General features: G+C 45.1%; 1 protein-coding gene and 1 long non-coding RNA gene across 2 annotated transcripts; both read left to right on the forward strand.

Annotated features, from left to right (window-relative positions):
- The first annotated feature begins 11385 nt into the window (after nt 1-11385).
- Nucleotides 11386-16868, forward strand: LOC140065477 (uncharacterized). Its single transcript, XR_011847933.1, has 3 exons — nt 11386-11465; nt 15170-15316; nt 16545-16868. It is a non-coding gene; the product is annotated as an uncharacterized lncRNA (long non-coding RNA).
- A 13521-nt stretch (nt 16869-30389) lies between these two features.
- Nucleotides 30390-55014, forward strand: LOC140065478 (phospholipase A2 inhibitor NAI-like). The gene is made up of 6 exons (XM_072113078.1): nt 30390-30718; nt 32197-32277; nt 34119-34232; nt 37275-37421; nt 37835-37981; nt 54653-55014. The coding sequence occupies exons 1-6, from the start codon at nt 30667-30669 to the stop codon at nt 54784-54786; spliced, it is 675 nt and encodes a 224-aa protein (XP_071969179.1). The 5' UTR covers nt 30390-30666; the 3' UTR covers nt 54787-55014.
- Nucleotides 55015-72089: the final 17075 nt, after the last annotated feature.

The following is a 72089-nucleotide window of genomic DNA, read 5'->3' on the forward strand; positions in this document are numbered from 1 at the left end:
TAACTTCTAAGATGTGGCAATAGATTATCCCCCAGTTCTCACCTCTAGTGGTAATAATAGCAATATGTTGGGCCAAGCTCTCCCAGGACATCAAACTATCGGAGCATTGAAATAAAGAAATATTCAATTTCCTAAAAACAAAAATCTTTGCCTCTATTCTGAGAATAATAGGAGGGGAGTGAACTTCTGTGTTTTACTGATCAGGTGTGACCATCATAAGTTGTTATTAGGACCCTCCCATTTCCCTGTCGAAGAAAAAACTATAAATCGGGAATCTCCAACCATTGTCTCCATAACACAATACAACCTTGAGGAGAAGAACAATGATCGTCCCGGTTATAATTCTCAGCCTCCTCTTAACTCTTGAAGCACAAGGTAGGTCTAGTAAAGAAATATTATATTAGTTTTACTTTAGAAGATCTTTTAAACATAAAGTCCAGAACCTCAGCGCGGGGGAAAGAAGAGGCATAAAATCCTTGATTTTTTTTTTTCAGTATTTTTTTGCGCATATCGTTTTAAAGACAATAACTTTTTGAATTTTTTGAGCTACCTACATGATTTTTGCAGCATTTTTTTTTTTTTTACTTTTTAGCTATTTGTCTAGCTGTTATATAGGGTTTCCCTAAAACCGAGATTATGCTATATATCACATGTGTGTTTTAGGGTAACATTACAGACTGGAGGGGTGTATATATCTTTTATATATGTTTTAATGTATTTTTTTACATCTATTGCATTTTATTTTTTACCTTTTATTTTTATTTTTTTACTCTCTGTCTCACAAAACTCAGGAGGGATTTTTTTCTATTTTGATTGTTTTATAACACTTTACTTTTCCTCTCCTTTTCTGATTCATCTTTTTCTTTTGTGCAGATAATGACCTCGGCGAACCCAATGGTCTGGTCTGTCCATTCTGCTCTTCTTTCGGCTCTAACACGTGTGACATATCAGGCACCATAGATTGCGTGAACGACGAGGATATGTGTTTATACCGTGTAATATACAAAGCAGGTACCAAAAAATGCTCTTTTTTATTGTTTCAGCTTCTGGGGATATATCTTATAGATACAGCTTCAAGAAAAGGATCAATATTTTATTAGGTCCAATGGTTCATATATTTATTTCACTTCACATAAATCTTTGTTATATTGTGTTTGTCTTTAAAGACATAGATAGAGTTTCTTGTTTCTCTATCCGGGGATAGATACCATCTGGTGAGGAGCTTATACTTAATTCTCTTGTATTATGCCATTGAGCTTTACACAATATTTACTATGCTATATATATTTATTTATTTATTTGGGGGGGGGGGAATTGACCCACAAAATTCTATAATCTTTATACTATATATAATCTTTAAACTATAAAGATTTGCATTGCAGTAGTATGATAATGAAGATTGGAGATGATCTGTCTGATACAGAACTGTATTAAAGCCAATATTGTACAGTGTTCAATGGATTGGGACAGGGCTGTCAAACTTATTTTGCCATAACAGCCTGGTGATTGCCATATGAGGTCTGAATGTAATTGTATATACAGCCCGTGTAAATACATCTGCTTGAGCTGTTGAGTAGTTACATTTATACAGAATTACCATTACAATCAGCAATTTGAGAGCAACCAAAAAGCTAAGCATATTCTTAAATGACCTCAGAAACCACCAGGGCCAGTAAGTGCCCCTACAGTCGCCAACAGTCATAGTGTCTCCCAGGGCCGGCTACAGGTTTTAGTGGGCTCCTGGGCAACAGAGCCTTAGTGGGCGCCTTTGTGGGCCGCCCTACAGTAGCCACAATGCCCCCCTCCCCCTGTGTACACACTCCTCCCCCCTGTGGACACACTGCTCCCTTCCCCCTGTATACACATTGCCCCTCCTCCCCCTGTATACACACTGCCCCCCTCCCCCTTTATACACACTGCCCCTTACCCCTGTATACACACTGCCCCATCCCCCTGTATATACACTGCCCCCCCATCTCCCTGTATACACACTGCCCCCCTCCCCCTTTATACACACTGCCCCTTACCCCTGTATACACACTGCCCCATCCCCCTGTATACACACTGCCCCATCCCCCTGTATATACACTGCCCCCCCATCCCCCTGTATAAACACTGCCCCCCTCCCCCTGTTTATACGCTGCCTCCTATCCCCCTGTATACACACTGCCCCCTCCTCTCCTGTATACACACTGCCCCCTCTCCCACTGTATACACACTGCCCCCCTCCTCCCCGGGTATACACACTGCCCCCCACCCCCCTGTATACATACTGCCCCCCTCTCCCTGTATACACACTGCCCCCCTCTCCCCTGTATACACACTGCCCCCTCCTCCCCCTGTATACACACTGCCCCCCTCCTCTCCTGTATACACGCTGCCCACCTCCTCCCCTGTATAACCCTGCCCCCATTCCCTTGTATACACACTGCCCCTAATCCCCCTGTATACACACTGCCCCCTCCCCCTGTATACACACTGCCCTCTCCCTCTGCATACACACTGCTCCCCCTTCCCTGTATCCACACTGCCCCCCCCCCTCCCCCGAAGCAGCACAGGAACAGCTTCCTTTTATCTTCGGCATGTACCTGCCATACGCGCCGGCTCTGAAGCCGGCACACGTTATCCGATGACATCATCATGTGCTCTGGCTTCAGAGTCATCACATACCGTGCAGAGCGCAGCTTTGGGGGAACCAGGATAGGTGAGTTTTAGATTGTGCCTCTATGCTGCACTCCCGACGAGTGCAGCATAGAGGCAGAAAACTACATGAGTCGGATGGTGATCAATTGTACCAGTGTCTTAAAGTGACATTGGTACAATTGATCTGGGTGCCTGATTGGACCCCTCCAGTACCCTGGGGCCCCTGCACTTGCCCGTGTTAGCCGTGTGCTGGCGGTAACCAATTGTCAAGTCTGCCAGTGTGTCTCTATGCCAGTCAGTGTGCTCCCACTTCTGACAGGGTTCCCCCATGCCACCCAAAGTTCCTCCAAAGTGCCCCCACACCAACTATAATAGCCCACACAGTGCCCCATGCCAGATAGAGTGCTGCCCCAAACCAGCCAGAATTCCCCCACCATACCATGCCCTTATGTCAGCCAGAGTACCCCCTACACCAGCAAGAGTGCACAGTGCACACAAACAAGTTAAAATGTCTCCACATAAACCAGAGTGCTCCCACAGAAACCCCCACACCAGCCATAAAGCCCCCACACCAGCTACAGTGCTCCTACAGTACTTCCACTCCAGCCAGAAAGCCCCCATACTAGCCAGAGTTCTCCTACAGTGCTTCCACTCCAGCCATAAAGCTCCCACACCAGCCAGAGTTCTCCTACAGTGCTTCCACTCCAGCCATAAAGCTCCCACACCAGCCAGAGTTCTCCTACAGTGCTTCCACTCCAGCCAGAAAGCTCCCACACCAGCCAGAGTTCTCCTACAGTGCTTCCACTCCAGCCAGAAAGCTCCCACATCATCCAGAGTTCTCCTACAGTGCTTCCACTCCAGCCAGAAAGCTCCCACATCATCCAGAGTTCTCATACAGTGCTTCCACTCCAGCCAGAAAGCTCTCACACCAGCCAGAGTTCTCCTACAGTGCTTCCACTGCAGCCAGAAAGCTCCCACACCATCCAGAGTTCTCCTACAGTGCTTCCACTCCAGCCAGAAAGCTCCCACACTAGCCAGAGTTCTCCTACAGTGCTTCCACTCCAGCCAGAAAGCTCCCACACCCTCCAGAGTTCTCCTACAGTGCTTCCACTCCAGCCAGAAAGCTCCCACACCAGCCAGAGTTCTCCTACAGTGCTTCCACTGCAGCCAGAAAGCTCCCACACCAGCCAGAGTTCTCCTACAGTGCTTCCACTCCTGACATAAAGCTCCCACACCATCCAGAGTTCTCCTACAGTGCTTCCACTCCAGCCAGAAAGCTCCCACACCAGCCAGAGTTCTCCTACAGTGCTTCCACTACAAGCATAGTGTCATCACTTCTCATGCACCTGTCACACACAGGAAAAGAGAAAACTGCTGTTGCTTTGACCCCCGTAGATTAGAATCATCATTCAATAAATTGTCTTCTATTGTTTATTATAAAATTAATAACTAAATCATTTTGAGAATATCATAGCAAAAACAGCATAAAAATGAGGTTAAAAGTTCTATAAAATAAAAGTTCTTCTACATATCTTACAGGAACCCTATCCTCAGTCTTTAGTGGGTGCGGTACTAAATTTATCTGTGCTCACGGCAACTCCTCCTTTTACATTGAAGAAGTCTATCATGAGCAAATCATGAGCTGCAACGAAGCAGAGAAAGCAAAGCAGAACTGAGGTCCTCCCGACTCCGGCCATGGTGTGGCTCCTACTGGACGACTTCTCCTAACACTTGGTGATCAGGGGAAAATAAAACCAAAAAGATGCTTGTAGGATGGAAAATTTTTCTGTTGTTCCTCATCTTTTCCTAAACTCATCAGTTGAAAAATAACCAAACAATGAATCATAAATTTCCTTCACTTCTCTTATATTACTCTTGTTTTGTGATCCGATTCCATAGAAAATTCATGAAATCTGAATAAAACCAAATCACATGAATTCTACCTATTAATCATTTCTATTTATTACATTTTTAGGATCATTATACTTGTGTTTAGAGTATAGAATATATATCGGGTTAGAAAACAGCTAGAATTTGCTGTTTGAAAAGTTTATTGATCGTGATATTGAGAGTTTTTGGGACAGTTAACTCTTTAGCTTATAATATTTATACCCTCAGTCCCACAACTAGAGATATTAGCTTATATTAAGATTTGGGGGGATATTTCCCATTTCCCAATGCAAAAAGAATCCACTCTAAAAAAAAAAAAAAAAAATATAGTAATCCCAATAGAGATATGAGGTGGAGAGGCATTTATCAACCAATCAGAACTCAGTATTAATTTAACCGGTTAAGAACTGGGCCCTTTCCCGTTTTTTTCATTTCCATTTTTCACTCCCCACCTTCAAAAATCTATAACTTTTTTATTTTTACACGTAAAAAGCTATGTGATGGCTCGTTTTTTGCGTAACAAATTGCACTTCATAGTGATGGTATTAGATATTCCATGCCATGTACTGGGAAGCGGGAAAAAAATTCCAAATGCTGTGAAAATGGTGAAAAAACGCATTTGTGTCGTATTCTTGTGGGCTTGGATATTACGGCTTTCACTTCACGCCACAAATGACACATATAATTTATTCTTTGGGTCAGTACGATTACAGGGATACCAAATTTGTATAGGTTTTATAATGTTTTCATACATTTACAAAAATTAAAACCTCATGAACACATTTTTTTTTTTTATTTTGCCATTTCTTGTGCTTATAACTTTTTCCTACTTTGGTGTATGGAGTTGCGGGTGGTGTCATCTTTTGCGACTTTTGATGATGTTTTCAATGATATTATTTTTAGGACTGTACGACCTTTTGATCACTTTTTATAGAATTTTTAATTTTTTTTTAAATGGCAAAAAAGTGCCAATTTTGACTTTGGACGCGATTTTCCGTTACGGGGTTAAACGCAGTGAAAAAACGTTATTATATTTTGATAGATCAGGCAATTTCGGACGCGGCGATACCTAATGTGTGTATGATTTTTACTGTTTATTTATATTTATATCAGTTCTAGGGAAAGGGGGTGATTTGAATTTTTAGGTTTTTTTATTATAATTTTTTTTTTTTACTTTTTTTTAATTTTTATTTTTACTATTATTCAGACTCCCTAGGGTACTTTATTCCTAGGTTGTCTGATCGATCCTACCATATACTGCCATACTACAGTATGGCAGTATATGGGGATTTTACTCCTCATACATTACAATGTGCTGATTGTAATGAATGGGTTAACCCGAAGTAGCTTCGGGTCTTCGTGAGACCCGAAGCTACCATGGCAATGGATCGCCGCTCCCCGATGACGTCACGGGGAGCGGCGATCCTCGGAAAGATGGCGGCGCCCATGCGTTCTGCAAGAAAACACCCGCGATCGGTGCCGCCACCGATCGCGGGTGTTACCGGTAAGCCTTTGCTGCAATATGCAGCAGAGACTTACCGGCTATGGAGAGGGCTCAGCCCGCGAGCCCTCTCCATGCATCGGAACGCGACCGCCGCCGTGAATACACGGCGGGCAGTCGCGAACCGGTTAATTAACAGCTGTCGGAAAAAGCTGAGCTCTGATTGGTTGCCATTTGTTGCCAACTACAACAGTTCTGCACTCAAGCACTTCTGATAAGTCTACACCATAGAGTCTTGTTCTCCTTTCATATATATATATATATATATATATATATATATATATATACACACTCACTGGCCACTTTATTAGGTACACCTGTCCAACTGCTCGTTAACACTTAATTTCTAATCAGCCAATCACATGGCGGCAACTCAGCTCATTTAGGCATGTAGACATGGTCAAAGCAATCTCCTGCAGTTCAAACCGAGCATCAGTATGGGGAAGAAAGGTGATTTGAGTGCCTTTGAACGTGGCATGGTTGTTGGTGCCAGAAGGGCTGGTCAGAGTATTTCAGAAACTGCTGATCTACTAGGATTTTCACGCACAGCCATCTCTAGGGTTTACAGAGAATGGTCCGAAAAAGAAAAAACATCCAGTGAGCGGCAGTTCTGTGGGCGGAAATGCCTTGTTGATGCCAGAGGTCCGAGGAGAATGGGCAGACTGGTTCGAGCTGATAGAAAGGCAACATTGACTCAAATCTCCACCTGTTACAACCAAGGTAGGCAGAAGAGCATCTCTGAACGCACAGTACGTCGAACTTTGAGGAAGATGGGCTACAGCAGCAGGAGACCACACCGGGTGCCACTCCTTTCAGCTAAGAACAGGAAACTGAGGCTACAATTTGCACAAGCTCATCGAAATTGGACTGTAGAAGATTGGAAAAACGTTGCCTGGTCTGATGAGTCTCGATTTCTGCTGCGACATTCGGATGGTAGGGTCAGAATTTGGCGTCAACAACATGAAAGCATGGATCCATCCTGCCTTGTATCAACGGTTCAGGCTGGTGGTGGTGGTGTCATGGTGTGGGGAATATTTTCTTAGCACTCTTTGGGCCCCTTGGTACCAATTGAGCATCGTTGCAACGCCACAGCCTACCTGAGTATTGTTGCTGACCATGTCCATCCCTTTATGAGCACAATGTACCCTGTAACATCTGATGGCTACTTTCAGCAGGATAATGCGCCATGTCATAAAGCTGGAATCATCTCAGACTGGTTTCTTGAACATGACAATGAGTTCACTGTACTCAAATGGCCTCCACAATCACCAGATCTCAATCCAATAGAGCATCTTTGGGATGTGATGGAACGGGAGATTCGCATCATGGATGTGCAGCCGACAAATCTGCAGCAACTGTGTGATGCCATCATGTCAATTTGGACCAAAATCTCTGAGGAGCTTCCAGCACCTTGTTGTATCTATGCCACGAAGAATTGAGGCAGTTGTGAAGGCAAAAGGGGGTCCAACCCGTTACTAGCATGGTGTACCTAATAAAGTGGCCGGTGAGTGTATATATATATATATATAGAGAGAGAGAGAGAGCATACAAAGATGCATCACCTTTAAAGGAATTTTTATATTAAAAACATATTGAAAAACATATTCAAAACATATCGGTCAAATAATATTCGATTGATTAATAATGTGGATGACTTTAGTCTTACCAATCCACCCAAATTTTTGTTATAATTGAACCTGTTAAAAAACACATTCCAATCTTGAGATCCGCTGATCACCCCAGTCAATTCTTAGGCATCTGCCTGTAGAGCATGGGAAAAACCCGCCAAAAAAAATCCCCCCCAAGACCCATCAACCATTTCCTCCTGGGAAAGGAATTGTAGAATTTTTCACCAACCCCCTAGCTCCATGTACTTGCGGCTCACCACCAAGATGGCCACCCATGCCAGACCCACCATGTGATTTCAGCCAGAACACATGTTCTCCTACATGCTCTGAACACATGACTGTGTCGAGAGTGTGCTGTGGGATTACCAGACTCCAGCCCTCCGATTGCCACATCTCCACCAGAGTTCCCCATCCCACATGTGGAACTGGCTTTGCCTGATCCACCCACCAGCGTAGATGAGGAGCTGGGGAAGAGTATGACATGGCAAACCTCTGTGCCCTATGGCACCTCACCACAGGCACAGCAGCAGGTGATTCTGATCACCCACAGCTCCCTAGTGCTGTTTCTCCATTTCTCCATAAGCTGAGCTAGGAGCCCGCCTGCCATGCCCCTACCACACAACCCAGCCTCCATGGGGGACATGCCCAGAATACCTCAACAGGAGGACTATCTGGCGGTCTGTTGAACCTCAGTAAATTTTGGCCTGGAAACATCCCAATCTTCAACTGGACTGTGCTAAGCTTCATAAGAGGCATATGAAAAGTCCTAAGGGTACAGCAATTGTCTCTGAAGTAACCTCCACATCTCTTCTGGCCTCAGTGAATGTGATCTCCATTGCCTCCCCCCGCGTACCCTACTTTAGAGAGATGATCTAGATAAAGCCAAATCCACAGAATCCTCGCATCAACATTCCCAACTATTTGCAATGCAGCTATATGAAACATATAGATGATATTGAAAATAGGAGAAGGCCCTCCTTCTCCCAGTGTCAGGTAACCTGATGCCTATATGCCTGCTAAGGAGAAGCCATTGGAATTGCTCTCATTATAACAGTGGCCACAAAAAATTGCCACCTGTCTGATGTTTCGAGGCCCTAAATCACCAGTCCACATTCCTAAATTCTGTCTTTAAAGGCTGCAAGTTGACTTTTTTTGGGAATAACAATCCACATGCAACATACAGTATGTTCTTGGGGGAATAAATTTAGGAGAGACTAATCTGAGTGACTAGTAGATCATAGGTTAAATAACAGTTTAATGATGTGTGCAGCCAAACATCTCATCCAGCCTTGCTGTATTTGGGAACAATGGAACAATGGAGATGAAGAGATGGCACACAACCAAAAGTCTCCTTGACACCGGAACACCTGCCCTTACACAGGTGTCTGACGTGGCTCAGCATATGACTGAACTTGGCGTCTCTTATGGAAATCATCTGGATTCGTGGCACTCGAGTGGAGTTAGCACCTCAGATTGACTTATATAAAGCAGTCACAAGGGTGAGCAATGGAGGGAATGGATCCGAATGTAGTACACTGATCAAAACATGACCTTAGTCATCACAATACCATGTAGCGTTATAGCATTTTATAGCAATATAGGTACAAATTCTTTTTTCAATTTTCTGTCTCAATTATAGTCTCTGCTATAAACCATCTACTTCTTCAGATTCAGCACGTGTGTACAATAGAAACCTTACCAACATGAAGGAAAATGGACCAGGGCAAAAGATAGGCAAGGGTAGGCGAGGGTAGTGGGCCAAGGGGCACCACCGTGCCTCCCACCATGAGGTAAGAAGAGGAAGGCCGGATTGAGCAGATGTCAACATACATCATGTAGGACATTTAGGCCCTATGAGTAGGTTATGTGTTCCAGAACTCAGTTCTCATCACAGACCTCAAGACTTACAGCAAGAGATATTGGGGGGCATTTTCTACGTGTCTTTTCCTGTGGCAAAATCCTTTCTTGTCCTATCTGTGTCATGAGGGCCAGACTAACACTGACAGTTTGGTTTTTTTTGTTGCTCATTTTGGGCGCAGCTTTTGAATCCCAATACTTCCCATGCAAGTCTACCAACTTCTAAACCCCTACGTGAATGTGGTTTGTCATTTCTGATGCTTATTTGTTCTTCTTACTGTGCACCATATTGATTAAGGCCCTGTGCCACGATATAAAACCACAGGGCAAAACTTTAAACTAATTCTTATATTATTGTGTTAATTAATTAAGTTAGAGAAGTGACATAATAGTGATTGAGAGTTTTGGAGAAACAGTGTAGGACAGTGCAGCATGCTGTTGCCATGATATGGGAATAGTCTAGATCCATTTTTCTTAAATTGGGCTTACTGTATATACTCGAGTACAAGCCGAGGTTTTCAGCACAAAAAATGTGCTGAAAAACCATAACTCGGCTTATACTCGAATCAAGAAGAAAAAAAAAAAGTGTACTCTCCTTCCAACGTGCAACTAACAGGTTGTCTTCAATCCATCGCGACACCAGGATTGGCTCCATGTCCTGGTCCATCGCAGGCATGTTGACGTCAGCCGCGTGCTGCCGTTCTACTATGTGCGCCGGTAGCGGCAACACACTAGGATGTCACCGTGAGGATGACGTCACAATGCCTGTGATGGACTGTGTGGGAACATGGAGTCGATACCGGAGTCACGATGGATTGAAAAGGAACTGCCGGGGGGCGTTGGCAGGTGAGTAAAACTTCCGTTGTTTTCTTACAGGCATTATAATGGGGGCAGGGTTGCAGGCTATATACTGGGGGGCAGGGACTGGCAGGCTATATACTAGAGTGGCATGCAGGCTATATACTGCAGGGAGTTGGCAGGCTATATACTACAGGGGACTGGCATGCTATATACTACAGGGGGGTGGCAGGCTATGAACTACAGGGGCTGGCAGGCTATATACTACAGGGGCTGGCAGGCTATATACTACAGGGGCTGGTTGGCTATATACTACAGGGGGCTAGCAGGCTTTATGCTACAGGGGGCTGGCAGGCTATATACTACAGAGAGTTGGCAGGATATATAAAACAGGGGGCTGGCAGGCTATATACCAATGGAGGCTGGCAGGCCATATACTACAGGGGCTGGCTGGTTATAGACTACAGGGGGCTGGCAGACTATATACTACAGGGTGGCAGGCTATATACTACAGGGGGCTGGCAGGCTATATACTACAGGGAGCTGGCAGGCTATATACTAGAGGGGCTGGGAGGCTGTATACTACAGGGGCTGACAGGCTTTATACTACAGGGGTTGACAGGCTATATACTAGAGAGACTGGCAGGTTCTATACTACAGGGGATGGCAGGCTATATACTGGGACCAAGGGGGTGGCTAGCTATATATTACAGGGGCTGGCAGGCTATATACTAAAAGATCTGACAGGCTATATACTACAGGGGCTGACAAGCTATATACTTGGAGGCTGTGACCAATGCATTTCCCACCCTTAGCTTTTACTCAATACTTTTTTCTATTTTGTTCGTTAAAATTAGTGGTTAGAGCTTGTACTTGGGTTGGCTTATACTCGAGTATATACGCTAGCTTTCCGGAGATTGCAAAAATTTAGAGCATTAATACATACAAATATTCAATATCCTAAAGATACATTCCCATTATTATCAGGAAGAGTGTGAGGAAAGTAAACCTTACTGAGCAGGTGTGACTGTCATACATGGCCCTCCCATTTCTGATAAAAAACATACAGCACAATACAACCTTCAGGAGAAGAACGATGATCGTCCTGGTTGTAATTCTCAGCCTCCTCTCCTTTCTTGAAGCAGCATGTAAGTTTTTTGAAAGCTGTACTAAAACTTTTCACCATATTTAACTGCTGCCAGTTCCTGTCAGTTACCTGCAGCCTAGTTCTTGTCTTTGTTTCTGTTATGGGGGACCTGTCAGTAGCCTGCTGTCTAGCCCTTGCCTCTGTTTCTATTTTGGGGAACCTGTCAGTAGTATGCGGCCTAGCGCATGTCTTGGTTTCAGATAGTAGCCTACTGTCTAGCCATTGTCTCGTTTTCTGTGATGGGGATCCTGTCAGTAGTCTACTGCCTAGCAGATGTCTCTATTCCTGTTATGGGGATCCTGTCAGTAGCCTGTTGCCTAGCCCATGTCTCATTTTCAGTTATGGGGGTCTGGCAATTGTCTTCTGTCTAGCCCTTCTCTCTGTTTCTGTTATGGGGGTCTTGCATGTATCCTGCTGCCTAGTGGATGGTTCTATTTTTATTATGGTGGTCCTGTCAGTATCCTGCTGTCTTGGCCACGTCTCTGTTATGGGGGTCCTGTCAGTATCCTGCTGCCTAGGCCACATCTCTGTTATGGGGGTCCTGTCAGTATCCTGCTGTCTAGGCCACGTCTCTGTTATGGGGGTCCTGTAAGTATCCTGCTGTCTAGGCCACGTCTCTGTTATGGGGGTCCTGTGAGTATCTAGGCTATGTCTCTTTTTCTTCTATGGGTATCCTGGCAGTAGCCTGTTGCCTAGCCTATGTCTCCGATATGGGGGTCCTGAATCTGTTATAGGGGGTCTTCTCTTGTTCTAGGGTAGTTACTTTCAAAGAGGAAGATGCAACAATATTATTGACGGTGGAGGCGTGCAAGATTGCATCAGTAAGGCAGGGTGCAGAGAAGGATAATCCTGCCTGGTTCTGGGGCTTAGATGTTATCTCTATGGGGGGTGTTTATCGGGGCTTCTTTGCCATGCCAATAATTGCAAATGCCAGGTTATTGCTAACACTTGAGATTATTTCCCGCTTTCCACCTCCTCAGATCCAGAGCGATCAGGGAGTTGCGTGAAGGGGGGAAGGGGGCGTTCTGTTTTATCAACCCAAGCAACAGGGCAGGAGAAGGAGGATCAGGAGGAGATGGAGGGCTAAAGCTTTGACCATGTGGATGACCACGGTTGAGCCTGGCAGTACAGAATGGAGCTAGAGGCAGGGAGTCACTCCGACTCCTTAGTGGAAAATGTCTCCGCTGGTCATTTAGGTAGCGACATCCGCATAGTTACAATTCAGCAAAGGAATGACTCCTGGCTAGCCACCAAGTTAGACCCTCACTACTGGAGCTAAACGGGGGCCTTTACTCCACAGTTGGCACGTATACACTTTCAGAGCGCTTCCCCTCTCTCCTGGACTTCATATTTAAAAAAAAAACTCTGTGTGTGCTTTTCTTTGTTGCTGGTTAAACATTTGTCTTACTAGTTTTTTGTTCTTTGCTGGCTACTTCTTCTGTTGTTTTTTTTGCCAATTCGATAGTTGACTATTCTTTTGTGTATTTGATTCTTTACTTTATTTATTTATTGTTTGTGTGATTGTATCACCTAGTATGTGCAGAGGCATATGGGCGGGGCTGTTCGGGGGCTTTTGTTTTAGAGTTTCTTTCTGTTTTTTTGTGAATCATCCATCAAATTGATGCAGTTTTGTAATCAAGACTTCAAATTTAATGCAATCATTCCTAAATCACAGAATGTACTTATCTTACTGATAAAATACTCAAAAAAGTAAAAAAAAAATACATTTTAATTTCAAAATTAAATATAGTATCTCTAGAGAAATCCCTTTTATAGAAAATTAGAAAAGTAGACCAAAATAATATATTTGCTTAAACACAAAAAAGTTTTTTGACTATTGGGCTATTGGGGCTGTGTGGTTTTTGACTACTGGGGGCTGTGTGACTATTGGGGGCTGTGTGACTATTGGGGGCTGCATGAGTAATTAGTACTGGGGGCTGCATGACAATTGGCCAGTCGGAGCTGTGGGACTATTGGTTATTGGTGGGTGCATGACTATTGGGAACTGGGGGCTGCATGACTATTGGCTACTGGGGGCTGTAAGACTATTGGCTACTGGGGGCTGTGTGACTATTAGTTACTGGGGGCTGTGTTACTATTAGCTACTGGGGGCTGTGTGGCTATTAGCTACTGGGGGCTGCATGACTATTGGCTACTGGGCGCTGTGTGACTATTAGCTACTGGGGGCTGTGTGACTATTAGCTACTGGGGGGGTGACTATTAGCTACTGGGGGCTGCATGACTATTGGCTACTGGGGGCTGTATGACCATTGGCTACTGGGGGCTGTGTGACTATTAGCTACTGGGGGCTGTGTGACTATTAGCTACTGGGGGCTGTGTGACCATTGGCTACTGGGGGCTGTGTGACTATTAGCTACTGGGGGCTGCATGACTATTGGCTACTGGGGGCTGTGTGACTATTAGTTACTTGGGGCTGTGTGGCTATTAGCTACTGGGGGCTGCATGACTATTGGCTACCAGGGGCTGTGTGACTATTAGCTACTGGGGGCTGTGTGACTATTGGCTACTGGGGGCTGTGTGACTATTAGCTACTGGGGGCTGTGTGACTATTGGCTACTGGGGGCTGTGTGACCATTGGCTACTGGGGGCTGTGTGACTATTGGCTACTGGGGGCTGTGTGACTATTAGCTACTGGGGGCTGTGTGACTATTAGCTACTGGGGGCTGTGTGACTATTAGCTACTGAGGGGTGTTACTATTAGCTACTGGGGGCTGTGTGACTATTAGCTACTGGGGGCTGTGTGACTATTAGCTACTGGGGGCTGTGTGACTATTAGCTACTGGGGGCTGTGTGACTATTAGTTACTGGGGGCTGTGTGACTATTAGCTACTGGGGGCTGTGTGACTATTAGTTACTGGGGGCTGTGTGACTATTAGCTACTGGAGGCTGTGGTACTATTAGCTACTGGAGGCTGTGGTACTATTAGCTACTGGGGGCTGTGTGACTATTAGTTACTGGGGGCTGTGTGACTATTGGCTACTGGGGGCTGCATGACTATTAGCTACTGGGGGCTGTGTGACTATTAGCTACTGGGGGCTGTGTGACTATTAGCTACTGGGGGCTGTGTTACTATTAGCTACTGGGGGTTGTGTTACTATTAGCTACTGGGGGTTGTGTTACTATTAGCTACTGGGGGCTGTGTGACTATTAGTTACTGGGGGCTGTGTGACTATTAGCTACTGGGGGCTGCATGACTATTAGCTACTGGGGGCTGTGTGACTATTAGCTACTGGGGGCTGTGTGACTATTAGCTACTGGGGGCTGTATGACTATTAGTTACTGGGGGCTGTGTGACTATTAGCTACTGGGGGCTGTGTGACTATTAGCTACTGGAGGCTGTGGTACTATTAGCTACTGGAGGCTGTGGTACTATTAGCTACTGGGGGCTGTGTGACTATTAGTTACTGGGGGCTGCATGACTATTAGCTACTGGGGGCTGCATGACTATTAGCTACTGGGGGCTGTGTGACTATTAGCTACTGGGGGCTGTGTGACTATTGGCTACTGGGGGCTGTGTGACTATTGGCAACTGGGGGCTATGCAGCAACTCCTGCTCGTGTAAATGTTTTCTACTTTCTCTACAATGATGATCACAATTCGTTGTGTATTATATGATGATACTGATTATCAGTCCTTGAGAAGTTGACCATTGACCAGAGTGTTCTCTCTCTTTCTCTTGTGCAGCTCTCCAAAAAAGAAGTGACTTGTACCCCAATGGTCTGGTCTGTTCAACCTGCGTAACTGGTCTAACTTCCCCATGTGAGAAATCAAAAACTGAAATATGTATGGATAAGGAGAATATATGTTCTTACCGTATATTTTATGACACAGGTAACAAAACTATTTTTTGTATCATTTTCTTTCTATGAACAAGTCTTCTGGATACAGGTCCAAGGGCTCCCTTGTTTTTTATTTTACTGTGTATGTTCTCATTACATGTTTGCAGGTTGAGTGCATCTCTGAATAAGACATATATAGAGCTACACATGCATTTTAGTTTATCACCTGGAGAGGACCTTTTATTCATTCCCATGTATTATTTATTTTTTTTTTTTTGCTCTTTTCTTCAAAGATGTAGGAAATAGAGAGAGTCAATGGGTAAAATTTACTTGCTATTTCTTCAGTTAAAGGGGTTGTCCAAATGTTGCAATAAATTAGAAACCGGGCTGGGACGGGCTTTTGAAAAAAATAAAAAACTTATATTCACCTCCTTCGTTGCTCCTGATGTCCCGAGCCGCGGTTTGTAAACAAACAGGGGCACGGATCAGACATGCCGCGGCACAGGACATAAGGAGCAACAGTGTAAGTGAGAACATAGTTATTTTTAAAATTTTTTTGAACTCTCGGACAACCCCATTAAGTTTATTATGGCGAAGGGGAATTGAGATCTCTTGGCCATTCTTCAGTTGGGGAACAGTCATTTAGTTAACCGGTCTGTGGAGTTCACAGAAAGTGGATTGTCCAACGATAATGCACTGTGCCGCGATTTACTAAGATCATGCCCCCGATATCCTGCATGTGTCGCTTCCCCGCTCAGGTCCCTGGGGTTCACCTTCTTCTTCCTGGTGCATGTAAGTGCATTGTCTTGCGACACAATTTGAAAGTGAAATCCGGCGCTCAGTCCAAATCAGTTGGGTCGTCCGACGGCCAATATCTTTTGCATGGAAGCAGCGCAGCTGCACCAAAATCCAATTGCATGCAACACAATCCCAGTGCAGACACCTGTTAAATACCTGTCAAAGCTGCACAAATCCCGAAAACCGGCAAACAGTGAGACAAAAATGTGATCCACGACCCTAGTAAATAAGCCCCAATCTGTTACTCTTTAAAGATTTGCATTGTAGCCGTAAAACGCCTGCGGATATATAATGGCTCAAGATTTCGAGTTTGAGTCTTGGTCTGTGGCTCATTTAACAAATATTCAAAGATGTTCCACTATTACTTTTACTATTTCTACTAAAATCTTTATTAATAAATACATAGTAAATTAAAGCAAAATCATGACAAAACAGGTGGAAAATGTTGTGTTCTTGTGAATGTTCTTGTGAATATTTTGCAGAAACGCAAACAGAGACATCAGAATTTACTGGGTGCCGGGCAGAAAATTACTGCAGTCGCAAACATCTTCCCTTTTACCTTCAACCAATTAAGCAGAAAGAGCTCCTGATGTGCATCAGAGCAAAGCCTAAATGATGTCCTCCTGACTCCGGCCATTGTGTGTCCTACTGCGGGACTTCTTCTTCTTCTTACACTTGTTGAAAATAAATGACATATGTCTCTGTTGTTCCCCTCATTTTCAATGTCTTTCACAGTAAAAATTGGTTGAAAAATATCAAACAGAGGAAGTCACAGATTTCTCTTACTTCTCCAACCTTACTTTTGTTGTGTGATCTACTTCTATTGATAATTTAAAATTTTAAATTTCTAAAATAAAACCACAATTTGAAACAACGTATCTTTTATTTTCCTTCAAATTACATTCACCCATTTAGTAACTCACTGTCAGACCCTGTCCAGCAACAGCACAACCACAACCAGGCTTGGCGCTAGCTGTCAGGTAAGTGGTGGTGTGACATTCCTGTGGGCTAAGGCCCTGGCTAAAGCAGATAAACCGCCCTGACAAGGGCGAACACGCTATCTGGAACTTAACTAACGGTCCCTGAGTGACCCTACAAGGTGACAGGAAAACTTACTTTGTCTGGCAGCTGCTTGATGGTGGAGCGGACACAGATATAGGTCAGTGTTCACACTGGTGACAGAAACCGACACAAGACAGACAGGGAGGTGGGGTCACACTAGGAGATAAACGATACTGAGGGACAAACGACAGATACAGACAGACAAGCGAGGCAAACAAAACAGGTCAAAACCAAGATGGCGGCAAAAGTACAGAATCATGTAGCAAATAGAATGGTCAGTAGGCAAAGCAGAAGTCACTACACAGAATAGCAAGAAACACAAAAGCACTAGATACACAGAAAGACTGCAATAACCAGCACCATATGAAGGGCTGGGCAGAATATAAGGCAGTAATGGACACCGCCCCCAGCACTGACTGGCTCAGCCGTCCATCACTCAAACCGCACCTGCAGGCAAAACGAGTTCAAGGACACACCCAGCATTCTTAAAGTGTAACCGTCAAAAAAAAAAAACTAAAATACATAATTCTGCTGCAGGTGTCCCTGGGAATTATTCCACAAAGTATTTTGTCTCTCGGTCCTCATCTAGTACCTCTTTTGGCCCATAGCAACCAGAGTTTCCAGCTCTCAAAAAAACTACAATCAGCAAGATGGAGGGGCGGAGCCTGCCCCCTGTCACCTCATCACAAGTGTCTGCTGCTGACCAATCACACCATATCTATCAATCTATCTATTTATCTAATATCTATCTATCTCATATCTATCTACTTAGCCCATATCTATTTGTCTATCTATCTATCTATCTATCTCCTATCTCATATCTATCTCCTATCTATCTATCTATCTATCTATCTATCTATCTATCTATCTATCTATCTATCTATCTATCTATCTATCTCCTATCTATCTATCTATCTATAGATCATCTATGTATCTATCTATGTATATACTATCTATCTATGTACCTACCTATCTAAGTAACACTCCAGCACAGGACATGAGGGCAGAGCTTGCAGACTTGGAGATTGTCTCCTGCCACTTCCTTGTGTCAGGTGATGGGGGTAGGGGCTGCAGTTTCTGTCTGTGTGGATTATGGGGCAGATTTATCAAGCTGTCTGAAAGTCAGAATGTTTCTAGAGGCCTTGTACACCTCCTCTTGTATTGTAACAAGAGAACATTGACTGGGGATGACTTATTCTTTAACAAAGAGGGCGATGACTTAGAATAAGGTGATGACTGGTGATCTCATTTTATTAGGTGTATTGGCCATTCTGTAGGGGGAGGGATGTGTAATCTGTAATTGTAAAAAGTTTTCTTAGATATTGAAATTTGGACACTGGAATGAGTGCTGCAGATGGGACAGGTCTGTCAGAGTCCAAAGCTACTAATGAACCCATAATATTGGGACACATTTACTGAGGGTCCACACACGGCATTTCCATTGGATTTCCTGACTATTTCCGATTTGCGCCTCATTTAACAGGAGTTTTTGGCGCAGAGAATTGGATTTTGGTGGAACCGTGGCAACTTTCATGCGACACAAATCGGGGAGGAGGCAATTGGACAACCCGATTGATTCCGACTAAGTGCAGGATTTAAAGTTCAAATTGTGTCGCAATACAATGCACTCACATACACCGGGAAGAAGAAGGTGAACTCCGGCGGACCTCAGCGGGGTAGCGACACCTGCAGGATATCGGGCGCACGATCTTAGTGAATCACACCGGACTTCATCTTTGTCTGACAACGCACCTTGTGGATCGCGCAGGAACGGATAAGTAAATGTGTCCCATTGTGTTTGTTTAACTTGTCCCCAATCGACCACTGACTTTTTGCATCAGTTCCAGAGGCTACACTAAAGTATTTTGGCTTTGCTGCAGTTTCTCCTGCTCTGGCACATATTGCAGGAGCAGGACCATCTCTCTGGCTGCCATAGACCCTGAGAAGAAGGTAGTTTATTACCACTTCTGTCTTCTCATTTTCTTACTACATTGAGCTAAATGAGCCCTTTGTAGTGAATAGAAGAGGCTGTAGGGTCATATCAGACCCAGTACAGCCCTGATCAAACATCTGCCCCAAACGAAGTTGTTTCCCCCCCCATGTACTGTAATTGATTATAAATGCCCCAGTTATGGTGGAAAACTTGTAAGAAAAAATTAAACAGTGAAAATATAAATATATGAATAGAAATACACACTGGGGCAGATTTACTTACCCGGTCCATTCGTGATCCAGCGGCGCGTTCTCTGCGGTGGATATGGGTCCGGCCGGGATTCATTAAGGCAGTTCCTCTGACGTCCACCAGGTGGCGCTGCTGTGCTGAAAAGCATCGGAACGCACTCAAGTTCACTGGCCTATTCCAAGTGAAGGTAAGTGCAAGCTCCGCAACACTTTTTTTTTTTTAAATGCGGCGGTTTTTCCGAATCCGTTGGGTTTTCGTTCGGCCACGCCCCCCGATTTCCGTCACGTGCATGCCAGCGCCGATGCGCCACAATCCGATCGCGTGCGCCAAAATCCCGGGGCAATTCAGGGGAAATCGGCTCAAATCGGAAATATTCGGGTAACACGTCAGGAATCAGGCCCTTAGTAAATGACCTCCACTATTTCCAAATCAAAAAGGAAAAAAAGGAAAATATCCCCTGGTAAAACGTTAACCTAGTCCAGTTATCCAGATACTATACATATTATATATATATTCAATGTTCATTTTGAATTTCATTTTACATTTGAAAATGTAAACTTTTAAGGTAGCCCACAAAAACATTCAATTATAGCGATTTAACCACTATGAACGAAAATTAGTTATTAAAGTCTATTTATTCCGCATGATTAAGGGATTAAAACTGAATTAAAACAGCAGGATAGTTTGTGGTGCGCTAAGGGGCGAAATTGAGAGAGCTCTCGGGCTTAGTTGAGCTGGACTTGATCACAGCAGTTAACCTATTAGGTGCCACAGTAGAACGTGACCATAGCATCTAAACAGCAGCGGCATGTGAGAGCCACCCTATTGACATCAATTAGCACCCAGAGGAAGACTGATACAGAAGAGCAATAATATTATTAAATAATAATAATAATAATATTATTATTAATAATAATACAATTATGAATATAAAAACATTTTGAAAGATCACCCTGCGGACCACACCAGCAGTTAAAATAAAGCCCATGAATAAATGGCTTTAAGTGGTTGGCAACTTACATCAACTAATGGTTACATTTTCCAATATACTTCCTGCATCAATTCCTCATGATTTTCCAAATCTCTGCTTGCTGTGCTTCTATAGAAATATTCTATGTTTTCTTCCAGTGGATAGACATCTGTCCATGGTCACACAGATGCACGGCTCGCTAGTATCACAGTGGGGCACATTAACTTACCCGGTCCCAACGCGATCCCTGATGTGCGTTGTTTGACGAGGGTGAAGTCCGGCGCAATTCACTAAGATTGTACGCCCGATATCCTGCATGTTTCGCTTCCCTGCTCAGGTCCGCCGGAGTTCACCACAATTTGAAATTTAAATCACCACAATTTGAATTTTAAATCCCGCTTTTAGTCCGAATCAGTCAGAGTCGCCGCGATTGCGCCAAAATCCGATCACGTGTGCCAAAAACCGCTGTTAAATGCGTCGCAAAACAAAAATAGCCGGGAAACCCGACAGAAATGTGGTCCACGGACCCTTAGTAAATGTGCCCCAGTGAGTTATCTGAGCTGTGTGATATTACGAGTCGTGCACCTGTGTGACCATGGACAGATTTCTATCCACTGGAAGTAACATAAAAGCTTCCGATAGCGGAGATCTAGAAAACCGTGAGGAATTGATACCGAAAGTATATTGGAAAGTTGTTTAATCTTTCCTTACACAAACCACATCAATTATTTCCTGAAAGTGGACGACCCCTTGAACTGTGTTGTTATGACGATTTCATTGCATCTCAAATATTTCCCCCGCTCTCTAGTACATTGTATGCATTAAATGGTGCCACTAAAAAGTACAATCCCACAGGTAAGAAATCCTCATATTTCTCTGAAATAAAAAGTTAAGGGCCTTTTAAATATGGGGAGTAAATAACAAAACTAAATCGGGTCTTGTAATGGTTAAAATAACATAACAAAATGAATTGGCCACTCACTGGAATGGGAGCATGCGCAGCTGAACGTGGATGCGCTACAAAATCCCAGTGTAATGAAGGTAACTCCACCAGATATGACTTCTTACCTATTGAAGAACACGTAATCTGCACCGAAGCGAAGCGTCCATGAGGTCCTCCTGACTCCGACCATTGTGTGTCTTCTACTGCTGGACGTCTTCTTCTAACACTTGATATGATCCTTGGCGAATCAGGGAAATGAATGACAGATGTTTGTAGGATGGACTATTTTTCTGCTCTATCTCGTACAACACACATTGGAAAATATCCAAAGATTCTATAGATTTTTGGATTTTATATAGATCTTCTTTACTTCTCCAACTTGACTTTTGTTTTGTGAATTTTAAAAAAATTGCTAAAATTAAAAAAAAAAATTATTACAAAAATTTCCATTGCTTTTTTTTTTTTCTTTACATTAAATTTTTATAGTAGATTTATTAATTACTGCTCCACCATCAAAAAGTAATTCATTCACTTCCAATGGTATAGTCATGGGGGATGAAGCATATAGGTTAAAAAAGGTTAAAAAATGTTATAAGATTTGGGCGGTTGTAGAATCGGTAATTGAAAGGCTATGTCTAAACACCCCCTACCCCCACACTTGGAATAAAAAATTCAACAAGCTTTAACTGGTAATAGCCATGATCTTGCTTCATTGGTGAACCCCCAGGCCCCATCTACTCTTCATTGGGTAAATAACCTCAACCTCATCTCAACTGTGCAGCTTAGAGAAGATTTGCACCCTTAGTAATCATATCTATACTAAATTTTTGAAGATTTGGTCCCCATAACACACTGCTCTTGCCCCCAACTGATCCTTCCTCTTCATTTCATTCACTATTTGTCTTCTTATTGGATTCCCCTCTTCCTTTTCTATGGTATTTTCACTGTCTATACATCTTCTCACCTAATGCATCTTTTCCGATGGGAAATATCCTCAATACCACCAGCAAAAGTCCTACTTGGGGGGGGGGGGAATTTATCGTTGGCTTTTTTCAATTTTTTTGCAGGTTCTTTCTTTTTCTTTCTTCCGCTTTGTGCGCCATTTTTATGATGTGTGGACATACATGATATGTACCACAATATTGCTGCTTTTCTTTTGACACTCAAGTCTATTTTTGGTCATTCAATTTTTGCACAACTTTGGGATCCCAACCTGCGCTTTTAGGTTTCCAACACAATTTTTGGTTCCAAAATTTAGAGCACCAAGTTCAATTCCACCTTCATGAATGTGGAGTCCACCTTCATGAATTATGTTGTGAGCCAATTTACTTAGCAGTTACACCAAAATGTAACATCCCAGTCTATCTTACCTCACAATTTATGTGCCCAAAAAAATGGACCCATTGCCCCCACCCCCCTCATTGGGCATATGGTATGGTAGAGAGTAGAGACTAGTGAACAGGATAGAGCTCTAGACTAACATGTTGTCTGGCTTTATGCTGTATTAATACCTTCTCCTTTGTGGGGTTCTCTAGGACCATTTTCCCATGACTGCCAGTATTTGACAAGGAGCCCTCTGTTTTCTCCAATATTAAATAATTTTGTTAAAAAATATTGAGAATATTTTAAGAATTTTATTAATCACCAGTTATTTTGAGCAAACTCAAAAGAGAGGATGTGGATTCCTTGGTCCAGGGTTCAGTTGTCTTTAGTTGTTCAAACCCACTCAATAAATAAGTGAACCTGCAAATCCCCCTAGAAAAATGTGCCCAAACAAAGCTCTTTCTGCAAAAACATTTAATTATTTCTCATGAAATGTGTATAAAAACAGGTTTTTTTAAAGGTAAATAGACAAACTATAATTATACCAGTTTGGGACATGTCCTATCTTTCTACGGGCTATGGAACGGTACAGTGCTGCACATGTGCTGCACCGTACCGCTCCTGTACGGCGCCGCGAGGCCATTAAAGTGGATGGGGGACTTATATACGGCGTATATACGTCAGCCGTATATATATCCCCCATACGTTCATGTGAATGATGTTTTAGGTGTATAGAGGAGGCTTCTGTTATTAGGGACAAGTGGAAATCAGAAATAATTGCCCTTATTAGGCCACTCTGAAGCTCAGCATTAGGTTGCTCAAAGGCTGCTATAGTGTATATTCTTACTGATTATATAGGATTACACAGCAATACTTGGAAAATCCAGGCAGAAATATTAGCATTTACTGCATCATCCATCAAGATCTTAAAGGTCCTGTCTATTGATAGTGTTCAGCCGGGGAAAAAAAACATAAATCATCACCAATCATAGTTTGTTTTTTTCACCATTTTTCAGCCCTGTAGCCTCATTTTTCTACCATTCTTGGGTGTTAGAATTCAGGTTCCCAATTACTTCAATTTGGTTTGAGTTCGGCTCAAAATTCTATCCTAAACCTGGGTCCAGGTCATGAAAAGAAGATCTGGTCCAGATTGATAATAAATGTCTTAGTCTTCAGGAACAGCAAAACATTTAGATAAGTACAACAGTGATGTCATATACTTCATAACCGCATAGGAGGAGCTTTTATATACTGTTGTATCTGTCAGTTCCAATGAATTTTAGGAGGGAATGTGAAGCATCTACTCTGATATTTTGCATGTAAACCATTTTTATTGAGTACAGATTATGAAAATCAATACAAATAGGGTCAACAATAGTGAGTGTACTGCATTTTTCCAATGTTTGTGGTGCTATAATGTAACTAGAGAACATCAGATAAGGGGTAACAAAAACATCAGATAAGCTGTTGCAAAAGAGTCGGGGGTGGGGAGGGAGAGAGGCTTGATAGGCCACAAAAGTAAGCCCTTACAAATGTTGAGCCAATATTGAGTAAAGTAAAAAAAAATATGATCCATAAGTTTTACGTACAATTGCATTACAAACAATGAGATGAAGATATTCTGATGACAAAACGGTGGGGTGTTGGGGGGGGGCATAAGAAAATATAGGTGGGGAGGGTGAGTGGAAGTGCAATTAATGTGCCCTAATTTGCATGGGTTTCCGGAGACTCTTAACTTAACATATGGGGCGTCAAGCAGTACAGACATATGGGGGATATGATAGTCCTCTGCTACATTTTTGCAGCGTGATACATCAAGAGGCTTAGGCCTCTTGATCTATCGGGCAGGGTGCTGCGCAGCGTCTATTCTACGCCAGGCCCTTGTGAAAAGTCCCCGGCAGCAGCGAGTGCGCAGGCGCGTGGACAGTGACACCCCACACCGTCCCGCTCCTGGACAGCCACACTGGCGTGAAGGTGGCGGAGAGGGCTGAATAATTGCACGTGATGTGGCGCAGAAGTCCTGATAAATATGCCCCATGTACTCTGATATTTTGATGTCTGAAGTCACAACATTTTTAACAAAATATTTATTCATAAAGTAATAAGCTTGTATCTACAGTATATGTACATGCTATGTTCTGAACCATTTCTGAAACATGGCCCATGCTCGGAACCATTCCTCCTATGCCACATGCTTACAATGACACATGGGTTATTAGGTAGACACTTCAATTAACTATTATTTATTGCATTGAAGTTATTGTATTGTTTGGATAATGTTCTCAAAAAAGTTTGTCATTCTTTGAAATGTCCAAAAATGAAGACTAATGTAGTGACCAATGTCTGAATCCAAAGAAGAAGTCTCTGTCTTCAGTCAATGTTTGTTACTCTAGAAAGACTCTTGGACCAGGTACATGCTTACACCATGAGGGGAGATGAGACTGGGCCCTAGATCCAAGTTGCCCCAAAGGTCTCTCCTTGGAGACCTATGTTCTTGATGTCCTTGGAGACTTATGTTCTTGATTTATCATGAAGTTTAGGAGTTTTACGGTATGCCACATTCTTACTCTGAATTTCTCAGAATGACCATGAACAGAAGATCCTTTTCTGCTGGACAGAACCCTTTTATGTTCCATCAGGTAGAGGTTTCAAGTCTGAGTCTATTGGCTGGCAATGAAAGAGTTATGTCGTATACTGCCATTTCTATTCCCTCTCTGCATATGTTCTTGGTACTAGAGCAACCAGTTCCTTTGCTATCTAAGGTAAACATGAGAAAAGTCATCTATCACTTCACAATGATCTCTCCATTGTCCTCAGCTCATTCTCACAGGGTTTGTCTGTTTGACCTTGTGTTGTGTAGGTCGGCACATCTTGCCCTCAGCAATCTTATAAAAAATGTATTCACTGAATTTTTTTAGAAGGGAATTTCTATAAATGTTATACTTTTTTTGTGTTCTCTACTTTTTACCTCTTGAAGAGCCTAATAGGATGTTTATGCTGTGTGGAAGTATAAGTTGGTTTTCCATGAATACAGAAAACCCCTGTGGGGTTGGGGTCAGATCAAGCAAAAATAAAAAAGTTAAGATACTCCTACAAGCTTCTGCTTCCTGCATCACTCTAATACTTCCAGTTTTGGGCCTGCATCTGGGAAGGCAAGTTCTAGAAAATGCTGATCTCTCCGAGTGTCTCTGATTCTATGTATAATATACACGTAACTGAAAGTGAAAAGAGTAGAAGAGTGAGATACATTGAAGGAGATTCATTATGGCTTCTCTCCCTCCACCTGGCAAAAAAACTACATGAATCTCCCTCTCCTGGTCAGTTTCTTCAACTTTCATTACACTATGGACAGAGAACGGGTGGAGAGCAAGGCGGACGGAAAACCAGCAGAGACTACTACAAATATATCTGCTACTTCCCACTTGGTCTACAGGTTAGAACTGGCAGAGTTTGCACCCATATTCACCAGAAGGCTTTAGGCTCTTAGTTCATATGATTGCTGGACCGCAACTGGGGGGGATTTTAAGGATGGCGTCTTAACAGCACCCATTACGCAATCCCCTATTCGGACGGTCCGACAGAGATGAAGTCCGGCGCGATTCACAAAGCTCGTGCGCACGAGTTCCTGCATCCGTCGCTTCCCCACCAAGATCTGCCAGGGTTCACCTTCTTCTTCCCAGTGCTTATAAGTGCGTGTCTTGCGACACATTTCTAAATGTTAAATCCCGCGCGTTGTCTGAATCCGCCGGGTAGTCCGACGGCCCACCCCCCGATTTGTGTCATGTGCAAGCCTGCGCCAATGTGCCAAAATCTGATAGTGTGCGCCAAAATCCCCTGTTAAATGGGGCACAAAACGGAAGTTGACGGGACTCTTAGAAAATGAGCCCCATTGTATCCATTACTTCTGTCAAAGACAATGGGGCACATTAACTTACCCGGCCGACGGAGTTCACCTGAAAGAGCATTGTCCGACGACAATGCACTGTGCCGCGATTCATAAAGATTGTGCACCCGATTACCTGCATCTGTCGCTTCCCTAATCAGGTCCGCATGAAAGCCGGCACTCTGCGCCAAAATCCAATCATGTGCAACACAATCCCCTTCTAAATAGCTGTCACAGTGGTGCAAATTTCCAAAATCCGACTAAAATGCGTTCTGCAAACCCTTAGTAAATAATCCCCAATTACTCCAACAAGAGCTTTATGTTTTTCCATTATTGTTTCAATTACATAAATAATAAAGTTAAATATGGGGGTTGTATGAAATTCTTTGGGGGACATTAATCATAGTGGGGTCTCAGGTTCGCCTGTTTTTGCGCCTGGTTTGCTCTTCTTTTTGGCTCCTGATCTATGATGGATCTGGTTCTGCCTTAGTAAATGCACTTTGGATTTGTCTCATGTCACATTCATTTGCGCCTAAATTAGCGCCAAATTTGTCTCCAATTGTTAGATCTCATTTGTGAGCAATAATGAAAGGAGACTGAGAGAATGTGACAGAACGTTCAGGGCGTCATCTCTGCACCAAAACTATCATTGTGATGTAACTGCAGGGACTAAAAGTTACAGCGATAGAAAAAAAAAAAAATCTTGCTGAAATGAGTCTTTTCCTTTTTTATTATAATGTCCAGGAAATGTAGACTGATAATATTCTCAGATCTGTACAATAAGACAATAATCACTCCCAGAGATGATCCCATAGACAATAATCACTCCCAGAGATGATCCCATAGACAATAATCACTCCCAGAGATGATCCCATAGACAATAATCACTCCCAGAGATGATCCCATAGACAATAATCACTCCCAGAGATGATCCCATAGACAATAATCACTCCCAGAGATGGTCCCATAGACAATAATCACTCCCAGAGATGATCCCATAGACAATAATCACTCCCAGAGATGATCCCATAGACAATAATCACTCCCAGAGATGATCCCATAGACAATAATCACTCCCAGAGATGATCCCATAGACAATAATCACTCCCAGAGATGATCCCATAGACAATAATCACTCACAGAGATGATCCCATAGACAATAATCACTCCCAGAGATGATCCCATAGACAATAATCACTCCCAGAGATGATCCCATAGACAATAATCACTCCCAGAGATGATCCCATAGACAATAATCACTCCCAGAGATGGTCCCATAGACAATGATCACTCCCAGAGATGATCCCATAGACAATAATCACTCCCAGAGATGATCCCATAGACAATAATCACTCCCAGAGATGATCCCATAGACAATAATCACTCCCAGAGATGATCCCATAGACAATAATCACTCCCAGAGATGATCCCATAGACAATAATCACTCCCAGAGATGATCCCATAGACAATAATCACTCCCAGAGATGGTCCCATAGACAATAATCACTCCCAGAGATGATCCCATAGACAATAATCACTCCCAGAGATGATCCCATAGACAATAATCACTCCCAGAGATGATCCCATAGACAATAATCACTCCCAGAGATGATCCCATAGACAATAATCACTCCCAGAGATGATCCCATAGACAATAATCACTCCCAGAGATGATCCCATAGACAATAATCACTCCCAGAGATGATCCCATAGACAATAATCACTCCCAGAGATGATCCCATAGACAATAATCACTCCCAGAGATGATCCCATAGACAATAATCACTCCCAGAGATGATCCCATAGACAATAATCACTCCCAGAGATGATCCCATAGACAATAATCACTCCCAGAGATGATCCCATAGACAATAATCACTCCCAGAGATGATCCCATAGACAATAATCACTCCCAGAGATGATCCCATAGACAATAATCACTCCCAGAGATGATCCTATAGACAATAATCACTCCCAGAGATGATCCCATAGACCAGTGATGGTGAACCTTTTAGAGACAGAGTGCCCAAAATACAAACCAGACCAACTTATTTATTGCAAAGTGCCAACAGAGCAATTCTAGCATTAAATTATGAAAATCTTCTTGCTCCGTGCTATACCACAGCTTTCAAGGACACAAATATCGTTTACAGAAAGTGGGAAAATTCAGAATGCCATTGGAGCTTCTTTTGACAACCCAATGAACAGGAAGAATTGTTGGGCCAAGAGCAGGAATTTCAATAGCTCCAATGATAATCTGACCATGTCCAAGCCCTTTCTTCCTGCAATCTCAGATAGACCCAGATGCTTAACGTACTGGGCTACCTGGGTTTGCAGGAGGATCCCTCAAGTCCTGTCTGGTGAATTTTGTGCTTGAGCAACAGCCTGAGTGCCCACTGAGAGGGCTCAGAGTGCCACCTCTGGCACCCGTGCCATAGGTTCGCCACCACTGCCATAGACAATAATCACTCCCAGAGATGATCCCATAGACAATAATCACTCCCAGAGATGATCCCATAGACAATAATCACTCCCAGAGATGATCCCATAGACAATAATCACTCCCAGAGATGATCCCATAGACAATAATCACTCCCAGAGATGATCCCATAGACAATAATCACTCCCAGAGATGATCCCATAGACAATGATCACTCCCAGAGATGATCCCATAGACAATAATCACTCCCAGAGATGATCCCATAGACAATAATCACTCCCAGAGATGATCCCATAGACAATAATCACTCCCAGAGATGAGCCCATAGACAATAATCACTCCCAGAGATGATCCCATAGACAATAATCACTCCCAGAGATGATCCCATAGACAATAATCACTCCCAGAGATGATCCCATAGACAATGATCACTCCCAGAGATGATCCCATAGACAATGATCACTCCCAGAGATGGTCCCATAGACAATAATCACTCCCAGAGATGGTCCCATAGACAATAATCACTCCCAGAGATGATCCCATAGACAATGATGAAGTCGTTACTGGGGAAATCTTACATTTTAAAACTGCTCCAAAGTATTTTCCATGTTGCATAGAGGGAATTCTTCATTTTGGAACCTAAAAATTATGTTTTTAGTAGTGTAAAGGGATTTTTTTTGGAAGTGCAGCTGCTCAGAGTAGGTGCATTTTCTGTGCCTATTTTGGGCGCACATTTGTGATAGATCCCGTGCAAACATCTGTATAGGACGCACTCACTGGGGCAGATTTACTTACCCGGCCCATTCGCGATCCAGCGGCGCGTTCTCTGCACAGGATTCGGGTCCGGCCGGGATTTATGAAGGTAGTTCCTCCGCCGTCCACCAGGTGGCGCTGCTGCGCTGAAAATCATCTGAATGGGCCGGAATGCACCGAGCTGGATCAAGTGAAGGTAAGCGCTTCCCAAGCGACACATTTTCGGTTTTTAAATGCGGCGGTTTTTCCGAATACGTCGGGTTTTCATTCAGCTACGCCCCTCGATTTCCGTCGTGCGCATGCCGGCGCCGATGCGCCACAATCCGATCACGTGTGCCACAATCCCGGGGCAATTCAGGTACAATCGGCGCAAATCGGAAATATTCGGGCAACACGTCGGGAAAACGCGAATCGGGCCCTTAGTAAATGACCCCCCTTGTCTCCAAGCAGCATGCTGAAATTCTAGATTTCTTTTCTAAGTGATCCCAGCGCGTTAAGGCTGGATTAACATCAAGCAGACCAGAGTTAAGTATTTGTTGGCGATTTTAATTTTTTTTAAATGATTGATTTTCTTTAAAGAAGGGCAGAAAATGTAAAATCTAAAAGGGGCATCAAAAGGAAGGGGTTAAAGAGAAAATTTAAAAAAGATTTCTTTTTTTCATTGCTACTTTACAGATGGTACAGGTGGCTCTGTGTATGCCTTTACCCGTTCACTCTGGACATATACAGTGGTGCAGTAGGAGGAAGTTAACTCCAGGAATTTATAGAGAAGAATTTCTTAATTAGATTCCAGCCTAATGGCTGCCAAGACTAAATAGTTCTCTGTAAAGAAGCTTTTAATTGTAGTCAACCCCACAAATGAGATACACGAGTCTTGCAATGTTTACTCAAGAGGTGCAATGGGTGGAGAGTAAACTTTTGTCTATTACAGAGAAAGTATGACGGCCATAAAATTTTATTAAGATCCTCCCATGTCCCGGGCAAAATTACTATAAATTAGGATTCATATCCAATTTTTTTCACAACACAACCTTTAGGAGCCAAACTATGAACGTCCTGGTTGGAATTCTGAGCTTCTTCTTAGCCCTGGCAGCAACACGTAAGATTTCAGAATTTTTTTTGTCTTATTTTATTTGTAAAATGTTTTAACCATATTTTCCATCATTCAAAATTTTCTGATTATGTGAAGGGTAACGATTCAGAGTCACATTTAGGCTACATGCACATGATGTAGTACGGCGGGCATACATCGGCACCGGGGAGAGGAGCAGGGGATGAGTGCTGCTCACCCACGTCCCTCTCCATAGGAATACACAGCGTACCACGCCGTTTTCCGTAGGAAGATCTTTCTACGGGCTACCAAACGGTACGGTGCGGCACCGTATGACTTCCGTACAGCGCCGGGAGGTCATTGAACTGTATGGGGGACGTAGATATACTGTATGTACGTCGGACGTATATACGTCCCTCATACGTTCTTGTGAGTGTAGCCTAAGTTGTACATTTAAAGGAAGGCAAGGTATGCATTTAAGGGAAATCACTGAAGACAGACTACTGGTACTCACTTGTGTGTTTTTTCATCTTGTCTTGGATCTGTTTAATCTTATATCCTGGAATGACCAGAATTTGATAAAACATGCTTATATAAATATGCAAATGAGCCTGGGGGTCTGCCCCTACTTCAGGCAGAGAGCTGGTAATGAAACCTGGTGCTCTACAAATCACACACGCACAGCAGTATGTTCCAGGTACTGCCATGAAAGAATAGTTTACCATCAGTGATGGCAGATTTCCGGTAAAGGCAAAGAATCCAACTCCCAATGTTTCCATCATGATGATTATGAAATCATATTTTAGTAGCTGGTTACACAGAAATAATGATGTAGAAAACCTATCATAAATAATAATCTACTATCAGAAGTAAATCTGATGTAAAATTCATCCTGCCCTAATCTATAATTTAATAATGCCAGAACCAAATCTAACTTGTTAAAAAAAAACTTAATTTTAGTAATATGTAAATTAACTGCAGTGGCTACTGGGGCGTGTACTAGCCCGGCCGGGCTCTGGAAAATAAGGCTACTCCACTCCCCAGTAGCCTCTGTAGTTAATTTACATGTTACTAAACTTTTGTTTAACAAGTTAGGATCCAGGATTTTTACATAACAGATTAGGGAAGAGGCGGCCGGAGGAATTTACCACCAGATCTACTTTCTTTAAGAGGTTTTTAGTCTAAAGAATCATAAGACCAACCCCAAAAAATATTTTTATAAAATTTTTGAAGAAACAATTAAATTAAAAAAAAAAGGAGGAGAAGTTGACTTAGAGGGACCCAAACTTAAATATTTTATGAGGGTCCATTAACCTTTACTACCCTTCTGAAATAGATGTGATGACTTGGAACTTCAGGGATGAGGGGTCTTATTTTGGGAATTACAGTATATGTCCATATAAGGAGTTCCAATAATATTGTATATTGACTTCTTGTGATGGTAATTAAAATTTTTTCTTGTCTGTAAATAAAAAAATTAGAGTCTCAATTTAACTTGCCTATAAAATCTTTCTTTAACTACACAGTGCCCCCGACTGTGCAGGCGGGCTTGGCTAAAGCAAAACGACCAAGCAAAGATCGCTGGGAAATATTGTTAGATGTAATTGGTAAGTAGAGAATATAAACTGTTATATTTTTGTTTTTGTGTTTCCATTTTTTACTCCCCACCTTCAAAAATCCGTAACTTTTTTTTCCATGTACATGGCGGTGTGTAACAAATTATACAGGAAACAAGCCCACAATATTTGATATGTGACAGTATTTGATAATCCATGCTGTGTACCTGGAAAAAAAATTCCAATTGAGGTGACATTGGTAAAAAAAAAACACATTTCCGACACTTTCTTGTGGGCTTAGTTTCTCTGTGCGCCACAAATGACATGTGTCCTTTATTTTTTGTGTCGGTCACGGGGATACGCAAATTTATATAAGTTTTTGAAAAATTAAAACCTTCCATACAATAACTTTTTCATACTTTGGTGTATGGAGCTGTGTGATGCTTCATGTTTTATATGTGCTGATGTTTTCTTTGTTACCAATTTGGTTATTTTTTTTTTTACTATTCTTCAGACTTCCCCTACGGTAAATTAACCCAAGGGTGTCTGATTGATCCTACCATAAATTAACATACTACAGTAGTGTCTCCTTAAATAAAATTTTTGCTTTAAGAAATGTTTAGCCTCACACAGATGGATCATCCTCGTATTAATATATGAAGTATTTTGACTTATGTTAGTGTGCAAAGCTCTTAATCTTTTTATCTCCCCCTTCCCTCCAGTTTTTACTGGAAAAATAGTTTTAATGGGAAATAGAGCATAAACGTCTATGAGTTCTGACATGGTCTACAGGTCGGAACTAGGGATGTTTGCGCCCATATCCATTAAAGGACACCTGTCATCAGTTCTCTGCCACTAGTCCTGTCACCTCTACCTGTTGAAACAGCTCACAAGGATCCCATCCCAGCCTTTATCTAGTCAATTCATACATTAATCATTCCAAAATCATCTTTTCTTTATTATGTAAATGAGGCTGGTCACATGGTCAGATGCAGTGATGTCACCCCTGTTACCCCTCCCCTCTCCCCCCCCTGCTCATGTCTGTGTAATGTATAGTAAAGCATTGCTAGTGTCTGTGCTTTATCTGCTGACATGCTCTCCCTCCTAATACACATATTAGAGACACAGACATCAGCTACACAAGTACCTGACATGTTCTGCTATAACATGGCTGCCTGGAGCTGTTGTATCTCTCCTATACACACCCAGGTTGCAGGGGGCGCCAGCACCAGGAAGCACATGGAGGAGCCTTTACACCATTATACCTCACACCATTATACAGGCTGTCAGTCATGAGTATAGGAGTATTTCATACACACAGGCTGCAGGGGGCACCAGCACCAGGAAGCACATGGAGGAGCCATTATACCATTATACCTCACACCATTATACAGGCTGTCAGTCATGTATATGGGAGTATCTCATACACACAGGCTGCAGGGCGCCAGCACCAGGAAGCACATGGAGGAGCCATTACACCATTATAGTTCACACGATTATACAGGCTGTCAGTCAAGCACTGGGGGTGTGGCTGAGTTTCCCACTCATGAATAAGCTGGACAGCTTGAATATGCTAATGACTCATTGGACATCTCACAGGTCATTTGCATACAGCTTTAGGACCTCATTGCTTAAGTTTACAGGCATGTAGAGGGACAATGAAGGGATAGAGGCAATGCTTCCTAATTGCAGTTCATGAAAATATATTTAATTTAGGGGGTTAATTTGCCAGACGGGTTCTCTTTAAGAGGCCAGAATATGATTGTAGGGCTGCCAACAGGGTGAATTTTAAGACCGGCCTAAACATTAGTCTTAATAATTCCCACCTAATTAGAGATGAAATAGTAATAAATAATCAATATGTTTATTGTGGTACTTTTTTTATTTTTTAGAATCTCGAACCCGGTGTGAATATTGCGCTTCTGATTCCTTGACATGCGAAGATCATTTCAAGTTTTGTAACCAAGGCTATAAGTGCGGTTCTGAATTCTCATATTACAATGAAAGTAAGTTCTATAATGTAAGAGAAGCCGTTACCTCTCCTTATCTACCTGTGAGGTCTCCAGTCCACACAACGCTCTGTTAGATCAACCTGGAGTTCAGGCTGATACATGTTACCTGCACTGACACATTGGGGCAGATTTACTTACCCGGCCCATTCGCGATCCAGCGGCGCCTTCTCTGCGGTGGATTTGGGTCCGGACGGGATTCACTAAGGCAGTTCCTCCGCCGTCCACCAGGTGGCACTGCTGCGCTGAAGAGCATCGGAACGCACTGGAATAGACCGAGGTCGGCTGAGTGAAGCTAAGTGCAAGCTCCGCGACAGATTTTCTGTTTTTAAATGTGGCGTTTTTTCCGAATACGTCGGGTTTTCGTTCGGCCACGCCCCCGATTTCCGTCGCGCGCATGCCGGTGCCGAGGCACCACAATCCGATCGCGTGCGTGAAAATCCAGGGGCAATACAGGGAAAATAGGAAATATTCGGGTAACACGTTGGGAAAACGCGAATCGGTCCCTTAGTAAATGACCCCCATTGTAGTCATCATGTAACACATCACTGCTGGGGACATGGCGCCCACAATATGGGGACTGAGTATTCTAGTATTAACCACTTTTACATATGCATGTGCTCAGGACCATTAAAAAGGGGAAAAAGGCCCCTAATCTAATGAATGAAGAGGATCCCTGGTATGAAACCAAATCAACTATTAGACATTTGTCAAGCTCTCAAAATACACCCACCATCATATATATGTACCTCTACTATATTGAAGTAGGGGTACAAATTACATTAGAATCTATATAAATGGCAGTTGCCTTTGAGAGCATTGGAGGACATCACATTGTTTTGTCTGGTACCTTTTCTTTCTATAGTGCATTTTATCTCATGCAGGTAAATGATACGCTCTTAAACTGCAACATAATGTGAAAACTAAACCAATAAAGTAAAAAAAAAAAAAAACTAGAGTTATTAGTTCAGTCCACCATTTTTCACTGGGCCATGTTCTAGTTCTGATGCTCAAATGCCCATTGTGAGCTCTTTCAATGGTGGACGAAGATAATCATGAGCAATTTCATTATTCTGCCCCATATAATCCAAGCCCGATTGGCGTCGGGCAATCCCAGATTTTAAACTTACTGCCCTGGGCTAAATCACAACCTGGAAAAAAATCCTCTGAAAAAAGTTGAAAACATTCATCACCATTGAGCTTATGCTACGGCTGTTGTGTGTGACAAATGTGATGCAACCGTTCCATAGTTTCATAATGAATAAGGTTGGAAAAAGATGCAGGTCTATCAAGTTAAGCCTATAAAACAATACTATGTAATGTCCGTGCCTGAACGTTGCTCTATCCGCAGTTGGCGGAATACATGGCGTTTATTTGTGTGTGAACTGTGGCTTAATTCTAGTGTTTGGATTAACTGAGCCACGCCTTGCTCCTTGCATTTTTGTCCTGCCCAGCAAGGGTTACTAGCCTGATGGATAGTTCCTCCAGTGTGCTACTGGGGGCTTGTCCGGGATCAGCTTTATATACCTGTCTAATCCCATCAGACCTCGTCTCCCTGTGTTTCTAGTTCAGTTTTACCTGTTTCTGTTTGTCTGACTGTATTTGTACCTGATCTGTATATTACCTGCTTGATCTTGATCTTGACCTGACCTGTATATATCCTGTTTGATCTTGACCTGACCTGTGTATATCCCGCCTGTACCTGTATCTGGATTTGACCTATGATTATCTGCCTGCAGACCTGTCTATATCTGTTGTTTTGTCCCTGTCTCCGTCCTGTGTTTTTATTCTGTGCACCAGTGTGAACACTGGTCTATTCCTGTATTCCGGTTACCTGTTCAGTCCTGTGTTGGTTTCTATGCGCCAGTGTGAACACTGGTCTATACCTGTATTTCCGTTACCTGTCCGCTCCACCATCCAGCAGCTGCCAGACGAAGTTAGGGTACATTCACACAGTGGTATGCCCGCCGTGCGGACATACCGCCGTGTGCTGGAGAGGAGGAGGAGGTGACCCCTCCTCTCTCCATAGAGAATAGTGGCGCATGGCATGCTCTATCTTTTTGCGATGTGTGGCACCGTATCCCCGCCGTGCCGCTTTTGCCGTCTATGGGGACGTACATGCGGCCGCAAATTTGTGTACGTCCCCACAGACGGCCATGTGAATGTGCCCTAAGTTTCCCCTGTCATGTTGTAGGGTCGCTCAGGGAACGTCAGTTAGGTTCCTGATAGTGGGTTCGCCCTTATCAGGGCGGTTTATCTGCTGTAGGCAGGGCCTTAGCCCGCAGGGACGTAAAAAACTAACCTAGTGACCATTCCTTGGTTTGATCACCAGGCAGAACTAGCAAACACATTGTACTTTGGAAGAAATGAACTCTGATAAAAGTATGAATATATTAAAAATGATAGTGGCACAAATGAAAATTTTTGCTGCACAAACCAGCACAAACATTGCACTAACGTTTGACACCAGTTTTGTTTGATTCGGTTAATGTGGGGGGGGGGGGGCTGGTTGAACTTATGACCTTTAATTTTTTGTTCATATATTCAAAACAAAAGCTGCACAAACAAAAATTTGAGCAGCACAAACCAGCACAAATGTAGCAGAATTGTTTGGTCCCAGTTTTGTTTGATTTGGGCAATGTGGGGGGGCTGGTTGACCTCTGATGACCTCTGGAAACTTTCATTAATATTTTAAAAACGATAGCGGCACAAACGAAAATTTCTGCTGCACAAACATAGCACAAACGTTTGACACCAATTTTGTTTTATTTGAACAAGGTGGGGGGGGGGGCAACTTCACTTAGGTCAGAATAACCCCTAACTTGCCACAATCAAGGCAGCTAAGAAGTCAGACACAGGTGATGACTAGTAATAACTAGTGTTTAGCAGTCTTGAACCGCAAAGATTGGTCTGCCTGACGCAAACCCGAACTTAATTAGCAGTTTGGGTCAGGGTTAAACCTAACATATCCCCATTAATGTCAGGTCAGGTTTTCCCACAGATAACAGAAGATGATAACTGATGTTTGTTTTCTTTTAGGTGGAAAAATCTCCTATTCCGTGAACAGATATTGCATGCTTCCATCCAACTGTCATCTCGTGAGCAGCAAAAGCTATGAAAATACCAAAATCATTACAGTCAATTCATGCTGTGACGCTGACCTCTGTACTCCATCGGATAGTGAAAGTAAGTTATCAGTTTGTAGCTGTTGTACATGTGTCTGTGGTGCAGGGGAGGAGAGCAGGGCTCCTGGATTACTGACAAAGAATAAGCTTTATTTCAGATATTTTATATTAAAGGGAACCTGTCAGGACGATTTAGGACACTAAACCAAACGCAGGCCTTCACCCATGAAATTTGTGTTCATCTGCTCCTGCTCTCAATACACATGTACACAAGAGCCATTTCAGGACTTTTAAAGGTTCTCCAGATGTCCTGAAACTACAGATTGGAAGAAGCAGAGGAGAGGATCCTTAATTCCCCAGGAAGCTGTTTCTAGTACCAGATGTAGGAAATGATTTCAGACTTGTAGGGGCTGTAATATTTATACAACCCAGGACCCATGGTTGTCTTAATCCAACTCTCTTTCTCTTGTGCAGTTCTGAAAATAAAAAATGACTTTCCCACCAATGGTCTGGTCTGTCCAACCTGCTCTTCTCGTGAGTCTATCTGGTGTGAGGCATCAGGAACTGTACAATGCAGAGGAGAGGAAGACATGTGTTTGTCGTATTCCGAACAAGAGATAGGTACCACAATTTTTGATGTACTTCTCTACTAAGTCTTCTAAATGCAGTTAGAAGAAATAGGTAAACTCTATGGAATGACCTTGATTACCTGCTACTATGAAAGTCCAGTAAATGTAAGAGTTCACTAGAGTTTTTTTCTATTTACTGTTATCAATGTGTGATCCTTACAATGTTAGGTTAGAGATGAGTGAATTAAATTAAATAAAGTTTAATTCATCTGAATTTCAATCCGAATTTCACGAAGCAATTGATCCTGTGCAATTCCTGAAGATTTGCGGTTCTGAAGTTCTGAGACCTCTTGGATCTATTTCTAGCATGGCCTGGTGCTTTGTCCTGGCTTCAACAAAACTTATGCCAAGACTGGGAGGCTCTAAAAAAGCAGCTGCGCTCCAAAAGCCCAGGCTCCATAGCCCCAGCACTTTTTGAGAGACTCCTGGTGATGGTAGAAAGACTATGCTGGAAAGAGTTTCCGAAGGTTACAAAGGGCTTCTACAATCTCCCAGTTTCCCCATGGAGCTCAAATCTTGTCCTAGTTCTCTTGCCAAAGCCATTTAAGGAACATGGATTTTGTGAAGGGCTGAAGCCAGGTCTCTGTGGCAAGACTGGGAGGTCATGGATGCCTTATCCATCCACCTGGAGCCCTTTCCATCATGCCTTTCTACCAAGACCGAGAGTGTCTCAAAGAGCCCTGACTTGGCCTGAGTGTAAAAGGTACTCCTGCTAAGAGACTTCCAAGAAGGGTGCTGCCTGGGGTTTGCTCGTGTGTCTCTTGTTAACACCGGGAGGGCACCCCCTCCAAGCTAATTTAGGACTCTAGGAGCACAGATACTTTTTTAGAATCTGCTATTCTTGACATGAATTTTACTGTGATCGGGACAAAGCACCAGGTCATGCAAGAAAGCACTCCAGGCTTCCAGTATCTCCAGTTCGTATGATTTCTATTGGGTCCTGAATCAAATTTTTTTCTAAATTAGGCAAATCACTTGTTTTCAATATTGATGTTGCTTGAATTATCAAAGCTGATAGACAGGTGTGACCTAGAATTAAGACTTCTAACCCCTACCACCATCACTGCTCTGCTCATCCTTCCATTGTGAGGGGCCACTGAACCCTTTCAAAGGTGCCTCAGCTTAGATGATTTGTCTTACTGTAAATTCTTGATAAGTTTGTCTGGAATAGACTTAGTGAACACCAAAGGGAAGAAAGCCTTTCAAGTGTACAGAGTACTAAGTCCCATTTCTGACCTTCATGGAATCCAAAATCAGAAACCAAATGTTCCAGCTGCTCAATTACTTCAACTGGAGCAGGTGGCCTCTTGGTTCTCAAGGAAAGAATGTATTTCCTTAACCGTAAGCTGAACTGTGATTGGTCATTATAGTCAACAAGATCTGCATTCACAAATTGCATTTTGTTAGCTGAAAAGATGATAGAGGTGAAGCTGAAGAGGAGATTTGGCAATTACATTGTTATGAACAACGCATTTACAAAACGCATGCGTTAATGCGATGTTAACACATGCGTTTGTTAATACTTTGTTAATGTATGCATTTTCATTGTGTTAAATAGAGATGAGCGAACACTAAAATGCTCGGGTACTCGTTATTCGAGACGAACTTTTCCCGATGCTCGAGTGCTCGTCTCGAATAACGAACCCCATTGAAGTCAATGGGAGACTCGAGCATTTTTCAAGGGGACCAAGGTAGAGATGAGCGAACATGCTCGTCCGAGCTTGATGCTCGGTCGAGCATTAGGGTACTCGAAACTGCTCGTTGCTCGGACGAATACTTCGCCCGCTCGAGAAAATGGCAGCTCCCGCCGTTTTGCTTTTTGGCGGCCAGAAACAGAGCCAATCACAAGCCAGGAGACTCTGCACTCCACCCAGCATGACGTGGTACCCTTACACGTCGATAGCAGTGGTTGGCTGGCCAGATCAGGTGACCCTGGGATAGACTAGCCGCTGCCCGCGCTGCTCGGATCATTCTGTGTCTGGATGCCGCTAGGGAGAGAGCTGCTGCTGGTCAGGGAAAGCGTTAGGGTGTTCTATTAGCTTACTGTTAGGCAGGAGTGATTCTCAAAGAACCCAACAGCCCTTCTTAGGGCTACAATAACGTTCTACTTTTTTTATTTTAATTTGCATCTAGTACCATTTTGTGAGGAATTAGCAGGGGGACTTGCTACCGTTGTGTTTAGCTCTTAGTGGCACACATATCCATAGCAAAGACCGAAGTGGGAAAATTTAGTAGGGGTTGGATTTCAATTAGGCACTAACTCAGTGTCATCTCATCTGGCATATTAGTGTGCTTTGATACTTGGCTAGAAAATAGCCATAGGAGAATACAAACAGCTTACTTACGCCTACAGTAGCGTTCTATATATTTGATTTCTGGTTGATCTGCTGGTGGCTGTACTTTCTGCAGTGCATGTACTAGCCAATTCTGAGCAATTTGTAGTGAGACTTGCGACCGCTGTGTTCTGCGCTTAGTGACGCACATATCCATAGCAAAGACCGAAGTGGGAAAATTTAGTAGGGGTTGGATTTCAATTAGGCACTAACTCAGTGTCATCTCATCTGGCATAGTAGTGTGCTTTAATACTTGGCTAGAAAATAGCCATAGGAGAATACAAAGAGCTTACTTACGCCTACAGTAGCGTTCTATATATTTGATTTCTGGTTGATCTGCTGGTGGCTGTACTTTCTGCAGTGCATGTACTAGCCAATTCTGAGCAATTTGTAGTGAGACTTGCGACCGCTGTGTTCTGCGCTTAGTGACGCACATATCCATAGCAAAGACCGAAGTGGGAAAATTTAGTAGGGGTTGGATTTCAATTAGGCACTAACTCAGTGTCATCTCATCTGGCATAGTAGTGTGCTTTGATACTTGGCTAGAAAATAGCCATAGGAGAATACAAAGAGCTTACTTACGCCTACAGTAGCGTTCTATATATTTGATTTCTGGTTGATCTGCTGGTGGCTGTACTTTCTGCAGTGCATGTACTAGCCAATTCTGAGCAATTTGTAGTGAGACTTGCGACCGCTGTGTTCTGCGCTTAGTGACGCACATATCCATAGCAAAGACCGAAGTGGGAAAATTTAGTAGGGGTTGGATTTCAATTAGGCACTAACTCAGTGTCATCTCATCTGGCATAGTAGTGTGCTTTGATACTTGGCTAGAAAATAGCCATAGCAATAGGATAGCATTGTTTGGTTTTAAAAACTCAAAAAAAAACAAAAAACACAAAAAAAAACAAAAAAAAGTTAAAAAAAAAATAAAGTTATAACTCTCATTTTAAAAATGTTTAACCCGAGGGCTAGGGGTAGAGGACGAGGGCGGGGACGTGGGCGTCCAACTACTGCAGGGGTCAGAGGCCGTGGTCCTGGGCGGGGTGAGACACCACCTGCTGATGAGGGAGCAGGGGATCGCCGCAGAGCTACACTCCCTAGGTTCATGTCTGAAGTTACTGGGACTCGTGGTAGAGCACTGTTGAGGCCAGAACAGTGCGAACAGGTGATGTCGTGGATTGCTGACAATGCTTCGAGCAATTTGTCCACCACCAGTCAGTCTTCCACGCAGTCCACCCATGTCACCGAAATCGCCACTCCTCCAGCTCCTGCACCTCAGCCTCCTCCCCCCCAGTCTGCCCCCTCCCAGGAAAATTTGGCATTTGAACCGGCATACTCTGAGGAACTGTTTTCTGGACCCTTCCCACAGTCACAAACCACTTGTCCGGTTGCTGCTGAGCAATTTTCCGATGCCCAGGTTTTCCACCAGTCACAGTCTGTGGGTGATGATGACCTTCTTGACGTAGTGGAAGTGTGTAAGAGGTGTCCGACGATGAGGAGACACGGTTGTCAGACAGTGGGGAAGTTGTTGTCAGGGCAGGAAGTCCGAGGGGGGAGCAGACTGAGGGATCGGAGGATGATGAGGTGACAGACCCAAGCTGGGTTGAGAGGCCGGGTGAACACAGTGCTTCTGAGACGGAGGAGAGTCCTCGACCAGAACAGGTTGGAAGAGGCAGTGGTGGGGCCAGACGGAGAGGCAGGGCCAGAGCTGGTGCATCAGCGCCAAATGTGTCAACTAGTGAAGCTCCCGTGGCGAGGGCTCTTGCGGCGAGGGCTAGATCTTCAGAAGTCTGGAGGTTCTTTAAGGAAACACCGGATGACCGACGGACTGTGGTGTGCAACATTTGCCAAACCAGGCTCAGCAGGGGTTCCACCACTACTAGCTTAACTACCACCAGTATGCGCAGGCATATGAATGCTAAACACCCCACTCAGTGGCAACAAGCCCGTTCACCTCCGGCCGTGCCCACCACTGCTCCTTCCCCTGTGTCAGCTGATAGTCAGCCCCCTGCCCAGGACCCTGCCACAAAAACCCCATCGTCGCCTCCACGATCCTCCACAGCATCCACCAGTGTTCAGCTCTCCATACCCCAGACGCTGGAGCGGAAACGCAAATATAGTGCAACCCACCCGCACGCCCAAGCCCTTAATGTGCACATCTCCAGATTGCTTAGCCTGGAGATGCTGCCCTATAGGCTAGTAGAGACCGAGGCCTTTCGCAACCTCATGGCGGCGGCCGCCCCTCGGTATTCGGTCCCCAGCCGCCACTACTTTTCCCGATGTGCCGTCCCAGCCCTGCACCAGCACGTGTCAGACAACATCATCCGTGCCCTGACCAACGCCGTTTCTGACAAGGTCCACCTTACCACGGACACGTGGACGAGTGCTGCCGGGCAGGGCCACTATATATCGCTGACGGCACATTGCGTTAACTTGGTGGAGGCTGGGACCGAGTCTGACCCTGGGGCTGCTCATATACTGCCGACGCCGAGGATTGCGGGGCCTACCTCGGTCCAGGTGTTTCAGGCCTACTATGCCTCCTCCTCCTCCCTCCACCTCCTCCTCCGAACTACCATCCGTGGGCACGGCGCCATCAGTCGGTAGCTCTAGGCACAGCAGCAGTGCCGTCGCTAAGCGACAGCAGGCGGTGCTCAAACTGCTGAGCCTAGGCGACAAAAGGCACACCGCCCAAGAGCTATTACAGGGCATCACGGCGCAGACTGATCTGTGGCTGGCACCGCTGAACCTCAAGCCGGGAATGGTTGTGTGTGACAACGGCCGTAACCTGGTGGCGGCTCTGCAACTCGGCAGACTGACACATGTGCCATGCCTGGCCCATGTGTTAAATCTGATAGTTCAGCGTTTCCTCAAGACATACCCCAATCTGTCTGATTTGCTCACGAAGGTGCGCCGCATCTGTGCGCATTTCAGGAAGTCCAGCCCAGATGCTGCCACTCTCAGGGCAGCGCAGCGCCGCCTCCAACTGCCCGCTCACCGACTGTTGTGCGACGTGCCCACGAGGTGGAATTCAACACTGACCATGTTATCCAGAGTTTACCAGCAGCGCAGAGCGATTGTAGACTGCCAGATGTCAACTTCCACCAGAACTGGTAGTCAGGTCAGTCAGCTTCCTCAAGTCTACAATGAGGAGTGGACGTGGATGTCTGATATCTGTCAGGTGCTGAGTAACTTTGAGGAGTCAACACAGATGGTCAGTGGCGATGCCGCCATCATCAGCCTCACCATCCCGCTGCTTGGCCTGTTGAAAAACTCTCTGGTCAGCATGAAGTCGGAAGCTTTGCGCTCGTCACAAGAGACAGGGGAAGAATATTCCCTTGTTGATAGCCAAAGCACCCTCAGGTCTGTTTCTCAGCGCATATCGGAGGAGGTGGAGGTGGAGGAGGATGAGGAGGAAGAGGAGGAGAATGTTGGCGAGACACAAGAGGGGACCATTGTTGAGTCCTTCACTGTTCAGCGTGTATGGGCAGAAGAAGAGGAGTTGGAGGAGTTGGAGGAGGAGGAAATGGACAGTCAGGCCAGTGAGGGGAGTGAATTCTTACGCGTTGGTACTCTGGCGCATATGGCAGATTTCATGCTAGGCTGCCTATCCCGTGACCCTCGCGTTCAAAGAATTTATTCCAGCACCGATTACTGGGTGTTCACTCTCCTGGACCCACGGTACAAGCAAAATCTTTCCACTCTCATCCCTGCAGAGGAAAGGAGTGTGAGAATGCATGAATACCAGCAGGCCCTGGTGCACAAGCTGAAACAGTATTTCCCTTCTGACAGCGCTAGCGGCAGAGTGCGTAGTTCTGCGGGACAAGTAGCGAGGGAGAGTAGGCGAGCAGGCAGCTTGTCCAGCACTGGCAAGGGTACGCTTTACAAGGCTTTTGCCAGCTTTATGTCACCCCAGCAAGACACTGTCACCTGTCCCCAGTCTCGGCAGAGTAGGGCTGATCTTTACAGAAAGATGGTGAGGGAGTACGTAGCTGACCATACCATCGTCCTAAATGATCACACAGCTCCCTACAACTACTGGGTTTCAAAGCTGGACATGTGGCACGAACTGGCGCTGTACGCCTTGGAGGTTCTTGCCTGCCCTGCCGCTAGCGTCTTGTCCGAGCGGGTTTTCAGTGCAGCTGGTGGCATCATCACCGATAAGCGTACACGCCTGTCGACTGACAGCGCTGACAGGCTGACGCTTATTAAAATGAATAAAGGCTGGATTTCTCAGAATTTCCAATCTCCACCAGGTGAAGGAAGCTCAACCTGAATAATTGATCCACTCCTCCTCCTCCTCATTTTCCTCCTTCTCCTCCTCTTTGTACAGTAAAGCAGAGGAAAATGGCTATTTTTTGACAGGGCCCACTGGCTCTTGCTATAGTACTTCATGCATTTAATTTTTCTGGGGGGCCACCTACCCGGTCCTCTGTTTGAAACAATTTTTGTGAGTGCCACATACAGGCACTCAATCTATTCCATTTTTCTGGAGGGCCACCTACCCGGTCCTCTGTTTTAAAAAATTTTTGGGACTGCCACATACAGGCACTCAATCTATTCCATTTTACTGGAGGGCCACCTACCTGCTCCTCTGGTTTGAAAAATGTTTGGGACTGCCACATACAGGCACTCAATCTATTCCATTTTACTGCAGGGCCACCTACCTGCTCCTGTGGTTTGAAACATTTTTGGGACTGCCACATACAGGCACTCAATCTATTCCATTTTACTGGAGGGCCACCTACCTGCTCCTCTGGTTTGAAAAATGTTTGGGACTGCCACATACAGGCACTATCCAAATTAAATTGTCTCCATAGCAGCCTCCACACGTTGTCTCCATTGCTACCTCCAAAAGTCGTCCATATAGCTGCCTCCATACATCGTCCCTTTATCAAACGAGGTGTGTCAGGCAGAAATTTGGGTTGTTTTCATGGATTCCACATCAAAGTGTGTGTTATCCACAAAATATACTGGCAAACTTTTACCATTTAGGGATATTATTTCAGCGCTTCTTGCGCATCTGTTTACATTCCCCTCACCCGGCATATCCTAAACTTATAAGAACGCTACTACACTTGATCTTATACAAAAGGTTCTTAGAAGGGCTGTTTGGGGAGTAGCCTAGAGACAGGGGCTTGGATTGGCGAAAGCTCGCCTGGCAGCGGAGCGCCAGCTCCATGCGCATCATGCGCTTCTTGCGCATCTGTTTACATTCCCCTCACCCGCCATATCCCAAACTTATAAGAACGCTACTACACTTAACTTGGTGCAGGCTGGGACCGAGTCTGACCCTGGGGCTGGTCATATACTGCCGACGCAGAGAATTGCGGGGCCTACCTCGGTCCAGGTCTCAAAGGCCTACTATACCTCCTCCCACCCCTCCTCCACCTCCTCCTCCTCCGAATTACCATCCGTGGGCATGGCGCCATCAGTCGGTAGCTCTAAGCACAGCAGCAGTGCCGTCGCTAAGCGACAGCAGGCGGTGCTGAAACTGCTGAGCCTAGGCGATAAAAGGCACACCGCCCAAGAGCTATTACAGGGCATTCCACATCAAAGTTGTTAACTTTGTCGCCACCCTGCTGTGTAATCCACAAAATATACTTGCAAACTTTTACCATTTAGGGATATTATTTCAGCGCTTCTTGCGCATCTGTTTACATTCCCCTCACCCGCCATATCCTAAACTTATAAGAACGCTACTACACTTGATCTTATACAAAAGGTTCTTAGAAGTGCTGTTTGGGGAGTAGCCTAGAGACAGGGGCTTGGATTGGCGAAAGCTCGCCTGGCTGCAGAGCGCCAGCTCCATCCCAAGATCCAACTAACATAGTTGCAGCACCTTTAATCTACTACTAGTTCACTGCCTCCATAATAATAATAATAATAATAATCTTTATTTATATAGCGTCATCATATTCTGTAGCGCTTTACAAATCATAGGAAACAAATACAAATGTAATGTAACAGAGCACAACATTTGTATGGAACAACAGGAGTGAGGTCCCTGCTCGCCAGAGCTTACGGTTTATGAAGATGATGGGGTAACACGAGGTAAAAGAATATTTAATGGTCAAGCCATTCTTCTTAGGGAATAGAAAAAAATATAATAAATGGAATTGCTGTCGCTTGAACCACTCAGCCGTCATCTTATATACCAGGTCCAGGGTGAATGGGACTGCAGAGAAGTCTGGTGCCTGTTGGTTGCTGGATAACAGATGGGAGGACGACACAGGACGGGTTAGTAGAAGAGTTAAAACTTCATGCAGTTAATGAGTGTTATAGGCTTGCCTAAAGAAATGGGTTTTAAGAGCACGTTTGAAACTTTGGAGGTTAGGTATTAGTCTGATAGTCCGGGGCAGAGCATTCCATAGAATTGGTGCAGCTCTAGAGAAGTCTTGGAGACGCGAGTGGGAGGTCCGCACTAGGGTAGAGGTTAATCTAAGATCACTGGCGGATCTAAGAGCACGGGTTGGGCGATAGACTGAGATAAGAGAGGAGAGGTAGGGGGGTGCAGCATTATACAGAGCTTTATGGATGAGGGTTATTATTATTTTAAACTGTATTCGAAAGGAGACTGGCAGCCAGTGCAGCGACTGGCATGAACTGTAAGCATACATGGTCCCCTTATCAAACGAGCTGTGTCAGGCAGAATTTTGGGTTGTTTTCATGGCTTCCATGTTAACTTTGTCGCCACCCTGCTGTGTAATCCACAAAATATACTGGCAAACTTTTATCATGTACCGATATTATTTGAGCGCTTCTTGCTCACCTCCTTTGGTTCCTCTCTGACACCCATTGGTTTGAAGCCTGAGTCCAATTAGGGTATGTCGCCATGCCACTCTCTAGCCTGCTGCCGCTGCCTCTGCATGCCGTCCCCTATAGTGTCAGGGTCAATTATTGGATGTTTTAGATGCTATCTAGCTTCATTCTGTCACTCTGTCATGGCCATGCTGTTGCCCATAATTTTGGCATAATGGTGCGATTAGGCAGCCTCAGAGGCATCCATGCATGCTGCCCCTGCTGTTTCCTGTCCATTTCCGTGGTGTTTCCATCCTTTTCTGAGGTTCCCAGGTGTTTGGCCAAGCTTCCCTGTGCAGAGCCTTGGTCCCCTTGAAAAATGCTCGAGTCTCCCATTGACTTCAATGGGGTTCGTTATTCGAGACGAGCACTCGAGCATCGGGAAAAGTTCGTCTCGAATAACGAGTACCCGAGCATTTTAGTGTTCGCTCATCTCTAGACCAAGGCTCTGCACAGGGAAGCTTGGCCAAACACCTGGGAACCTCAGAAAAGGATGGAAACACCACAGAAATGGACAGGAAACAGCAGGGGCAGCATGCATGGATGCCTCTGAGGCTGCCTAATCGCACCATTATGCCAAAATTATGGGCAACAGCATGGCCATGACAGAGTGACAGAATGAAGCTAGATAGCATCTAAAACATCCAATAATTGACCCTGACACTATAGGGGACAGCATGCAGAGGCAGCGGCAGCAGCGGCAGGCTAGAGAGTGGCATGGCGACATACCCTAAATGGACTCAGGCTTCAAACCAATGGGTGGCAGAGAGGAACCAAAGGAGGTGAGCAAGAAGCGCTCAAATAATATCGCTACATGATAAAAGTTTCCCAGTATATTTTGTGGATTACACAGCAGGGTGGCGACAAAGTTAACATGGAGTCCATGAAAACAACCCAAAATTCTGCCTGACACAGCTCGTTTGATAAGGGGACCATGTATGAAGGCAGTGAACTAGTAGTAGATTAAAGGTGCTGCAGTTAAAACTATGTTAGTTGGATCTTGGCATGGAGCTGGCGCTCCGCTGCCAGGCGAGCTTTCGCCAATCCAAGCCCCTGTCTCTAGGCTACTCCCCAAACAGCACTTCTAAGAACCTTTTGTATAAGATCAAGTGTAGTAGCGTTCTTATAAGTTTAGGATATGCCGGGTGAGGGGAATGTAAACAGATGCGCAAGAAGCGCTGAAATAATATCGGTAAATGATAAAAGTTTGCCAGTATATTTTGTGGATAACACAGCAGGGTGGCGACAAAGTTAACAACTTTGATGTGGAATCCATGAAAACAACCCAAATTTCTGCCTGACACACCTCGTTTGATAAAGGGACGATGTATGGAGGCAGCTATATGGACGACTTTTGGAGATAGCAATGGAGACAACGTGTGGAGGCTGCTATGGAGACAATTTAATTTGGATAGTGCCTGTATGTGGCAGTCCCAAAAAGTTTTCAAACCAGAGGAGCAGGTAGGTGGCCCTCCAGAAAAATGGAATAGATTGAGTGCCTGTATGTGGCAGTCCCAAAAAGTTTTCAAACCAGAGGAGCAGGTAGGTGGCCCTCCAGAAAAATGGAATAGATTGAGTGCCTGTATGTGGCAGCCCCAAAAAGTTTTCAAACCAGAGGAGCAGGTAGGTGGCCCTCCAGAAAAATGGAATAGATTGAGTGCCTGTATGTGGCACTCCCAAAAATTGTTTAAAACAGAGGACCGGGTCGGTGGCCCTCCAGAAAAATTGAATAGATTGAGTGCCTGTATGTGGCACTCCCAAAAATTGTTTAAAACAGAGGACCGGGTCGGTGGCCCTCCAGAAAAATTAAATGCATAAAGTACTATAGCTAGAGCCAGTGGGCCCTGTCAAAAAGTAGCCAGTTTCCTCTGCTTTACTGTACAAAGTGGAGGAGAAGGAGGAAAATGAGGAGGAGGAGGAGTGGATCAATTATTCAGGTTGAGCTTCCTTCACCCGGTGGAGATTGGAAATTATGAGAAATCCAGGCTTTATTCATCTTAATAAGCGTCAGCCTGCCAGCGCTGTCAGTCGACAGGCGTGTACGCTTATCGGTGATGATGCCACCAGCTGCACTGAAAACCCGCTCGGACAAGACGCTAGCGGCAGGGCAGGCAAGAACCTCCAAGGCGTACAGCGCCAGTTCGTGCCACATGTCCAGCTTTGAAACCCAGTAGTTGTAGGGAGCTGTGTGATCATTTAGGACGATGGTATGGTCAGCTACGTACTCCCTCACCATCTTTCTGTAAAGATCAGCCCTACTCTGCCGAGACTGGGGACAGGTGACAGTGTCTTGCTGGGGTGACATAAAGCTGGCAAAAGCCTTGTAAAGCGTACCCTTGCCAGTGCTGGACAAGCTGCCTGCTCGCCTACTCTCCCTCGCTACTTGTCCCGCAGAACTACGCACTCTGCCGCTAGCGCTGTCAGAAGGGAAATACTGTTTCAGCTTGTGCACCAGGGCCTGCTGGTATTCATGCATTCTCACACTCCTTTCCTCTGCAGGGATGAGAGTGGCAAGATTTTGCTTGTACCGTGGGTCCAGGAGAGTGAACACCCAGTAATTGGTGCTGGAATAAATTCTTTGAACGCGAGGGTCACGGGATAGGCAGCCTAGCATGAAATCTGCCATATGCGCCAGAGTACCAACGCGTAAGAATTCACTCCCCTCACTGGCCTGACTGTCCATTTCCTCCTCCTCCAACTCCTCCAACTCCTCTTCTTCTGCCCATACACGCTGAACAGTGAAGGACTCAACAATGGTCCCCTCTTGTGTCTCGCCAACATTCTCCTCCTCTTCCTCCTCATCCTCCTCCACCTCCACCTCCTCCGATATGCGCTGAGAAACAGACCTGAGGGTGCTTTGGCTATCAACAAGGGAATCTTCTTCCCCCGTCTCTTGTGACGAGCGCAAAGCTTCCAACTTCATGCTGATCAGAGAGTTTTTCAACAGGCCAAGCAGCGGGATGGTGAGGCTGATGATGGCGGCATCGCCACTGACCATCTGTGTTGACTCCTCAAAGTTACTCAGCACCTGACAGATATCAGACATCCACGTCCACTCCTCATTGTAGACTTGAGGTAGCTGACTGACCTGACTACCAGTTCTGGTGGAAGTTGACATCTGGCAGTCTACAATGGCTCGGCGCTGCTGGTAAACTCTGGATAACATGGTCAGTGTTGAATTCCACCTCGTGGGCACGTCGCACAACAGTCGGTGAGCGGGCAGTTGGAGGCGGCGCTGCGCTGCCCTGAGAGTGGCAGCATCTGTGCTGGACTTCCTGAAATGCGCACAGATGCGGCGAACCTTCGTGAGCAAATCAGACAGATTGGGGTATGTCTTGAGGAAACGCTGAACTATCAGATTTAACACATGGGCCAGGCATGGCACATGTGTCAGTCTGCCGAGTTGCAGAGCCGCCACCAGGTTACGGCCGTTGTCACACACAACCATGCCTGGCTTCAGGTTCAGCGGTGCCAGCCACAGATCAGTCTGCGCCGTGATGCCCTGTAATAGCTCTTGGGCGGTGTGCCTTTTATCGCCTAGGCTCAGCAGCTTGAGCACCGCCTGCTGTCGCTTAGCGACGGCACTGCTGCTGTGCCTAGAGCTACCAACTGATGGCGCCGTGCCCACGGATGGTAGTTCGGAGGAGGAGGTGGAGGAGGGGTGGGAGGAGGAGGAGGCATAGTAGGCCTGAAACACCTGGACCGAGGTAGGCCCCGCAATCCTCGGCGTCGGCAGTATATGACCAGCCGCAGGGTCAGACTCGCTCCCAGCCTCCACCAAGTTAACCCAATGTGCCGTCAGCGATATATAGTGGCCCTGCCCGGCAGCACTCGTCCACGTGTCCGTGGTCAGGTGGACCTTGTCAGAAACGGCGTTGGTCAGGGCACGGATGATGTTGTCTGACACGTGCTGGTGCAGGGCTGGGACGGCACATCGGGAAAAGTAGTGGCGGCTGGGGACCGAATACCGAGGGGCGGCCGCCGCCATGAGGTTGCGAAAGGCCTCGGTCTCTACTAGCCTATAGGGCAGCATCTCCAGGCTAAGCAATCTGGAGATGTGCACATTAAGGGCTTGGGCGTGCGGGTGGGTTGCACTATATTTGCGTTTCCGCTCCAGCGTCTGGGGTATGGAGAGCTGAACGCTGGTGGATGCTGTGGAGGATCGTGGAGGCGACGATGGGGTTTTTGTGGCAGGGTCCTGGGCAGGGGGCTGACTATCAGCTGACACAGGGGAAGGAGCAGTGGTGTGCACGGCCGGAGGTGAACGGGCTTGTTGCCACTGAGTGGGGTGTTTAGCATTCATATGCCTGCGCATACTGGTGGTAGTTAAGCTAGTAGTGGTGGAACCCCTGCTGAGCCTGGTTTGGCAAATGTTGCACACCACAGTCCGTCGGTCATCCGGTGTTTCCTTAAAGAACCTCCAGACTTCTGAAGATCTAGCCCTCGCCGCAAGAGCCCTCGCCACGGGAGCTTCACTAGTTGACACATTTGGCGCTGATGCACCAGCTCTGGCCCTGCCTCTCCGTCTGGCCCCACCACTGCCTCTTCCAACCTGTTCTGGTCGAGGACTCTCCTCTGTCTCAGAAGCACTGTGTTCACCCGGCCTCTCAACCCAGCTTGGGTCTGTCACCTCATCATCCTCCGATCCCTCAGTCTGCTCCCCCTCGGACTTCCTGCCCTGACAACAACTTCCCCACTGTCTGACAACCGTGTCTCCTCATCGTCGGACACCTCTTTACACACTTCCACTACGTCAAGAAGGTCATCATCACCCACAGACTGTGACTGGTGGAAAACCTGGGCATCGGAAAATTGCTCAGCAGCAACCGGACAAGTGGTTTGTGACTGTGGGAAGGGTCCAGAAAACAGTTCCTCAGAGTATGCCGGTTCAAATGCCAAATTTTCCTGGGAGGGGGCAGACTGGGGGGGAGGAGGCTGAGGTGCAGGAGCTGGAGGAGTGGCGATTTCGGTGCCATGGGTGGACTGCGTGGAAGACTGACTGGTGGACAAATTGCTCGAAGCATTGTCAGCAATCCACGACATCACCTGTTCGCACTGTTCTGGCCTCAACAGTGCTATACCACGAGTCCCAGTAACTTCAGACATGAACCTAGGGAGTGTAGCTCTGCGGCGTTCCCCTGCTCCCTCATAAGCAGGTGGTGTCTCACCCCGCCCAGGACCACGGCCTCTGACCCCTGCAGTAGTTGGACGCCCACGTCCCCGCCCTCGTCCTCTACCCCTAGCCCTCGGGTTAAACATTTTTAAAATGAGAGTTATAACTTTAATTTTTTTTTTACTTTTTTTTGTGTTTTTTGTTTTTTTTTGTGTTTTTGAGTTTTTAAAAACAAACGATGCTATCCTATAGCTATGGCTATTTTCTAGCCAAGTATGAAAGCACACTACTATGCCAGATGAGATGACACTGAGTTATTAAACAAAATAAACGTAAAATAAAAAAGGAAAAATGGCAGACTGTGCCGAATTGAAATCCAACCCCTACAAAATTTTCCCACTTCGGTCTTTGCAATGGATATGTGCGTCACTAAGCGCAAAACACAGCGGTCGCAAGTCTCACTACAAATTGCTCACAATTGGCTAGTAGATGCACTGCAGCAAGTACAGCCACCAGCAGATCAACCAGAAATCAAATATATAACGCTACTGTAGGCGCAAGTAAGCCGTTTGGATTTTCCTATGGCTATTTTCTAGCCAAGTATGAAAGCACACTAATATGCCAGATGAGATGACACTGAGTTATTAAACAAAATAAACGTAAAATAAAAAAGGACAAATGGCAGACTGTGCTAATTGAAATCCAACCCCTACAAAATTTTCCCACTTCGGTCTTTGCAATGGATATGTGCGTCACTAAGCGCAAAACACAGCGGTCGCAAGTCTCACTACAAATTGCTCACAATTGGCTAGTAGATGCACTGCAGCAAGTACAGCCACCAGCAGATCAACCAGAAATCAAATATATAACGCTACTGTAGGCGCAAGTAAGCCGTTTGGATTTTCCTATGGCTATTTTCTAGCCAAGTATGAAAGCACACTACTATGCCAGATGAGATGACACTGAGTTATTAAACAAAATAAACGTAAAATAAAAAAGGACAAATGGCAGACTGTGCCGAATTGAAATCCAACCCCTACAAAATTTTCCCACTTCGGTCTTTGCAATGGATATGTGCGTCACTAAGCGCAAAACACAGCGGTCGCAAGTCTCACTACAAATTGCTCACAATTGGCTAGTAGATGCACTGCAGCAAGTACAGCCACCAGCAGATCAACCAGAAATCAAATATATAACGCTACTGTAGGCGCAAGTAAGCCGTTTGGATTCTCCTATGGCTATTTTCTAGCCAAGTATGAAAGCACACTAATATGCCAGATGAGATGACACTGAGTTATTAAACAAAATAAACGTAAAATAAAAAAGGACAAATGGCAGACTGTGCCTAATTGAAATCCAACCCCTACTAAATTTTCCCACTTCGGTCTTTGCAATGGATATGTGCGTCACTAAGCGCAAAACACAGCGGTCGCAAGTCTCACTACAAATTGCTCACAATTGGCTAGTAGATGCACTGCAGCAAGTACAGCCACCAGCAGATCAACCAGAAATCAAATATATAACGCTACTGTAGGCGCAAGTAAGCCGTTTGGATTCTCCTATGGCTATTTTCTAGCCAAGTATGAAAGCACACTAATATGCCAGATGAGATGACACTGAGTTATTAAACAAAATAAACGTAAAATAAAAAAGGACAAATGGCAGACTGTGCCTAATTGAAATCCAACCCCTACTAAATTTTCCCACTTTGGTGTTTGAGGTGGATATGTGTGCCACTAAGAGCTAAACACAACGGTAGCAAGTCCCCCTGCTAATTCCTCACAAAATGGTACTAGATGCAAATTAAAAAAAAAAAAAGTATAACGTTATTGTAGCCCTAAGAAGGGCTGTTGGGTTCTTTGAGAATCACTCCTGCCTAACAGTAAGCTAATAGAACACCCTAACGCTTTCCCTGACCAGCAGCAGCTCTCTCCCTAGCGGCATCCAGACACAGAATGATCCGAGCAGCGCGGGCAGCGGCTAGTCTATCCCAGGGTCACCTGATCTGGCCAGCCAACCACTGCTATCGACGTGTAAGGGTACCACGTCATGCTGGGTGGAGTGCAGAGTCTCCTGGCTTGTGATTGGCTCTGTTTCTGGCCGCCAAAAAGCAAAACGGCGGGAGCTGCCATTTTCTCGAGCGGGCGAAGTATTCGTCCGAGCAACAAGCAGTTTCGAGTACGCTAATGCTCGACCGAGCATCAAGCTCGGACGAGCATGTTCGCTCATCTCTAGTGTTAACGCTTATGTTTTGTAAAAGCAATGTTGACAACAATGTAATTAGGCAAATCTCCTCTTCAGCTGTTTGACAACGCATGCGTTAAACACAAACAGAACTCAACGTTTGAACGCAGCCTTAGAGTCATTATAAAGGAGGTCTAAGATTTTGTACATTGAATATTCCTATGTGTTTTTACAGGATCTACTACACTTCCATCAGTTATTCGAGGGTGCGCTACAAAATCCATCTGTGATCTTGGCAACTCCTCAATTTTCGATACATTTCGAACTTCTTATAAAACAACAATCTGCACCAGTGCAAAACGTCCATGAGATCCCAATGACTCCAGCCATGCAGTTATGATCCTTTGTGGAATAGTGGACTATGCGGGATAAGTCATAGTCAAGTCATAGTCAACGTCTTGTTCAATACACATTGGCTGGAAAATATCCAATCATGGGAGTCATAGATTTCCTTTACTTTCCTTCTCCTACTTTACTCTTTCATTGTCATCTGCTTCTTTTGCTAATTCATGACAACTGAAATCGAATCAAATAAATTCTAGCAATTTGTTTCTGTGTCTTGTTTATTTGAATTCATAGGAAAACTATAACAATTGACACCCCATCAATATTCACACAGCAAATCCACTATAGGAATGGCGGAATATATAATAACTAGAGATGAGCGAGCACTAAAATGCTCGAGTGCTCGTTATTCGAGACGAACTTTTCCAGATGCTCGAGTGCTCGTCTCGAATAACGAGCCCCATTGAAGTCAATGGGAGACTCGAGCATTTTTCAAAGGGACCATGGTTCGGGAATAAAATGTGTTAATTAATTGAAAAAGAATGTCTTCTGATAAGTTAGCAGATGTATGCAAACATCTGCAATCTATTCTTCACTGTTCCGCGCGTATATTATCTCCCGACAAGTTAACAGATGTGAAGAACAGTGAAGAATAGAATAAAAACAGTGAACACAGGATCATTTAAGTGAAAAACACAGTGAAGAATAGATTGCAGATGTTCTGCACATCTGCTTACTTGTCGGGAGATACGCTGTCCCGGGATCCGCTGCTCTTCTTCCACTGAAGTCTCCCCGATGTCTCCGTGCCCCTCGATGTCTCCGTGCCCCTCGATGTCTCCGTGCCCCTCGATGTCTCCGTGCCCCTCGATGTCTCCGTGCCCCTCGATGTCTCCGTGCCCCTCGATGTCTCCCCGTGCCCCTCGATGTCTCCGTGCCCCTCGATGTCTCCGTGCCCCTCGATGTCTCCGTGCCCCTCGATGTCTCCGTGCCCCTCGATGTCTCCGTGCCCCTCGATGTCTCCGTGCCCCTCGATGTCTCCGTGCCCCTCGATGTCTCCCCGCCCCTCGATGTCTCCGTGCCCCTCGATGTCTCCCCGTGCCCCTCGATGTCTCCGTGCCCCTCGATGTCTCCGTGCCCCTCGATGTCTCCGTGCCCCTCGATGTCTCCGTGCCCCTCGATGTCTCCGTGCCCCTCGATGTCTCCCCGTGCCCCTCGATGTCTCCGTGCCCCTCGATGTCTCCGTGCCCCTCGATGTCTCCGTGCCCCTCGATGTCTCCGTGACCCTCGATGTCTCCGTGCCCCTCGATGTCTCCGTGCCCCTCGATGTCTCCGTGCCCCTCGATGTCTCCGTACCCCTCGATGTCTCCGTGCCCCTCGATGTCTCCCCGTGCCCCTCGATGTCTCCGTGCCCCTCGATGTCTCCGTGCCCCTCGATGTCTCCGTGCCCCTCGATGTCTCCCCGTGCCCTTCGATGTCTCCGTGCCCCTCGATGTCTCCGTGCCCCTCGATGTCTCCGTGCCCCTCGATGTCTCCGTGCCCCACGATGTCTCCGTGCCCCTCGATGTCTCCGTGCCCTTGATGTCTCCGTGCCCCTCGATGTCTCCGTGCTACCGCTGCCCCATGTCTCTGTGCTGCTCACCGTGTTCTTCACACATATATATTGTTCTTCACATACTATTTTGTTCGCACCGTTCCGCGCGTATCTTCCGACAAGTAAACAGATGTGCCGAACATCTGTAATCTATTCTTCACTGTGTTCTTCACTGTGTTTTTCACTTAAATGATCCTGTGTTCACTGTGTTCACTGTTTTTATTCTATTCTTCATTGTTCTTCACTGTGTTTTTTTAATTAAATGCTCGATCTCGAGCAGGGGAAATACTCGTCCGAGCAACGAGCCGTCTCGAGTACCTTAATACTCGAACGAGCATCAAGCTCGGACGAGTATACTCGCTCATCTCTAATAATAACCGTTAGGTTAAAAAAGCTGTAGACAAGAGGATGGAGTTGAGTATGTGGTGTCACACATGATAGAGGACTCTTAAATTATTGATATTCCAAGATCCAAGTTTCATTTGGGGTTGATTATCAAAAATGAAAATCAGTTTTTCATCCCACTACAGATTGTGAACCAGTTGATTGCACAAAGGGAACTGGCCAGCAGAAATTGACTTAATAAATCACTACTAGCCATGTTTCTCTAATGGCCCAGTGTGGTGATATTTACTGGAAATTTGAAGTGAAATGCAAATTGGATGCACTGAAGTAAAGTCCGAGTGCTTTGCACTGAAGTAAAGTTCTCCTCATCTGACAATGCCCCCTCCCACCTCTGATTCAATGGGACATGAAATAACCCAGTCCCCTGAAGTCTGGTGAATAAAGTCAATCACAGTCGAGGGGAATTCTTATGTGCGGAGAGCTTGACTTCTGTGCTAAACCCATTTACACATCAAAATACATTCTCTGGATGAGGCCACCACACTGGGTCATGGAAAAACATCATCAGGAAGGTGGTTATCAGCTTCACAACATACTGATAGTGGTTTATTAGGTCAAATTCCTCTAAATGGTTACCTTTAATGTCATAACGAATTATCCCACATTTTATCCTATGTCTGCAGGGAAATTCCTTGCTCGATCAGCACCCCCAAAGCATTTTCAGGGGTTCCAACTCTAGTATCTGATCGCAAACCCCAGTGCTTTCCATAGTAATTGACTGTAAAGTCCTGTCTGTGACAAGCCCTTACAGGCAGTGTGTTGAGGGATAATCGAGGGAATAAATGCCATTTTAGTGCCAAATATATTGTGCCCAACTCATGCCGCTTTAGACAAACACCCAAAAATCATTCTGTGGGTTGTCCTGAGTACGGCAATACCAAACATGTGCCAACAATTGAAGGGCAGGGCACAGGGCAGGGCTGAGAAGGGAAAGAGCTAAATTTATCTATTGGTCCTCAAGAGAAGTGACCCGATTTTAGGAAAGGGTAACCCTCGAAGAATTTATTTAGGGGTTTATGAGTGTTTTATCTCCTGAGATGCTGGTGCAAATGTAATGCAAAGTGAATGGGGCAGTAACGTGCCATAGTAATGAGAAATGTATTCAGCCCAATTCATGCCAATAGAGTACCATTTTCACTAGACTGGTATTGGGGTGTCCCTGAGGTACCAGCACAATAGAAACACCCAAAAATCATGATGCAGGTTCTCCCTGGTACGGCAATATCCCATATCTGGCAATAATCTACAGGCTGGGCACATGGCAGGGCTCAGCAGGGAAGCTGTGGCATGCGGCACGATGTGTAAGCTGTGTGAGTTGTGTGCATCAGGGTACAATTATATATCCAGGGACGTGTGATAAATCCTGAAACACTCCTACATACATAATGCTGGTTTCTTGGGGGCATGTGTCACACTGGTAAATGGTTGTTTTTTTTATGCACACTCTACACCCTGGATGTTTAGTGCTAAGTCACTTCATTCAGAGTCTGATATATCAGACGCAGAGCTTGAATCTATAAAAGCCGGATTTGGAAACAAACAGACTTCACAAAATTTTGAACATCCCAAAGGGCATTGCGCAAGAGAGGAATGAATGGAATGGAAGGAGGATCAGACCCTGCAAAACAACCAAGACCCGGCCGTTCCTCTAACCTTTCATCTCACACAAGGAGAAGACTGATCAGAGATGAAGCCAAGAGGCCCATGATCACTGTGGATGAATTGAAGAGATCCAGAGCTGAGATGGGAGAGTCTGTCCATAGGTCAACAATCAGTTGTACACTGCACAAATCTGGCCTTTTAGAACAGTCGAAAAAAGAAGCTGTTTCTCAACAATATCCGTAAAAAGTCTTGTTTAAAGCCAGAAGCCTTGAAGACACCAAACATGTGGAAGAAGGTGCTCTAGTCAGATGATATCAAAATTGAACTTTTTGGCCACATGCCAAATGATATGTTTGGCGTAAAAGCAACACAGCTCCTCCCCCTGAACACACCACCCCCACTGTCACATATGGTCGGGCCACCATCCCTACTGTTACACATGGTGGGGGCACAATCCCTACTGTCACACATGGTGAGGGCACCATCCCCACAGTCACACATGGTAGGGGCATCATCCTCACTGTCACACATGGTGGGGGCACCATCCCCACTGTCACACATGGTAGGGGCACCATCTCCACTGTCACACATATTGGTGGCACCATACCCACTGTCACATAGGGTGGGGGCACACTTCCCACTGTCACACATGGTGGGTGAAGCATCCCCATTGGCACAAATGGTGAGGGCAGTATCATGGATTGGGCTTTTCTTCAGCAGGAAATGGGAAAATGGTTAAAATTGATGGGAGGATGGATGGAGCCAAATACAAGACCATTCTGGTAGAAAACCTTTTGGATTCTGCAAAAGACCTGAGACTGGGACAGAGATTTATCACCCAACAAGACAATAATCCCAAACATAAAGCAAAATCTACAATGGAAGCTTCAAAAATAAACATATCCAGGTGTAAGAATGGCCACGTCACATCTAGACCTGAATCCAATCCAGAATGTGGAAAGAGCTGAAAACTGCTACTCACAAACTCTTCATCCAACCTCCCTGACCTCCAGCTGTTCTCCAAGGAAGAACAGGAAGAATTTCAGTCTCTTCATGTGCAAAACTGATAGAGACCTGATACCCCAAGCGACTGCAGCTGTAATCACAGCAAAAGGGGCTCTACAGGGTATTAACTTAAGGGGCAGAATAATATTGCACCTCCCACTGATCAGTTTATTATTTTATACAAAATGTTCAAATATCCAATAAATTTAGTTCCCCTTCACAATTGTGTCCCACTTGTTGTTGATTTTTCACCATACAATTTGATATCTTCATTTTTGAAGCCTGAAATGTGGCAAAAGGTAGAAAAGTTCAAGAGGACCAAAAGTTTGTCACTGTATGTTTGGGTTGTAAAATTTGTGTCCTCATTGATTTCATTGAAGCAAATGAATCAAACTTCTCACTAAAGTTTGGCCTAATGTAATAGAACCCTAATTTTGACAAACCAGCTCATTACTGCAGATCAAAAAATCACAGCAATTCCACTAAATTGCAGACTGACCATAGGCAGTGATATCACAAGACTGATAGACTGTCTAATGACAGTGATTATTCTAAACTGAGGCCTGACTGATGGCAGTGATTATTCTAGACTGAGGACTGACTGATGGCAGTGATTATTCTAAACTGAGGCCTGACTGATGGCAGTGATTATTCTAGACTGAGGCCTGACCGATGGCAGTGATTATTCTAGACTGAGGCCTGACTGAAGGCAGTGATTATTCTAGACTGAGGCCTGACTGATGGCAGTGATTATTCCAGACTGAGGCCTGACTGAAGGTAGTGATTATTCTAGACTGAGGCCTGACTGAAGGCAGTGATTATTCTTGACTGAGGCCTAGTGGCGTAGATGGAGGAGTATAAGACGACTTTTGAAAACAGAAAAATCTTCTGTCTTCTCTGGGGTCGTCCTATAAGCCGGTAATCCCGACCGCCCGCCGTGTATTCACGGCGGCGGTCGGGTCCCGGTGCATGGAGAGGGCTCACGGGCTGAGCCCTCTCCATAGCCAGTAAGTCTTTGCTGCATATTGCAGCAAAGGCTTACCGGTAACACCCGCGATCGGTGCTAGCCGGCAGCCGGCAGCCTCAAAAAGATAGCGGCGCATGGGCGCCGCCATCTTGCCTGGGATCACCGCTCCACGTGACGTCATCGGGGGCGGCGATCTGTCTCCATGGTAGCCTCGGGTCTTCCGAAGACCCGAGGCTATTTCGTTTTAACCCCTTCATTACAATGTGCTGATAGCACATTGTAATGAATGAGGAAAATCCCCATATACTGCCATACTGTAGTATGGCAGTATATGGTAGGATCAATCAGACAACCTAGGGTTAAAGTACCCTAGGGAGTCTGAAAAATAGTATAAATAAAAAAAAGTTTAAAAAAAAATAATAATAAAAAAACCTAAAATTTCAAATCACCCCCCTTTCCCTAGAACTGACATAAATATACATAAACAGTAAAAATCATAAACACATTAGGTATCAACGCGTCCGCAAATGCCCGATCTATCAAAATATGATACCGGTTTTTCAATGCGTTTAACCCCGTAACGGAAAATAGCGCCCAAAGTCGAAAATGGCACTTTTTTGCCATTTTGAAAAATATTAAAAAAAATCTATAAAAAGTGATCAAAAGGTCGTACAGTCCAAAAATTGATATCATTGAAAATATTATCAAATTTCGCAAAAAATGACACCACCCACAGCTCCGTACACCAAAGTATAAAAAAGTTATTAGCGCCAGAAGTTGGCAAAATCAAAAAAATAATTTTTGTACAGGAGGTTTTCATTTTTGTAAATGTATGAAAACATTATAAAACCTATACAAATTTGGTATCACCGTAATCGTACCGACCCAAAGAATAAAGTATACATGTCATTTGGGGAGCTCAGTGAAAGACGTAATATCCAAGCCCACAATTTTCATTGCATTTGGAATTTTTTTCCCGCTTCTGAGTACATGGCATGGAATATTTAATAAAATAAAAATTTAGGGTACAGTATGGTAACATTTACAGTAAAATGGACGATGGTAATGTTGTTGTTGTATGCCTTATGTTTATGAGCGACAGTTTTCCTGCTATATACCTGCATGTCATAAGAATTTAAATTAAAAAAAGGACCATGTTAAATTCAAATCTGTTTTTTTTTTTTATTTTTACCTGTGTTTTGTATGCGTTGGAAAAGGGGTAGTCTTATACGGCGAATATATCTGAAACTCTTTATTTTAAACAGGAAAGTAGGGGGGTCGTCTTATACACCAGGTTGTCTTATACGCCGGAATATACGGTAGATGCAATTTTCAGATCTGTATTGGGAATTTGCAAAAAATCATGGATTGTACAAACCATGATAAATGCTCACAACTTTTTCAAAATGAGAATAATATTTCATAGTAGAATAAAAAATTATTTATCTGGTATTTCGGATAATCCATACCTAGAGATGAGCAAACATGCTCGTCCGAGCTTGATGCTCGGTCGAGCATTAGCGTACTCGAAACTGCTCGTTGCTCGGACGAATACTTCGCCCGCTCGAGAAAATGGCAGCTCCCGCCGTTTTGCTTTTTGGCGGCCAGAAACAGAGCCAATCACAAGCCAGGAGACTCTGCACTCCACCCAGCATGACGTGGTACCCTTACACGTCGATAGCAGTGGTTGGCTGGCCAGATCAGGTGACCCTGGGATAGACTAGCCGCTGTCCGCGCTGCTCGGATCATTCTGTGTCTGGATGCCGCTAGGGAGAGAGCTGCTGCTGGTCAGGGAAAGCGTTAGGGTGTTCTATTAGCTTACTGTTAGGCAGGAGTGATTCTCCAAGAACCCAACAGCCCTTTTTAGGGCTACAATAACGTTCTAATTTTTTTTTTTTATTTGCAGCTAGTACCATATTGTGAGGAATTTGCAGGGGGACTTGCTACCGTTGTGTTTAGCTCTTAGTGACACACATATCCACCTCAAACACCAAAGTGGGAAAATTTATTAGGGGTTTGATTTCAATTAGGCACAGTCTGCCATTTACTTTTTATTTTACGTTTATTTTTTTAATAACTCAGTGTCATCTCATCTTGCATAGTAGTGTGCTTTCATACTTGGCTAGAAAATAGCCATAGGAGAATCCAAACGGCTTACTTACGCCTACAGTAGCGTTATATATATTTGATTTCTGGTTGATCTGCTGGTGGCTGTACTTGCTGCAGTGCATCTACTAGCAAATTGTGAGCAATTTGTAGTGAGACTTGCGACCGCTGTGTTTTGCGCTTAGTGACGCACATATCCATTGCAAAGACCGAAGTGGGAAAATTTATTAGGGGTTGGATTTCAATTAGGCACAGTCTGCCATTTCCTTTTTTATTTTACGTTTATTTTGTTTAATAACTCAGCGTCATCTCATCTGGCATAGTAGTGTGCTTTCATACTTGGCTAGAAAATAGCCATAGGAGAATCCAAACGGCTTACTTACGCCTACAGTAGCGTTATATATATTTGATTTCTGGTTGATCTGCTGGTGGCTGTACTTGCTGCAGTGCATCTACTAGCAAATTGTGAGCAATTTGTAGTGAGACTTGCGACCGCTGTGTTTTGCACTTAGTGACGCACATATCCATTGCAAAGACCGAAGTGGGAAAATTTATTAGGGGTTTGATTTCAATTAGGCACAGTCTGCCATTTCCTTTTTTATTTTACGTTTATTTTGTTTAATAACTCAGCGTCATCTCATCTGGCATAGTAGTGTGCTTTCATACTTGGCTAGAAAATAGCCATAGGAGAATCCAAACGGCTTACTTACGCCTACAGTAGCGTTATATATATTTGATTTCTGGTTGATCTGCTGGTGGCTGTACTTGCTGCAGTGCATCTACTAGCAAATTGTGAGCAATTTGTAGTGAGACTTGCGACCACTATGTTTTGCGCTTAGTGACGCACATATCCATTGCAAAGACCGAAGTGGGAAAATTTATTAGGGGTTGGATTTCAATTAGGCACAGTCTGCCATTTCCTTTTTTATTTTACGTTTATTTTGTTTAATAACTCAGCGTCATCTCATCTGGCATAGTAGTGTGCTTTCATACTTGGCTAGAAAATAGCCATAGCAATAGGATAGCATCGTTTGGTTTTAAAAACTAAAAAACACAAAAAAAACCAAAAAAACACAAAAAAAAGTTAAAAAAAAATTAAAGTTATAACTCTCATTTTAAAAATGTTTAACCCGAGGGCTAGGGGTAGAGGACGAGGGCGGGGACGTGGGCGTCCAACTACTGCAGGGGTCAGAGGCCGTGGTCCTGGGCGGGGTGAGACACCACCTGCTTATGAGGGAGCAGGGGAACGCCGCAGAGCTACACTCCCTAGGTTCATGTCTGAAGTTACTGGGACTCGTGGTAGAGCACTGATGAGGCCAGAACAGTGCGAACAGGTGATGTCGTGGATTGCCGACAATGCTTCGAGCAATTTGTCCACCAGTCAGTCTTCCACGCAGTCCACCCATGTCACCGAAATCGGCACTCCTCCAGCTCCTGCACCTCAGCCTCCTCCCCCCCAGTCTGCTCCCTCCAAGGAAAATTTGGCATTTGAACCAGCATACTCTGAGGAACTGTTTTCTGGACCCTTCCCACAGTCACAAACCACTTGTCCGGTTGCTGCTGAGCAATTTTCCGATGCCCAGGTTTTCCACCAGTCGCAGTCTGTGGGTGATGATGACCTTCTTGACGTAGTGGAAGAAGTGTCTAAAGAGGTGTCCGACGATGAGGAGACACGGTTGTCAGACAGTGGGGAAGTTGTTGTCAGGGCAGGAAGTCCGAGGGGGGAGCAGACTGAGGGATCGGAGGATGATGAGGTGACAGACCCAAGCTGGGTTGATAGGCCGGGTGAACACAGTGCTTCTGAGACAGAGGAGAGTCCTCGACCAGAACAGGTTGGAAGAGGCAGTGGTGGGGCCAGACGGAGAGGCAGGGCCAGAGCTGGTGCATCAGCGCCAAATGTGTCAACTAGTGAAGCTCCCGTGGCGAGGGCTCCTGCGGCGAGGGCTAGATTTTCAGAAGTCTGGAGGTTCTTTAAGGAAACACCGGATGACCGACGGACTGTGGTGTGCAACATTTGCGAAACCAGGATCAGCAGGGGTTCCACCACTACTAGCTTAACTACCACCAGTATGCGCAGGCATATGAATGCTAAACACCCCACTCAGTGGCAACAAGCCCGTTCACCTCCGGCCGTGCACACTACTGCTCCTTCCCCTGTGTCAGCTGATAGTCAGCCCCTTGCCCAGGACCCTGCCACAAAAACCCCATCGTCGCCTCCACGATCCTCCACAGCATCCACCAGCGTTCAGCTCTCCATACCCCAGACGCTGGAGCGGAAACGCAAATATAGTGCAACCCACCCGCACGCCCAAGCCCTTAATGTCCACATCTCCAGATTGCTTAGCCTGGAGATGCTGCCCTATAGGCTAGTAGAGACCGAGGCCTTTCGCAACCTCATGGCGGCGGCCGCCCCTCGGTATTCGGTCCCCAGCCGCCACTACTTTTCCCGATGTGCCGTCCCAGCCCTGCACCAGCACGTGTCAGACAACATCATCCGTGCCCTGACCAACGCCGTTTCTGACAAGGTCCACCTGACCACGGACACGTGGACGAGTGCTGCCGGGCAGGGCCACTATATATCGCTGACGGCACATTGGGTTAACTTGGTGGAGGCTGGGACCGAGTCTGACCCTGCGGCTGGTCATATACTGCCGACGCCGAGGATTGCGGGGCCTACCTCGGTCCAGGTGTTTCAGGCCTACTATGCCTCCTCCTCCTCCCACCCCTCCTCCACCTCCTCCTCCTCCGAATTACCATCCGTGGGCAGCGCCATCAGTCGGTAGCTCTAGGCACAGCAGCAGTGCCGTCGCTAAGCGACAGCAGGCGGTGCTCAAACTGCTGAGCCTAGGCGATAAAAGGCACACCGCCCAAGAGCTATTACAGGGCATTCCACATCAAACTTGTTAACTTTGTCGCCACCCTGCTGTGTAATCCACAAAATATACTTGCAAACTTTTATCATGTACCGATATTATTTGAGCGCTTCTTGCTCACCTCCTTTGGTTCCTCTCTGCCACCCATTGGTTTGAAGCCTGAGTCCATTTAGAGTATGTCGCCATGCCACTCTCTAGCCTGCCGCTGCCTCTGCCTCTGCATGCCGTCCCCTATAGTGTCAGGGTCAATTATTGGATGTTTTACATGCTATCTAGCTTCATTCTGTCACTCTGTCATGGCCATGCTGTTGCCCATAATTTTGGCATAATGGTGCGATTAAGCAGCCTCAGAGGCATCCATGCATGCTGCCCCTGCTGTTTCCTGTCCATTTCCGTGGTGTTTCCATCCTTTTCTGAGGTTCCCAGGTGTTTGGCCAAGCTTCCCTGTGCAGAGCCTTGGTCCCCTTGAAAAATGCTCGAGTCTCCCATTGACTTCAATGGGGCTCGTTATTCGAGACGAGCACTCGAGCATCGGGAAAAGTTTGTCTCGAATAACGAGTACCCGAGCATTTTAGTGCTCGCTCATCTCTATCCATACCAAATACAGTTTACCTTGGCTCTGGTATTATCAATGATTTTAGGTCCTGTATGATATGTGCTGTCCCCTCCTCATCCACATTCTCCTTTTCCAACATAAAGGTTAAAGGTTAAATACTCTGAATCCAATTACTGCTTTTTTATAAGCTTCTGGTGGACTTAGTGTCTGAATCTCGATGTGGTGTCCTGTGTAAAGTTATCTCACACATGCAAATAAATATGAGGCAGAAAAGCAAAAGATAAATTGCTAGAATTTATTTGATTTGATTTCAGTTGTCAAGAATTAACATGAAAAATCGATCACAAAACAAGAGTAAAATTTGAGAAGTTAAGATTAATCTATGACTTCTTCTCATGGATATTTTCCTGCCAATGTGTATTGTACAAGACGAGGAGCAACAGAAAAATATTTCATACTGCAAATATCTGTCATTTTTTATTCCCCTATTCACCAAGGATCATAACAAGTGTGAGAAGAAGACGTCCAGCAGGAGAAGACACGCAATGGCCGGAGGCAGGAGGACCTCATGGAGACTTTGCTGTGGTGCAGGTGATTGTTTCATAAGGAGATTTTAACCAATGGTTAAACGAGAAGTCGCCATGATCACAGAGGTATTGTGTAGTGCACCCTCGAACGACTGACGGAAGTTTAGCAAATCCTGTAAGAAACACAAAGGAACATTCACTGTAAGCATCATAGACCTTATTTATGATGAACCTGATCTTGTTCATCGTAACAACCAGTCATCACTCTCAAATCCAAGCTGCATAACAAGCCTCTGCTCCCCTGTCTCTGCCGGTGGAAGGATCATTTATACCTCTCAGTCTGCACTTACAGTTGCTGCATGTCAATATTCTGTTCTTAGTGGGCATCTTGGAGTCACTGATTTCACCACTAGGGGTGGCTCCATTGAATCTTGATATCACTGCATGTGCCCAAATCTTGTGAGATGTGCTAGGATTAACCCCTTAAGGACGGAGGGTTTTTCGGCTCATTTCTCGCTCTCCAAATTCAAAAATCCATAACTTTTTCATTTTTCCGTGTACAGACCTGAGTGAGGGCTTATTTTGTGCGTAACAAATTTTACTGTCCCATAATGTTATTTATTTTAACATGCCGAGTACTGCGAAGCTGAAAAAAAATTCCAAATGTGGAAAAATTGAAAAAAAACCGTACGTGCGTCACGTTCTTGTGGGCTCAGTTTTTACAACTTTCACTCTTCGCTCCAAATAACACACCTACTTTATTTTTTGGTTCGGTGCGATCGCGGTGATACCAAATTTATTTAGGTTTTATTGTGTTTTAATACATTTTCAAAAATTAAACGAATGTGTACAAAAAAGAAAAAAAATTTTTTGCCATCTTATGATGCTAATAACTTTTTTATACTTTTGCGAACGGAGATGTGTGAGGGGTCATTTTTTGCGAAATGAGGCGACGTTTTCATTGCTACCATTTTGAGGTCTGAGCGACATTTTGATCATTTTTTATTTCATTTTTTATGTTATGTAAAAAGGTGTAAAAGCCGCATTTTGGACATTTGGGCGCCATTTCCTGCCTCGGAGGTCACCGCCGCCTGTAACCGTTTTTATATTTTGATAGATCGGGCATTTTGGGACGCGGCGATACCTAATATGTTTGTGATTTTTACTGTTTATTATGTTTTATATCCGTTCTAGGGAAAGGGGGGTGATTTGAACTTTTAATATTTTATTAATTTTTTTTATTTTTTAAACTTTTTTTTTCTTTTTTTTTCACTATCTTTTAGACCATCTAGGGTACATTAACCCTAGATGGTCAGATCGCTGCTACCATATACTGCAATACTTCTGTATTGCAATATATGGCATTTTTGCAGCACATTCATTACAATGAGCCACTGGCTCATTGTAACGAATCTGCAGCTGCCAGATAGCCTCGTGTCAAAAGAAGACACGAGGCTACCATGGCAACCGATCGCCGCCCCCCGATGACGTTCGGGGGCGTGGCGATCGGAAAAAAAAAGATGGCGGCGCCGCCGTCTTTTAAATGCCGCCGGCGACTTTGCCGGCGGCAACGGGGGGGTTAATAGCCGCGATCGGTGCTAGCACCGACCGCGGTTATTAGCGGTGGGGGTTTTATGCATTTTGCAAAAACCCCCACCTTTGTATGAAGAGGACTCAGCCCGTGAGCCCTCTTCATACATCCCTTATACCTGTGCGCCGTAGAGCTACGGCGCAGAGCGTTAAGGGGTTAAAGTTGCATGCAAATTCCAAGAGGACATGAAGCCAAATCTACATGGATTTTAGTATTTGCCGGTCAATGTCGGAGGACAAGACAGTAATTTGGGAAATTTTTTATAGATTTTAGAAGATGACTAGAGATGAGCGAGCACTAAAATGCTCGGGTACTCGTTATTCGAGACAAACTTTTCCCGATGCTCGAGTGCTCGTCTCGAATAACGAGCCCCATTGAAGTCAATGGGAGACTCGAGCATTTTTCAAGGGGACCAAGGCTCTGCACAGGGAAGCTTGGCCAAACACCTGGGAACCTCAGAAAAGGATGGAAACACCACGGAAATGGACAGGAAACAGCAGGGGCAGCATGCATGGATGCCTCTGAGGCTGCATAATCGCACCATTATGCCAAAATTATGGGCAACAGCATGGCCATGACAGAGTGACAGAATGAAGCTAGATAGCATCTAAAACATCCAATAATTGACCCTGACACTATTGGGGACGGCATGCAGAGGCAGCGGCAGCAGGCTAGAGAGTGTCATGGCGACATACCCTAAATGGACTCAGGCTTCAAACCAATGGGTGGCAGAGAGGAACCAAAGGAGGTGAGCAAGAAGCGCTCAAATAATATCGGTACATGATAAAAGTTTGCCAGTATATTTTGTGGATTACACAGCAGGGTGGCAACAAAGTTAACATGGAAGCCATGAAAACAACCCAAAATTCTGCCTGACACAGCTCGTTTGATAAGGGGAACATGTATGGAGGCAGTGAACTAGTAGTAGATTAAAGGTGCTGCAGTTAAAACTATGTTAGTTGGATCTTGGCATGGAGCTGGCGCTCCGCTGCCAGGCGAGCTTTCGCCAATCCAAGCCCCTGTCTCTAGGCTACTCCCCAAACAGCACTTCTAAGAACCTTTTGTATAAGATCAAGTGTAGTAGCGTTCTTATAAGTTTGGGATATGGCGGGTGAGGGGAATGTAAACAGATGCGCAAGAAGCGCTGAAATAATATCGGTAAATGATAAAAGTTTGCCAGTATATTTTGGGGATTACACAGCAGGGTGGCGACAAAGTTAACAAGTTTGATGTGGAAGCCATGAAAACAACCCAAAATTCTGCCTGACACAGCTCGTTTGATAAGGGGACCATGTATGGAGGCATTGAACTAGTAGTAGATTAAAGGTGCTGCAGTTAAAACTATGTTAGTTGGATCTTGGCATGGAGCTGGCGCTCCGCTGCCAGGCGAGCTTTCGCCAATCCAAGCCCCTGTCTCTAGGCTACTCCCCAAACAGCACTTCTAAGAACCTTTTGTATAAGATCAAGTGTAGTAGCGTTCTTATAAGTTTGGGATATGGCGGGTGAGGGGAATGTAAACAGATGCGCAAGAAGCGCTGAAATAATATCGGTTAATCATAAAAGGTTGCCAGTATATCTTGTGGATAACACAGCAGGTAGGCGACAAAGTTGACAACTTTGATGTGGAATGCCCTGTAATAGCTCTTGGGCGGTGTGCCTTTTATCGCCTAGGCTCAGCAGTTTGAGCACCGCCTGCTGTCGCTTAGCGACGGCACTGCTGCTGTGCCTAGAGCTACCGACTGATGGCGCCATGCCCACGGATGGTAATTCGGAGGAGGAGGAGGTGGAGGAGGGGTGGGAGGAGGAGGAGGTATAGTAGGCCTTTGAGACCTGGACCGAGGTAGGCCCCGCAATCCTCGGCGTCGGCAGTATATGACCAGCCCCAGGGTCAGACTCGGTCCCAGCCTCCACCAAGTTAAGTGTAGTAGCGTTCTTATAAGTTTGGGATATGGCGGGTGAGGGGAATGTAAACAGATGCGCAAGAAGGCAAAAAATAATATCGGTTAATCATAAAAGTTTGCCAGTATATTTTGTGGATAACACAGCAGGGTGGCGACAAAGTTAACAACTTTGATGTGGAATCCATGAAAACAACCCAAATTTCTGCCTGACACACCTCGTTTGATAAGGGGACGATGTATGGAGGCAGCTATATGGATGACTTTTGGAGGTAGCAATGGAGACAACGTGTGGAGGCTGCTATGGAGACAATTTAATTTGGATAGTGCCTGTATGTGGCAGTCCAAAAAAGTTTTCAAACCAGAGGAGCAGGTAGGTGGCCCTCCAGAAAAATGGAATAGATTGAGTGCCTGTATGTGGCAGTCCAAAAAAGCTTTCAAACCAGAGGAGCAGGTAGGTGGCCCTCCAGAAAAATGAAATAGATTGAGTGCCTGTATGTGGCAGTCCAAAAAAGTTTTCAAACCAGAGGAGCAGGTAGGTGGCCCTCCAGAAAAATGGAATAGATTGAGTGCCTGTATGTGGCAGTCCAAAAAAGTTTTCAAACCAGAGGAGCAGGTAGGTGGCCCTCCAGAAAAATGAAATGGATTGAGTGCCTGTATGTGGCAGTCCAAAAAAGTTTTCAAACCAGAGGAGCAGGTAGGTGGCCCTCCAGAAAAATGAAATAGATTGAGTGCCTGTATGTGGCAGTCCAAAAAAGTTTTCAAACCAGAGGAGCAGGTAGGTGGCCCTCCAGAAAAATGAAATAGATTGAGTGCCTGTATGTGGCAGTCCAAAAAAGTTTTCAAACCAGAGGAGCAGGTAGGTGGCCCTCCAGAAAAATGAAATAGATTGAGTGCCTGTATGTGGCAGTCCAAAAAAGTTTTCAAACCAGAGGAGCAGGTAGGTGGCCCTCCAGAAAAATGAAATAGATTGAGTGCCTGTATGTGGCGGTCCAAAAAAGTTTTCAAACCAGAGGAGCAGGTAGGTGGCCCTCCAGAAAAATTGAATAGATTGAGTGCCTGTATGTGGCACTCCCAAAAATTGTTTAAAACAGAGGACCGGGTAGGTGGCCCTCCAGAAAAATTAAATGCATAAAGTACTGTAGCTAGAGCCAGTGGGCCCTGTCAAAAAATAGCCAGTTTCCTCTGCTTTAGTGTACAAAGAGGAGGAGAAGGAGGAAAATGAGGAGGAGGAGGAGTGCATAAATTATTCAGGTTGAGCTTCCTTCACCTGGTGGAGATTGGAAATTATGAGAAATCCAGGCTTTATTCATCTTAATAAGCGTCAGCCTCTCAGCGCTGTCAGTCGACAGGTGTGTACGCTTATCGGTGATGATGCCACCAGCTGCACTGAAAACCCGCTCGGACAAGACGCTAGCGGCAGGGCAGGCAAGAACCTCCAAGGCGTACAGCGCCACTTCGTGCCACATGTCCAGCTTTGAAACCCAGTAGTTGTAGGGAGCTGTGTGATCATTTAGGACGATGGTATGGTCAGCTACGTACTCCCTCACCATCTTTCTGTAAAGATCAGCCCTACTCTGCCGAGACTGGGGACAGGTGACAGTGTCTTGCTGGGGTGACATAAAGCTGGCAAAAGCCTTGTAAAGCGTACCCTTGCCAGTGCTGGACAAGCTGCCTGCTCGCCTACTCTCCCTCGCTACTTGTCCCGCAGAACTACGCACTCTGCCGCTAGCGCTGTCAGAAGGGAAATACTGTTTCAGCTTGTGCACCAGGGCCTGCTGGCATTCATGAATTCTCACACTCCTTTCCTCTCCAGGGATGAGAGTGGAAAGATTTTGCTTGTACCGTGGGTCCAGGAGAGTGAATACCCAGTAATCAGAGCTGGAATAAATTCTTTGAACGCGAGGGTCACGGGATAGGCAGCCTAGCATGAAATCTGCCATATGCGCCAGAGTCCCAACGCGCAAGAATTCACTCCCCTCACTGGCCTGACTGCCCATTTCCTCCTCCTCCAACTCCTCCAACTCCTCTTCTTCTGCCCATACACGCTGAATAGTGAAGGTCTGAGCAATGCTCCCCTCTTGTGTCTCGTCAACATTCTCCTCCTCTTCCTCCTCATCCTCCTCCACCTCCTCCGATATGCACTGAGAAACAGACCTGAGGGTGCTTTGGCTATCAACAAGGGAATCTTCTTCCCCCGTCTCTT

The sequence above is a fragment of the Engystomops pustulosus genome, chromosome 6 (genome assembly GCF_040894005.1).
Source record: "Engystomops pustulosus chromosome 6, aEngPut4.maternal, whole genome shotgun sequence".
Lineage (NCBI taxonomy): Eukaryota > Metazoa > Chordata > Amphibia > Anura > Leptodactylidae > Engystomops > Engystomops pustulosus.

What these genes read in the sequence shown, in the direction of transcription:
- LOC140065478 (XM_072113078.1), top strand. Translation starts at nt 30,667, where the DNA reads ATGAACGTCCTGGTTGGAATTCTGAGCTTCTTCTTAGCCCTGGCAGCA. An exon ending in AATATTGTTAGATGTAATTG is followed by an intron (nt 32,278 to 34,118) that starts GTAAGTAGAGAA and finishes TTTATTTTTTAG; the next exon opens with AATCTCGAACCCGGTGTGAA. An exon ending in GTATTCCGAACAAGAGATAG is followed by an intron (nt 37,982 to 54,652) that starts GTACCACAATTT and finishes GTGTTTTTACAG; the next exon opens with GATCTACTACACTTCCATCA.